Source organism: Arachis hypogaea, chromosome 9 (genome assembly GCF_003086295.3).
Source record: "Arachis hypogaea cultivar Tifrunner chromosome 9, arahy.Tifrunner.gnm2.J5K5, whole genome shotgun sequence".
Lineage (NCBI taxonomy): Eukaryota > Viridiplantae > Streptophyta > Magnoliopsida > Fabales > Fabaceae > Arachis > Arachis hypogaea.
This window is the reverse complement of record NC_092044.1, coordinates 22,008,874-22,080,962: the sequence shown is the minus strand read 5'-3', so window position 1 is coordinate 22,080,962 and position 72,089 is coordinate 22,008,874. Positions and strand designations below refer to the sequence as shown.

General features: G+C 33.7%; 1 protein-coding gene, 1 long non-coding RNA gene and 2 other non-coding genes across 27 annotated transcripts; 2 read left to right on the top strand and 2 right to left on the bottom strand.

Annotated features, from left to right (window-relative positions):
* Window positions 1-37,782: 37,782 nt before the first annotated feature.
* LOC140174956 (uncharacterized) lies at window positions 37,783-40,221 on the bottom strand. 2 transcript variants are annotated; one of them, XR_011865110.1, is made up of 4 exons: window positions 39,971-40,126; window positions 39,685-39,839; window positions 39,185-39,249; window positions 37,783-38,085 (listed from the first exon to the last, which is right to left on the bottom strand). It is a non-coding gene; the product is annotated as an uncharacterized lncRNA (long non-coding RNA). The 2 variants fall into 2 exon arrangements; XR_011865109.1 differs by lacking the exons at window positions 37,783-38,085; window positions 39,185-39,249 and having other exon boundaries at window positions 39,518-39,839; window positions 39,971-40,221.
* A 1,493-nt stretch (window positions 40,222-41,714) lies between these two features.
* Window positions 41,715-46,446, top strand: LOC112710689 (uncharacterized). Of its 23 annotated transcripts, none has more exons than XM_072202754.1 (10): window positions 41,715-42,138; window positions 42,848-42,945; window positions 43,121-43,237; window positions 43,347-43,422; window positions 43,943-44,003; window positions 44,228-44,276; window positions 44,481-44,550; window positions 44,942-45,183; window positions 45,267-45,389; window positions 46,031-46,446. In XM_072202754.1, the coding sequence occupies exons 8-10, from the start codon at window positions 44,975-44,977 to the stop codon at window positions 46,089-46,091; spliced, it is 393 nt and encodes a 130-aa protein (XP_072058855.1). In that variant the 5' UTR covers window positions 41,715-42,138; window positions 42,848-42,945; window positions 43,121-43,237; window positions 43,347-43,422; window positions 43,943-44,003; window positions 44,228-44,276; window positions 44,481-44,550; window positions 44,942-44,974; the 3' UTR covers window positions 46,092-46,446. The 23 variants fall into 23 exon arrangements, 20 of the variants coding, with proteins under 20 accessions (XP_072058855.1, XP_072058859.1, XP_072058863.1 ...); XM_072202758.1 differs by having other exon boundaries at window positions 43,943-44,005; window positions 44,481-44,537; XM_072202762.1 differs by having other exon boundaries at window positions 43,943-44,005; window positions 44,481-44,695.
* A 3,685-nt stretch (window positions 46,447-50,131) lies between these two features.
* Window positions 50,132-50,205, top strand: TRNAI-UAU (transfer RNA isoleucine (anticodon UAU)). Its single transcript has one exon. It is a non-coding gene; the product is annotated as a tRNA-Ile (tRNA).
* An 11,337-nt stretch (window positions 50,206-61,542) lies between these two features.
* On the bottom strand, window positions 61,543-66,805 carry LOC112710688 (uncharacterized). Its single transcript, XR_003156954.3, has 6 exons — window positions 66,300-66,805; window positions 65,400-65,532; window positions 64,634-64,719; window positions 63,482-63,607; window positions 63,283-63,366; window positions 61,543-61,745 (listed from the first exon to the last, which is right to left on the bottom strand). It is a non-coding gene; the product is annotated as an uncharacterized protein (transcript).
* Between the last annotated feature and the right edge of the window lie 5,284 nt (window positions 66,806-72,089).

Here is a 72,089-nt window from a genome sequence, read left to right as displayed (position 1 = left end):
AGACTTTCCGGATCCTTCTGAATGCCGCCATCAATTCTAGCTTATACCACGCAGACTCTGATCTCACGGAATGGAAGGCTCGGTTGTCAGGTGAGGGCAACCATGCATCGTGCATCAGGAATCCAAGAGATACGCACTCTAGCTTTCGCTTGTAGAACGGAAGTGGTTGTCAGGCACACGTTCATAGGGACGGATGATGATGAGTGTTACGGATCATCACATCCATTAGGTTGAAGTACGAGTAGTATCTTAGAACAGGAATAAACTGAATTGGATAGAAAATAGTAGTAATTGCATTAAAACTCGAGGTACAGCAGAGCTCCACACCTTTAATCTATGGTGTGTAGAAACTCCACCATTGAAAATACATAAGTGATGAAGGTCCAGGCATGGCCGAATGGCCAGCCCCCCCCAAATATAATATGAATTCGAAAATAGGGAGAAGGACCTGGTCTAAGGACTAGGCATCCAAAGATGTCTAATACAATAGTAAAATGTCCTATTTATACTAGACTAGCTACTAGGGTTTATAGAAGTAAGTAATTGATGCAGAAATCCACTTCCGGGGCCCACTTGGTGTATGCTTGGGCTGAGCTTGATCTTTACACGTGCAGAGGCTTCTTTTGGAGTTGAACGCCAAGTTGTAACGTGTTTCTGGCGTTCAACTCTGGTTCGTGACGTGTTTCTGGCGTTTGACTCCAGAATGCAGCATGGAACTGGCGTTGAGCGCCAGTTTACGTCATCTAATCTCAAATAAAGTATAAACTATTATATATTTATAGAAAGCTCTGGATGTCTACTTTCCAAAGCCGTTGAGAGCGCACCATTTGGAGTTCTGTAGCTCCAGAAAATCTATTTCGAGTGCAGGGAGGTCAGAATCCAACAACATCAGCAGTCCTTTGTCAGCCTTTTATCAGAGTTTTGCTCAGGTCCCTCAATTTCAGCCAAAAAATACCTGAAATCACAGAAAAATATGCAAACTCATAGTAAAGTCCAGAAATATGAATTTAACATAAAAACTAATGAAAACATCCCTAAAAGTAGCTAGATCCTACTAAAAACTACCTAAAAACAATGCCAAAAAGCTTATAAATTATTTGCTCATCACAACACCAAACTTAAATTGTTTCTTGTCCCCAAGCAACTGAAAATCAATTAGGATAAAAAGAAGAGTATATACTATAAAGCTCAGAATATCAATGAATATTAATTCTAATTAGATGAGCGGGACTTGTAGCTTTTTGCTTCTGAACAGTTTTGGCATCTCACTTTATCCTTTGAAGTTTAGAATGATTGGCATCTATGGGAACTTAGAATTTCAGATAGTGTTATTGATTCTCCTAGTTAAGTATGTTGATTCTTGAACACAGCTACTTTTATGAGTCTTGCCCGTGGCCCTAAGCATTTTATTTTCCAGTATTACCACCGGATACATAAATGCCACAGACACATGACTGGGTGAACCTTTTTCAGATTGTGACTCAGCTTTGCTAAAGTCCCCAGTTAGAGGTGTCCAGAGCTCTTAAGCACACTTTTTTGCTTTGGATCACGACTTTAACCACTCAGTCTCAAGCTTTTCACTTGGACCTGCATGCCACAAGCACATGGTTAGGGACAGCTTGATTTAGCCGCTTAGGCCTGGATTTTATTTCTTTGGGCCCTCCTATCCATTGATGCTCAAAGCCTTGGATCCTTTTTACCCTTGCCTTTTGGTTTTAAGGGCTATTGGCTTTTTCTGTTTGCTTTTTCTTTTTATTTCTATTATTTTTTTCGCAAGCTTTTGCTATTCACTGCTTTTTCTTGCTTCAAGAATCAATTTCATGATTTTTCAGATTATCAATTGCATTTCTCTTTGTTCATCATTCTTTCAAGAGCCAACAATTTTAACATTCATAAACAACAAGATAAAAAATATGCACTGTTCAAGCATTCATTCAAAAAACAAAAAGTATTGTCACCACATCAATATAATTAAACTAAATTCAAGGATAAATTCGAAACTCATGTACTTCTTGTTCTTTTATATTAAAAACATATTTCATTTAAGAAAGGTGAAGGATTCATGGAATTATTCATAACTTTAAGACATAGTTACTACATACTAATGATCATGTAATAAAGGCACAAACATAGATAACATAAAGCTTAAAAATCGAAAAACAGAGAAATAAGAACAAGGAATGAGTCCACCTTAGTGATGGTAGCGCTTTCTTCTTGAAGAACCAATGATGTCCTTGAGCTCTTCTATGTCTCTTCCTTGCCTTTGTTGCTCCTCCCTCATTGCTCTTTGATCTTCTCTAATTTCATGGAGAATGATGGAGTGTTCTTTATGGTCCACCCTTAATTGATCCATATTGTAACTCAAGTCTTCTAGAGAAGTGTTGAGTTATTCCCAATAGTTGTTGGGAGGAAAGTGCATCCCTTGAGACATCTCCAGGATTCCTTGGTGATGAGCTTCCTCATGCGTCTCTTGGGATCCATGAGTGGGCTCTCTTGTTTGCTCCATCATCTTCTTAGTGATGGGCTTGTCCTCTTCAATGAGGATGTCTCCTTCTATGATAACTCCAGCTGAGTAGCATAGATGGCAAATAAGATGAGGAAAAGCTAGCCTTGCCAAGGTAGAGGGCTTTTTGGCTATTTTATAGAATTCAAGGGAGATGACTTCGTGAACTTCTACTTCCTCTCCAATCATGATGCTATGGATCATGATGGCCCGATCCACAGTAACTTCAGATCGGTTGCTAGTGGGGATGATAGAGCGTTGGATGAACTCCAACCATCCTCTAGCCACAGGCTTGAGGTCCAGTCTTCTTAATTGACTGGCTTGCCTTTGGAGTCTATTTTCCATTGAGCTCGTTCAACACATATGTCCATAAAGACTTGGTCCAACCTTTGATCAAAGTTGACCCTTCTTGTGTAGGGGCGTGCATCTCCTTGCATCATGGGCAAGTTAAACGCCAACCTTAGATTTTTCGGACTGAAATATAAGTATTTCCCCCGAACCATTGTAAGATAATTATTTGGATTCGGGTTCACACTTTGATCATGGTTCCTAGTGATCCATGCATTGTCATAGAACTCTTGAACCATTAAGATTCTGACTTGTTGAATGGGGTTGGTCAGAACTTCCCAACTTCTTCTTTGGATCTCATGTCGGATCTCTGGATACTCATTTTTCTTGAGTTTGAAAGGGACCTTAGGGATCACCTTCTTCTTGGCCACAACATCATAGATGTGGTCTTGAAGGGCTTTAGAGATGAATCTCTCCATCTCCCATGACTCGGAGGTGGAAGCTTTTGTCTTCCCTTTTCCTTTTCTAGAGGTTACTCCGGCCTTAGGTGTCATAGGTGGTTATGGAAAAATAAAAAAAGCTACGCTTTTACCACACCAAACTTAGAATATTGCTCGTCCTCGAGCAAGAGAAGAAAGAATAGATGAAGAAGAAGAAGATATGGAGAAGAGAGAGAGAGGGTTGTGTTTCGGCCAAGGAGGAGAAGAGGGGGTTGTGTTGTGTGAAAATAAAGAAGAATGGAGGGGTTTATATAGTGGAGGGAGGGGGTTAAGGTTCAGCCATATTGGGTGGGTTGGGTGGGAAAAGGGGTTTTGAATTTTGAAGGTAGGTGGGGTTTATGGGGAAGAGTGGAAGGATGTGAGTGGTGAAGAGGTGATGGGGAAGAGAGATTGAGGTGATTGGTGAAGGGTTTTGGAGAAGAGTGTTATTGGATTGTGTGAAGAGGAGAGAAGGTGAGTTGAGGTAGGTGGGAATCCTGTGGGATCCACAGATCCTGAGATGATCCTGTGGGGTCCACAGATCCTAAGGTGTCAAGGATTTACATCCCTGCACTAATGAGGCGTGTAAAATGCCCTTTTCATGTAATCCTGGCGTTCAACGCCAGATTGATGCTTGTTTCTGGGGTTGAACGCCAGCTTCATGCTTGTTTTGGGCGTTCAACGCCCATTTGCAGCATGTTTCTGGCGTTGAACGCCAGTGCCATGCTTGTTTCTGGCGTTCAGCGCCAGCTCTCCTCAGGGTGTTTTCCTGGCATTTAAACGCCAGGATGCTGCTTGTTTCTGGCATTCAACGCTAGATCCATACTCTGTTCTGGCGTTGAACGCCAGCCAGATGCTCCTTACTGGTATTTAAACGCCAGTAAGCCCTTCCTCTAGGGTGTGCTTTTTCTTCTGCTATTTTTGATCCTGTTTTTAATTTTAATATTTATTTTGTGACTCCACATGATCATGAACCTAATAAAACATAAAAGAACAATAAAATAAGAATAAAATAAGATAAATAAAAATTGGGTTGCCTCCCAATAAGTGCTCCTTTAATGTCACTAGCTTGACAGTGGGCTCTCATGGAGCCTCAAAGGTGATCTGGTCAATGTTGTAGACTCCCAACACCAAACTTAGAGTGTGAATGTGGGATTCAACACCAAACTTAGAGTTTGGCTGTGGCCTCCCAACACCAAACTTAGAGTTTGATTGTGGGGACTCTGTTTGACTTTGTACTGAGAGAAGCTTTTCATGCTTCCTCTCCATTGTTAAAGAAGAACACCCTTAGGTCTTAAACACAAGGTAGTCCACATTCAATTGAAGGACTAATTCTCCTCTGTTAACATCTATCACAGCTCCTGCTGTGGCTAGGAAAGGTCTTCCAAGGATGAGCATTCATCCTCCTCCTTCCTAGTGTCTAAGATTATGAAATCAGCAGGGATGTAAAGGCCTTCAACCTTTACCAACACGTCCTCTACCAATCCATACGCCTATCTTACTGACTTATCTGCCATTTGTAATGAGAATATGGCAGGCTGTACCTCAATAATCCCCAGCTTCTCCATTACAGAGAGTGGCATAAGATTTATGCTTGACCCCAGGTCACACAGAGCCTTTTCAAAGGTCATGGTGCCTATGGTACAGGGTATTAAGAATTTGCCAGGATCTTGTTTCTTTTGAGGTAAAGTTTGCTGAACCCATGTATCTAGTTCACCAATGAGCAAAGGAGGTTCACCTTCCCAAGTCTCATTACCAAACAACTTGGCATTCAGCTTCATGATAGCTCCTAGATATTGAGCAACTTGCTCTCCAGTTACATCTTCATCCTCTTCAGAGGAAAAATAGTTTTCAGAGCTCATGAATGGTAGAAGGAGGTTTAATGGAATCTCTATGGTCTCTATATGAGCCTCAGGTTCCTTTAGGTCCTCAATAGGGGACTCCTTCTTGCCTGAGAGACGTCCCATGAAGTCTTCCTCATTGGGATTCATGTCCTCTCCTTCCTCCCTAGGTTCGGCCATGTTGATTATGTCAATGGCCTTACACTCTCTTTTTGGATTCTCTTCAGTATTGCTTGGGAGAGTACTAGGAGGGGTTTCAGTGACTTTCTTACTCAGCTGGCCCACTTGTGCCTCCAAATTTCTGATGGAGGATCTTGTTTCACTCATGAAGCTTAAAGTGGCCTTAGACAGATCAGAGACTATATTTGCTAAGTTAGAGGTGCTCTGCTCAGAATTCTCTGTCTGTTGCTGAGAAGATGATGGAAAAGGCTTGCTATTGCTAAACCTGTTTCTTCCACCATTATTAAAGCCTTGTTGAGGCTTTTGTTGATCCTTCCATGAGAAATTTGGATGATTTCTCCATGATGAATTATAGGTGTTTCCATAACGTTCATCCATGTAATTTACCTCTGCCATTGCAGGGTTCTCAGGATCATAAGCTTCTTCTTCAAAAGATGCCTCTTTAGTACAATTGGATGCATTTTGCCATCCATTCAGACTTTGAGAAATCATGTTGACTTGCTGAGTCAACATTTTGTTCTGAGTCAATATGGCATTCAGAGCATCAATTTCAAGAACTCCCTTCCTCTGAGGCATCCCATTATTCACGAAATTCCTCTCAGAAGTGTACATGAATTGGTTATTTGCAACCATTTCAATAAGTTCCTGAGCTTCTACCGGCGTTTCCTTTAGGTGAATGAATCCACCTGAAGAATGGTCCAGTGACATCTTAGAGAACTCAAACAGACCATAATAGAATATATCTATCATGGTCCACTCTGAAAACATGTCAGAAGGACACTTTTTGGTCATCTGCTTGTATCTTTCCCAAACTTCATAGAGGGATTCACCATCTTTTTTCTTGAAGGTCTGAACATCCACTCTAAGCTTGCTCAGCTTTTGAGGAGGAAATAATTTAACCAAGAAGGCCATGACCAGCTTATCCCAAGAGTCCAAGCTATCCTTAGGTTGTGAGTCCAACCATGTTCTAGCTCTGTCTCTTACAGCAAAAGGAAAAAGCATGAGCTTGTAGACTTCAGGATCTACTCCATTAGTTTTAACAGTCTCACAGATCTGCAAGAACTCAGTTAAAAACTAGTAGGAATCTTCTGATGGAAGTCCATAAAACTTGCAGTTCTGTTGCATTAGAGCAACTAGTTGAGGTTTCAGCTCAAAATTGTTTGCTCTAATGATAGGGATTGAGATGCTTCTTCCATCAAACTTGAAAGTAGGTGTAGTGTAATCACCAAGCATCCTCCTTGCATTATTGTTGTTGGGTTCGGCTGCCATATCCTTTTCTTGTTCGAAAAGTTCAGTAAGGTTGTCTTTAGATTGTTGTATTTTAGCTTCTCTTAGTTTCCTCTTCAAAGTCCTTTCAAGTTCAGGGTCAGCTTCAACAAGAATGCCTTTTTTCTTATTCTTGCTCATATGAGAAAAAAGAGAATAGAAAAAGAAGAGGAATCCTCTATGTCACAGTATAGAGATTCCTTTATGTTAGTAAAAGAAGAAAGGGAATAAGAGTGAAGAAGAATGAAAAATCCAAACACAAGGGTGAAGATAGGTTCAGATTCTTTAGATGAAGAGAAATGTTAGTAAATAAATAAATAAATAGAAGAAGATGAAAGGGAGAGAATTCGAAAATAAATTTCAAAAAGGAGTTAATAATTTTCGGAAATTAAAGGAAGAAATAAAATTAAAATTAAAATTTGAAATAATTAATTAATTAAGAGAATTTTGAAAAAGAGAGAGACGATTTTCAAAAATTAAAGAGGAAAAAGTAGTTAGGTGATTTTGAAAAAGATAAGAAACAAGCAAAGAGTTAATTAGTTAGTTGAAAAAGATTTGAAAATCAATTTTGAAAAGATAAGAAGATAAGAAGTTAGAAAAGATATTTTAAAACCAAATTTTTGAAAAAGATAAAATTTTGAAAAAGATATGATAGAAAATATATTTTGAAAAAGAATTGATTTTTTTTAAATTAAAATTGATTACTTGACTAACAAGAAACTAAAAGATATGATTCTAGAATTTAAAGATTGAACCTTTCTTTGTAATACTCGGTCTAACCGAAATTAATTAAATAATGAGTAAGTAGGAGCGAATATGGTTGGAAGATTTGGCAATTGGAATTTGATGATTTCAATATGACTTTTGGATTCAGTGAATTTTTCCGAGTCGGAAGACATAGTTTTCTGCGTAAAAGCGCGCAGTGGAATTTTGACCGGCAGTACCAGCTGAGACCTGTCTGGTACTGCAGCTGAGAAAGTTGATTATGAGTAAATAAGATTAAGAAATGAGGAATTATAATTAGGGGAGGTAGAAATATTTGAAGTGCGATTTAGAGCGCTAATCTTAAAGGTTTTGGTCCAAAATTGGGCCAACGGACAAAAATAAGTGAACCGGGCCTAAGTGGGCCCAAGACCCAACATATATAAATATTAGTTATGAGCATTTCAGCTCATTTTGCCCTAAAGAAGGTGTGTGGGGCGCTGAATTGAGAAGAGAGAAGAGAAGAGAGAAAACCTAACTCTCTTTGATCTTCAAATCACCATAACTTGAGCTACGGAGCTCCGATTGATGAGCCGTTTGCGGCCACACGTCGCTCTTCTCATCCTCTACAATTCTATCTAAGTTTTGTGGTGAGTATTCCATTCATCTCTGCCCAGTTTTCGAAATTCCCCACTGTTACACGTTTTTGGGAAGTTAGTGTTGAAATCTTGTGATTTTGGGTGTTTAGGGATACTCCAACATGGATTCTAAGTGGGTTCTATCCCTAATTCATATGGGCTGAGGTAAGAAGTTCTCAAACCCTTGTGATTTATCATCTTTATGAGCCCTAGGTTGATGTATGTATGTAATATTGGTTATGTTAGTGCATTTGATGGTTTTGGTGCACGATTGGGAGATTGGTGTTGCTTGAGGAGCTTTGGTGAGGCTTGGAGCTAAGGTCGGTGGAGACTCCCAAAGAAGAGGCTCAATTGATTTGGCTACAAGAGGTACGATTTAAGTTTCATTTAAGTACCGTGTGGTGTGATGAGAATTCCTAGGCTAGATGCCCCTAGGATTAAGTTTGGATTATGTAAATGGTTGGTGCTAATATGCATAGTTGGTATGTAATGTGAATTAATGATTGGGTTGAGAATTGTGTGGCCTTGTATGTTTGGTGTATTGAGAATTGAATGTATGGGGTAATGAGTATTGATTTGTGGTTTATGCTTTTAAATTGTGAAATTGGGCCAGAGGCCGTAAATTTTGGGCCGGAGGCCGGTAAGAGGTAAGAAAGGTAAGTTGATGTGTGCATTGTATGATGACACAAGTGATTGGATGGATTTTAGATAATGAATATATGAATGATTGGGTTGGTTATTGAATAATGAGGTTTGAGGAGTTGAAGTATGGAAATTGGTAATTTTGGGTGAAATTGTATAGATGAGGTATGTTTGGATTTGGTTGAGGTATGTTATGTGGTCATATACGTGATCATGATTATTGATGCCTTGATGGTATGATGATGCATAAGAGATATGTATGTTGTGGTATATACTTGAGAAATGATTAAGGTTGATTTGTGGGTGAAATCATGTGACAGTGAGTATAATATTGATTATGTGTAATGATGATTGATTGGAAATAGTATTGTTGGAAATTGGGATGAGGAAAGATGTATGACATGTTAATGTGTTTGTAATTTAGCCATTTGTTTGAGATGGGTAAAAATGGTTATATGGCAGTTTTGTGCATCGTGGTAAAGTGTTAATGTATGAGTTGAGGAGGCTTGACGTTGATTTTGGTATATTTTGATTGATTTCAAAAAGGGGTTGAAACTAGCATGTTTTGGTTGATTTTGAAAAGGGTTGAAAATGGCTTGTTTTGAAAAGGGCACTTTGTGGTTTTGTATGAAAAATATGGTTTTTGGGCATACTTTGACGTGATATAACTTGGACTACGGATCTTTGTTTTGTGCCAAATCTGTTTAGAAATGAAATTGGATCCGGGATATCCATGCCGTTCGAAGAACGGGTGAAAAACGATTTAAAATGAGAGAGTTATGTCCGTCGGAAGATTGGGGGTTGAATCTGTGAATTCTGCAGCTTTTAACTTAGAAAACTTTTGGCAGAATGACCCTCCACGCGTAGGCGCACTTGGCGCGTACGCGTCGTTCTTCGAGAAGGCACCATCCACGCGTGCGCGTGGTGTGCGCGTGCGCGTCGATGCGCTGCACCCATTGCCCAGCCATTTTCCCGAGAGTTGTGCCAGAGTTGTGCCAGTCTTGTGCCTGGGGCGCAAGTGAGCCACGCGTACGCGTCGTTATCTATTTTTCAATCCGCGCGTCTGCGTGAATGGCGCGTATGCGCCGATGAGTTTTGTGGCCATCCACGCGTGCGCGTGGAGTACGTGTACGCGTGGCCCTGTTTTCATCCCAAAGTTGATTTTTGAGTATTAAAAGCCAAATCTCATACTTCTAAGCCTCCGATCTCACCCCTTATGTATTAAATCATTATGATATGCCTAGCAATGAGAAAGGAGCTAGGGGATGTGGTAACTTACGAGTGAAGCAAGGGGAAAAGTTATGATCAATGATGATCAACGATGATTATATGAGATATGGAGGATGACGGTGGGAGTACCGTGTATGCCATGAGCCGAAGGGCTATATTTATTGATAAATGGCTGGTTCTTGATTGGACCATGAGCCGGATGGCTGAGTTATTGCCGGGTCACGGCAAATCCATTATTGATTATGGCTGAGAATAATTGCATATATGATTAATGAATGAATGTGTTAAATGGATAATAATGGAAGATGTTGAAATGTGATGTGTAACCCCGGGTAGTAGGCAGTGGCATTGTCCACTTGCTCCGGGTGTGAGACGGAAAAGGATGTTTATGATAAATGAGTTTAATTATGGAGTGTTGAATGAATGTAACTCTGATACCTGGGTAGTAGTAAGGGTTGGGGTCCGTCCCACTTGCTCCAGGTTAATGTTTGAGTTTTGATAACTTTGAGGATTGATAATATGAATTGAGATTGAATGAATATATGTTTGAGATACCTGGGCAGTAGCAAGGGTTGTGGTTCGTCCCGCTTGCTCCGGGTTAATGTTTAAGATACCTGGGTGGTAGCAAGGGTTGTGGTTCGTCCCGCTTGCTCCGGGTTAATGTTTAAGATACCTGGGTAGTAGCAAGGGGTTGTGGTTCGTCCCGCTTGCTCCGGGTTAATGCTTAAGATACCTGGGCAGTAGCAAGGGTTGGGGTTCGTCCCACTTGCTCCAGGTCAGAGATTGTGACGCCTGGATAGTAGCGGCAGTAGTGGTGAATCCACTCACTCCAGGTTGAGTTGTTAAACACCCGCCTGGGTAGTAGCCGCAGTAGTGGTTGTTCCACTGGCTCTGGGCTGAACGGGTAGTAGCAAGGGGGTTGTAGCTCAAACCTACTTGCTCCGCAAGGGGTGTTTTTGTCCATGGTTAGCTACCAGGACGTGTCGGGTTGGCTATATAACCGACAGATGATATCATCAGCCATAGGGCAGGCATACATCATTTGCATATGTTTGAATTGCTTGGGTTTGCCTATTTGTTTTGGATTTCTATCTCATATATGCTATGTTACCTGATTACGTGCTACTTGCTCTACTTGTACCTTATTTGTGTATTACTTGTCTGTATTGCTTGTGTTTGAACAACTGAGAGATCCCTCATGATGGTGTCGGTGGATGTTGGGGGCTGTTCTTGATGAGATGAATTGATAATGCGATTGCATGATGATGATGATTTTTGAATGAGATCATTTGAGCCCCCTGGGTAGACGCAGTGATGTGATTTCAGTAGCTCCAGGCGGGGGTATGATGTATTGATATAGAGTTGCTGAGGCAGAACAACTGGTGATAGTTTTGCTTATGATTCTGAGTCTGATTCGTGGAAGAATCAGCGAGTTGGGAAACATGTGTAACATGAACTAGATTTAGTATCCCCTTACGTCAGATGCCTATTTATGGATTAGTGAGAATCTAGGCTGGATACTTGGTGAAAAGGAGTTTAGGATGCTTAGTGAGTTTTATTGCAGTGCATTGTATTTATTTGACACTTTTACCGTACTGGGAACCCATGGGCCCGGGGTTCTCATTCCGTATATATTTCTTGTTTTTCAGATACAGGTTCAGGTGCTCAGAAGTAAGCTGTGGTTCGTCTGAGAGCCGGCGAAGATCTTTATTTTCTCCACTTTGTGTTTTGCTTAGAATCTCTCCACCTTTGTTTTGAAGATATTATATTATGTATTGAACTCTTTTGGAACTTGCCTATAGAGGCTCTTATGTTTCCTTTGGGAGAGATTAGGATGTACTGTTGTCAACTACTTTCATACTGTACCCTAGCCGGCCTAAACTTCGCGGGTCGCGACTAGTGGCTACTTATGTTATATATATCTATCTGTTATCTATCTCTTAATCTCCTTTATGCTTTGTCCATATATCGCTTTCGGCTTCATGTTTTATCTTTTCGTTGTCGAATCGTGAGTGATACGTCTTCGCGATTTTATTTCTACTCTTTTCAGGCTTCTCGATTAATACTCCTTTTCAAAATTACCTGTGTTTATATATTAAAAATCCACCTGAGAGTCGTACCACCGTAATATCATTGACTTATGACTCGAGCATAAGGATTTGAATATTAGGGTGTTACATTATGGTATCAGAGCAGTTCGTCCTCGTGAGCCTGAGGGATGGAACTGCTTATGCTTCAATGCATACTCTGAGTTTGTGCCTGTGCTAGTTAGGGTATCTAACTGATACATCTAGCATGAAGTCCATGAGTGTACCTTTGGTACTTTGAAGCACTATACTTCCGATATTGAGACTGATCAACTTGATATCGATTGTTTGGTGTGTATAGGAACCAGATGGCGCCTCTTGGACCCGGTCGGGGACGTGAGAGAGATCGTACTAATACACAGGAACCGGAAATCAACTCGAATAACCCGATAAACCTTATGGCGGCGTTGGAGAATATGGCTGCTGCGATGCAGGCCACTGCGGAGGCCCTTGGGCAACAGATAAACAATAATGGCAATGGCGGAAGGGAAGCTCAGGGCCCGATGACACTGGCAACTTTCTTAAAGGTTAACCCACCTAAGTTCAAGGGAACCACCAATCCGACTGAAGTTGATACTTGGTTTCAGGCCATGGAGCGAGCACTGCAAGCGCAGTTGGTGCCTGAAGAGCAGCGTGTTGAATTTGCTACTTATCTGCTCATGGGGGAAGCATCGCATTGGTGGCAAGGGGCTCGACGTCTCCTGCAACAGGGGAATGATCCTATCACTTGGGATGCCTTCCAGGTGGAATTCTATAAGAAGTACTTTCCAAATTCCGCCAGGACAGCCAAGGAATTGGAGTTACTACAGTTGAAGCAAGGTGCTATGTCCGTATCTGAGTATACAGACAAATTTGAGGAGCTATTCAGGTTTTTCCGCATGTGTCATGGAGCTTCGGAAGACTTCGAGGAATGGAAATGCATTAAGTATGAAGAAGGGCTTCGGAGCGACATCTTAAGTTCAGTGGGACCAATGGAGATCTGAACTTTTTCAGAGTTAGTGAATAAGAGCAGAATTACTGAAGAGTGTGTGAAAATGAGGGTTGCAGAGGAAGGAAGTCATAGAGAGCACAACCAAGAATTCGCACCAAAGGGTCGAGAGTTTAAGGAGAGAGGATACATACAACACTTTCCCCAAGGACAGAATAACTTTGCGACGAGTGAGGAGTCCCAAAGGAATGGTAAGGGAAAACGGGCAGCGGCTGCTTCTAATGTTTTGAGCTGTCAGATGTGTGGAAGTCATCACCCAAATAGGCCATGCCGATTGGGGTTAGGCGTATGTTACAAGTGCGGGTTACCAGGGCATGTATCAAGAAATTGCCAACAAGGAGAGAGTCAGGATGCGGGCCGATTGCGGTAGTAAGATTGAGGTAATTTCAATAATCGAGCTTAAATGGTAGTGTGTGATTTTATAATACCGCCTGTACGGCAAAAAACTCGGAATGCCGAGCTTAATATTAGACTGAGAAGCAAACCAGATGGTCCGAGTAAGGAATTTCCTTAATACAAATGGATAAATGCCTCTGATGTAAATGATTTTCTGTTAAGAACGATGTGTTGTGTTTGTTATATAGTTGGTTAATTTCTGGATTTTTGGTGAAACGGATTGAACCCGTGACTTTTAGTTCCTATGATTTAAATAGATAAGGAATGGTCCTAAATGATGGATTTGGAAACGTTGATTTGAAATACCAGTCATGCTAAGTTGTGGTTGGGTACTTGAGGAAATTATCATTGATGCATAGTCGGATTCAGATGATGATTGAGTGTAAGTTGTCGTGTTTGAGAAGATGAGTGCTATGATGTTTGGTCATGGTGACCTTGGATTTAGATCAAGATTTGTAATGATCGGTTTCAGAGGAATCGTTTGGAACCTTTAAATTGCAATACTGATGCGGTACTGAGATTGGTTTGAGGGAACCCGTGACGGGTGGTAAACTCCAATTTTTAGGGAGGTGCTGTTGAATTTCTTTTTCCCAAGAATTTGAAGGAGTGTTGGTTATATTTTTGAAAATGATTTTTGATCTGGGTGACTTCAACAAAAGAGATGTGTCTCGAAAGCTTTTATAGATTAGTAAAAGAAAGCGGATTCTTAAGAGTCAGCTTCTTAGTCCAAACTCATTGAATTCTAAAAACGAAGAAAGCTTTGATTGATTATAGTGATGTGGGGTGATGGCTATGATTAACGAAGATGGCAATATTATTGATGACATGATTTGAGATTTAATAGGGTGTGGGTTGATGAGACGGTAAAAGTAAGGAACGATGCTGTTGGTCGGCGTTGAATGAACGACCGAGACCCTCAGGAATAGAGAAATCAGAGCGCGGCAACGGAAGCGCGCAGAGTAAAAGGACCTTGGAACTGTTATGCGTTTGATATAAAGGCATACTATGCTCGCGTACTCGTAGTGATGGATGGAATTTTCGAGGGCGAAAATTTCTATTAGGGGGGTAGAATGTAATACCCGGTCTAACCGAAATTAATTAAATAATGAGTAAGTAGGAGCGAATATGGTTGGAAGATTTGGCAATTGGAATTTGATGATTTCAATATGATTTTTGGATTCAGTGAATTTTTCCGAGTCGGAAGACATAGTTTTCTGCGTAAAAGCGCGCAGTGGAATTTTGACCGGCAGTACCAGCTGAGACCTGTCTGGTACTGCAGCTGAGAAAGTTGATTATGAGTAAATAAGATTAAGAAATGAGGAATTATAATTAGGGGAGGTAGAAATATTTGAAGTGCGATTTAGAGCGCTAATCTTAAAGGTTTTGGTCCAAAATTGGGCCAACGGACAAAAATAAGTGAACCGGGCCTAAGTGGGCCCAAGACCCAACATATATAAACATTAGTTATGAGTATTTCAGCTCATTTTGCCCTAAAGAAGGTGTGTGGGGCGCTGAATTGAGAAGAGAGAAGAGAAGAGAGAAAACCTAACTCTCTTTGATCTTCAAATCACCATAACTTGAGCTACGGAGCTCCGATTGATGAGTCGTTTGCGGCCACGCGTCGCTCTTCTCATCCTCTACAATTCTATCTAAGTTTTGTGGTGAGTATTCCATTCATCTCTGCCCAGTTTTCGAAATTCCCCACTGTTACACGTTTTTGGGAAGTTAGTGTTGAAATCTTGTGATTTTGGGTGTTTAGGGATACTCCAACATGGATTCTAAGTGGGTTCTATCCCTAATTCATATGGGCTGAGGTAAGAAGTGCTCAAACCCTTGTGATTTATCATCTTTATGAGCCCTAGGTTGATGTATGTATGTAATATTGGTTATGTTAGTGCATTTGATGGTTTTGGTGCACGATTGGGAGATTGGTGTTGCTTGAGGAGCTTTGGTGAGGCTTGGAGCTAAGGTCGGTGGAGACTCCCAAAGAAGAGGCTCAATTGATTTGGCTACAAGAGGTACGGTTTAAGTTTCATTTAAGTACCGTGTGGTGTGATGAGAATTCCTAGGCTAGATGCCCCTAGGATTAAGTTTGGATTATGTAAATGGTTGGTGCTAATATGCATAGTTGGTATGTAATGTGAATTAATGATTGGGTTGAGAATTGTGTGGCCTTGTATGTTTGGTGTATTGAGAATTGAATGTATGGGGTAATGAGTATTGATTTGTGGTTTATGCTTTTAAATTGTGAAATTGGGCCAGAGGCCGTAAATTTTGGGCCGGAGGCCGGTAAGAGGTAAGAAAGGTAAGTTGATGTGTGCATTGTATGATGACACAAGTGATTGGATGGATTTTAGATAATGAATATATGAATGATTGGGTTGGTTATTGAATAATGAGGTTTGAGGAGTTGAAGTATGGAAATTGGTAATTTTGGGTGAAATTGTATAGATGAGGTATGTTTGGATTTGGTTGAGGTATGTTATGTGGTCATATACGTGATCATGATTATTGATGCCTTGATGGTATGATGATGCATAAGAGATATGTATGTTGTGGTATATACTTGAGAAATGATTAAGGTTGATTTGTGGGTGAAATCATGTGACAGTGAGTATAATATTGATTATGTGTAATGATGATTGATTGGAAATAGTATTGTTGGAAATTGGGATGAGGAAAGATGTATGACATGTTAATGTGTTTGTAATTTAGTCATTTGTTTGAGATGGGTAAAAATGGTTATATGGCAGTTTTGTGCATCGTGGTAAAGTGTTAATGTATGAGTTGAGGAGGCTTGACGTTGATTTTGGTATATTTTGATTGATTTCAAAAAGGGTTGAAACTAGCATGTTTTGGTTGATTTTGAAAAGGGTTGAAAATGGCTTGTTTTGAAAAGGGCACTTTGTGGTTTTGTATGAAAAATATGGTTTTTGGGCATACTTTGACGGGACATAACTTGGACTACGGATCTCTGTTTTGTGCCAAATCTTTTTAGAAATGAAATTGGATCCGGGATGTCCATGCCGTTCGAAGAACGGGTGAAAAACGATTTAAAATGAGAGAGTTATGTCCGTCGGAAGATTGGGGGTTGAATCTGTGAATTCTGCAGCTTTTAACTTAGAAAACTTTTAGCAGAATGACCCTCCACGCGTAGGCGCACTTGGCGCGTACGCGTTGTTCTTCGAGAAGGCACCATCCACGCGTGCGCGTGGTGTGCGCGTGCGCATCGATGCGCTGCACCCATTGCCCAGCCATTTTCCCGAGAGTTGTGCCAGAGTTGTGCCAGTCTTGTGCCTGGGGCGCAAGTGTACCCACGCGTACGCGTGGCTGACGCGTACGCGTCGTTATCTATTTTTCAATCTGCGCGTCTGCGTGAATGGCGCGTATGCGCCGATGAGTTTTGTGGCCATCCACGCGTGCGCGTGGAGTACGCGTACGCGTGGCCCTGTTTTCATCCCAAAGTTGATTTTTGAGTATTAAAAGCCAAATCTCATACTTCTAAGCCTCCGATCTCACCCCTTATGTATTAAATCATTATGATATGCCTAGCAATGAGAAAGGAGCTAGGAGATGTGGTAACTTGCGAGTGAAGCAAGGGAAAGTTATGATCAATGATGATCAACGATGATTATATGAGATATGGAGGATGACGGTGGGAGTACCGTGTATGCCATGAGCCGAAGGGCTATATTTATTGATAAATGGCTGGTTCTTGATTGGACCATGAGCCGGATGGCTGAGTTATTGCCGGGTCACGGCAAAGCCATTATTGATTATGGCTGAGAATAATTGCATATATGATTAATGAATGAATGTGTTAAATGGATAATAATGGAAGATGTTGAAATGTGATGCGTAACCCCGGGTAGTAGGCAGTGGCGTTGTCCACTTGCTCCGGGTGTGAGACGGAAAAGGATGTTTATGATAAATGAGTTTAATTATGGAGTGTTGAATGAATGTAACTCTGATACCTGGGTAGTAGTAAGGGTTGGGGTCCGTCCCACTTGCTCCAGGTTAATGTTTGAGTTTTGATAACAATGAGGATTGATAATATGAATTGAGATTGAATGAATATATGTTTGAGATACCTGGGCAGTGACGAATGGATTTTTGACGGTTTAGAATTTCTCAAATAAAATCTCGTCGAAGTATAGTTTCTAAACCAAGCAATAATCCTTTCATACAAAAAGTTGTTTGTCACTAAAACATACCCCTAAATTTATAAACCGAAGTATTCAAACCTCGGGTTGTTCTCCCTAGGAATTGTAATGAAGTGTCTTGTTATTGGTTGTGAATTATATTTGGGGTTTTTAAGCTTTTGGACAAGAAGTATAAATGGCAAAGAAAATAAACTAACAACTAACAAAGCTCTTGGCAAGATATGAGAACTAGAAGTCCTATCCTAGTTATCCTCCTCAATTGTGATGACAAATTGTCCATTGCTCCCACTTAGTTAACCTCTAACCATGGAGGAAAGTCAAGTGGATGAATCAATTTGATTCCTCAAATCCTAATCAACTCCTAAAGGAAAGACTAGCTTTAGAGGCATTCAAATCAATTAGCAATCTCTCCAATTATCAATCAACAAAGGAATTAGATAACTCAAGAGTTACTAATTACTCTACCTAGGCCAAGAGGAACAAAATCTACACTAAAACTAAAAGAGACATTTCAACAAACACATAGAGTGCAATAGAAGTAAACATTATTAAATGCAAGAATTAAAGGAATCTATAACTACAAAAACAAGAGATCAACAATGGAAGAGCAAAGAAGACACATTTATTATGAATTACCTCTTATTGAATTGGAAGAATGTAGAAAGAACAATACTAGATCTACAACAAAGTATAAGAACAACATAAAGGAAATTACAATAAAAGAATGAAAGAAGAATGAATGTAACAACAAGGAATTGAGAAGAAGAAGAAGATGAATGCATGAATTAAAACCTTGATCTAAGAACTAAACCTAATCATAATCCTAATTCTAGAGAGAAGTGAGAGCTTCTCTCTCTAGAAACTAGTTCTAACTACTAAACTAAGCTAATGGTAACTAGCCTGTGTTTCCCTCTTCACTCCTTGGGTTAAATAGCATCAGAAATGAGTTGGATTGGGCCCACAAGGCTTCTAAAATCGCTGGCCACGTTTTGCTTCAAGTGGACTAGGTGGCAGCAACGGCGCGTGCGTGTACTATGCGCGTGCGCGCCACCATACTTGTAGCAACTATGGAAAATCTTATATCGTTTCGAAGCCCCGGATGTTAGCTTTCTAACCCAACTGGAACCGCATCATTTGGACCTCTGTAGCTCAAGTTATGGTCGTTTAAGTGCGAAGAGGTCGGCTTGACAGCTTTCCGGTTCTTTCATTTCTTCATGAGTTCTCCAACTTTTCATGCTTTCTTTCTTCATTCCCTTGATCCAATCTTTGCCTCCTAAACCTTAAATCACTTAACAAACATATCAAGGCATCTAATGGAATCAAGGTAAATTACATTTAGCTATTTTAAGACCTAAAAAGCATGTTTTCACTCTTAAGCACAATTAAAGGAGAATATACAAAACCATGCTATTTCATTGAATAGATGTGGGTAAAGGGTTATAAAATCCCCTAAAATCAATACAAGATAAACCGTCAAATTGGGGTTTGTCAACCTCCCCACACTTAAACCAAGCATGTCCTCATGCTAAAACCAAGAGAAAGCAAAGGGATCAACATTTATTCAAAGCAAAGAAACTATATGCATGCAACTAAATGCAAAATGATTCTACCTACTTGGTTAAAAATAAATCAATCTCCAAGACATACAAGCGCAAGTAGGGCTTAAGATCATATAACAATTCATGAGTCATACCAATTGGAGTATAAACATGAAGTTCACATAGACTTGCAAGAAGAACGCTCGTGAAAGCCGGGAATCAAGGAATTGAGCATCAAACCCTCACCGGAAGTGTTTGCACTCTAGTCGCTCGGTGTTTGGGGTTGATTCACTCAATTCTCCCCTAATAATGCTTTCCAAGATTTGTTTTTCATCTAACAATCAACAATTATTCAATGCATGCATACATGTATCATGAGGTCTTTTCTTTAGGTTGTAATGGGGCTAGGGTCAAGGTAGGATCATATATGGCTAGTGGACTTAGGATTTGAATCTTTGATTAACTTAAACTTTCCCACCTAACCTATATAATGACCTATACAATCAAGTACTAATCTAACTACCCATTCCTCACTTTTTTACATACTCATGCATTTTCTTTTCATTTCACAACATTTATGCATTGATTCTTATTGAGCTTCACTTTGGGGCATTTTGTCCCCTTTATTGCTTTTCTTTTTCTTTATTTTCCTATATACATTTTTTCTTTTCTTTTCTCTTTTTTTCTTTCACTTTTATTTCTTTTTCTTTTCATTTTTTTTTCTTTCAAACTATATGCAAGAATATCAATGCATAAGGTCTATACATTTAATCAATACATGAGTATGTACCCCAATTCCCAATATTTTCAATAATAATACAAAACTACCCTTTTATTCACCCAATGTCCCAAGGTTCCCACACTTGAATGACACTCACACACACTAGCCTAAGCCAATCAAAGATCCAAATTAAGGACATTTATTGTTTTCCGCTTTAAGCTTGTAATGTGCTAAAATTAAGAACAAGTGGGTTAAGCGTAGGCTCAAATTGGCTAACAATGGATGATAAAAGGTAAGGCTATTTGGGTAAGTGAGCTAATAAAATGATGGCCTCAATCATATAAATGCGTGAATACAAGGAATAATGGACATAAAGAATCAAACAAATCAAAGATTACAATCATAGGAGGAGAATAATGCACACAAGAAGGAAAATAAGTGGTTATAAGATGTAACCACACCATTAGGCTCAAATCTCACTTGCTTGTGTTCTTAGCTCAAAAACCATGTTCCAAAATACATTCTTTCAAGCAAGCTCAACAGAAAATTTTTTTAAATTGGTAGGGTGCCCTAAAATAGTTTCTTGGAAAGGAAATTATCATCCTAACCAAGTAGTCTTAATAAGAAAGAAGTGGTAAAAATATGTACAAATTCTAACTAACATGCAACCTATCATGCAAATGCAACAACTAACTAACATTGGTGTTGAAAAAAAAAATTGTTACCTATGGAGATCGGTCGACGACCTCCCCACACTTGAAGATTGCACCGTCCTCGGTGCACGCAAAGGAGAGCAAGGTGGACGGGTTGCTACAATTGATGAGCTCCTGCAAAAGGTTGTGCGGATGACTTGTGTGTCGCCCCATTTAAAAGCTTTTCCTTTCTCCTCTCTTGGTGGCCAACCTAAAAGGAAAGAAAAAGAAAGAAAGTTAAGCCTATAACAAAGATATCACAGCAAATAGAACATAGGCGGGGGCTAATGCCAAATAAAGGTATTGTTCTCTACTACATGGTAGCTACAACATGTAGAGGAGGAAACAATAAGAGAAAATGGCATATCAATGATACTTGATGCAAGAGTAAAGTTAAAGCATAAAGAGGATATTGAGCATCAAGATCAAATAAGAACTGACACAAACAAGATTAGTGATACGCATGAAAGCATTTAATTCCATCCTAACTCAATGATGAAGCGGTACAAGAAAAAAAACAAAGGGTAATGAATTAGGAAGGAATAAAGCACTAATCTTGTGTGTTGACAAATATTACAATTAATGTAACAAGTCATGAAGCACCAAAACAAATGCAAGAAATTCTCAACAATTGAGTGAGAGAGTTCAACACTATTATTAAAATGAGAAATTTAGAAAATAAAATGAGAACAAATTATAGAAACAAAATTAAAATGCAAAGAATAAAAGTATGCAAATGTAATAGACAAAAGAAAATGGAAGAAGAGAAAAAAAATTTTTTATATTTTTAATTTTTTTATTTTTTTTTAGTATTTTATTTAGTTATTTATTTATTTATTATTATATTTTTTTCTCTTTTTTTTTTTAAAAAAAAATTTTTTATATTAAAAGAGAAAAGAAAAAAAATCTTTCAAGAGAGGAAGAAGAAAAAAAAATGAGAAAGAAAGAAGAAGAGAAGAGGAAAGAAGGAGAAAGGAGGAGAGAGAAAAGCAGGGTGCAAATCCGCGCGTGCGCGCACAGCGCGCTTACGCGTGGATGCAGCAGGGACAATCCGCGCGCGCACAGCGCGCTTACGCGTGGATGAGGTTGGGACGATCCGCGCGCGCGCGCACAGCGCGCTTACGCGTGGATGAGCTTGTGCTCCCAGCACAATGCTGGCACAACACGCGCACAACTCTCTGGTTTTTGTACCAGAAGTTGCAGAAGTACAATGTGCGCGCGCGCGCACAGCGTGCTTACGCGCCGATGGCCGTTTTTTTTTTTTTTGCCCAAAAAGCAGAAAAAATGCCCAAGAGCTCCCTATAATGTCCAAAACTCTTCTTTATTCAATCCAATATCAAACAATTCACAAAAATACAATTCAATTTTAGGATTTATTCATCTACTACTAATGAATACAACATACTAACAACCAATCTTTACAAACAAATCAATATGAAATGAAAATCTACCTACAATGGCAACTCAAATCACTTATTAAACAAAACTAAAAGAGGATGGAAAGAGTTTACCATGGTGGGGTGTCTCCCACCTAGCACTTTTAGTTTAAGTCCTTAAGTTGGACTTATGGGGAGCTCTTCTTAAGGTGGCTTGTGCTTGTACTCATCTTGGAACTTCCACCAATGCTTGAATCTCCAATAAGCTCCATTCTTCAATTTCAATATCTTCAAGCTTTGATGGAGTTCTCCACAAACCATGAGCTCCCAAATTTGATTTTCATTGTGCGATCCGGGATCCCACACTTTGTTTTGACACCCGTCCTTAATTTGATCATCATTATTCCATCCGGGTGGTGTGGCCTTGGAATTCTCAAAGAGGCTTCCAAACAACCTCCTAGACCCATGCAATTTTGTTCTATACCAACCATTGCTCTTGAATTTTGGACTTGCAACCATTATGAGCTTAAAATGACGTTTCCAACCACTACACAACTCTCTTATACTTTTAACTCCACAAAGAGCTCTAAGTTGACCATCATATTCAATTAAACCATATTCAAGTGAGAAAGTGAAGTTTAGGGATAAGAATTTTACCCACTTGAATGTTGTTTTGGATGGTGACTTGGGAAGGGAGACTTCCCCACACTTAGACAATGCAAGGTCCACTTCCTTGTGCTCTTCTTTAGTTGTTTCCACCTCTTCATAATTTTCTTCAATTTCAACCTTTTCCCCTTTGTTACATGGCTTGGTGTTGACATATGGTTTAATGGGAAGTGATTCAACTTTGGATAGGAATTCATTGATGAATGAATTCATCTATTGGTCAACCTCTTCATATTCTTCAATTTCAATATACACCATGCCCTTGTTGTTATCCTTGGGAGGTTGTGTACACTCTTTTATAGTTTCCACTTCATGTCCAATGGGAGAGGATTCCATCGTAGAGAGAAATTCATCCATGATTGAATCCATTTCTTGATAAGTCTCTTCCAAATTTCCAACGATGATGTGCCTTGAAGGTTGCGCACCCTCCTCAACATCAATATCAAGCCTCTTGAAAGAGGGTTCCATGATGCTACATTCCTATGGACTTTCAACATCTCCTAAATCTTCAACCACTTCTTCCCGTTCTTCAATGATCATAGGCTTCTCCAATTGTTCCAACACAAAATTGGATTCTTCCTTCTCTACCGGATTTAATGTTTAAGATACCTGGGTGGTAGCAAGGGTTGTGGTTCGTCCCGCTTGCTCCGGGTTAATGTTTAAGATACCTGGGTGGTAGCAAGGGTTGTGGTTCGTCCCGCTTGCTCCGGGTTAATGTTTAAGATACCTGGGTAGTAGCAAGGGGTTGTGGTTCATCCCGCTTGCTCCGGGTTAATGCTTAAGATACCTGGGCAGTAGCAAGGGTTAGGGTTCGTCCCACTTGCTCCAGGTCAGAGATTGTGACGCCTGGGTAGTAGCGGCAGTAGTGGTGAATCCACTCGCTCCAGGTTGAGCTGTTAAACACCCGCCTGGGTAGTAGCCGCAGTAGTGGTTGTTCTACTGGCTCTGGGCTGAGCGGGTAGTAGCAAGGGGGTTGTAGCTCAAACCTACTTGCTCCGCAAGGGGTGTTTCTGTCCATGGTTAGCTACCAGGACGTGTCGGGTTGGCTATATAACCGACAGATGATATCATCAGCCATAGGGCAGGCATACATCATTTGCATATGTTTGAATTATTTGGGTTTGCCTATTTGTTTTGGATTTCTATCTCATATATGCTATGTTACCTGATTACGTGCTACTTGCTCTACTTGTACCTTATTTGTGTATTACTTGTCTGTATTGCTTGTGTTTGAACAACTGAGAGATCCCTCATGATGGTGTCGGTGGATGTTGGGGGCTGTTCTTGATGAGATGAATTGATAATGCGATTGCATGATGATGATGATTTTTGAATGAGATCATTTGAGCCCCTTGGGTAGACGCAGTGATGTGATTTCACTAGCTCCAGGCGGGGGTATGATTATTGATATAGAGTTGCTGAGGCAGAACAACTGGTGATGGTTTTGCTTATGATTCTGAGTCTGATTCGTGGAAGAATCAGCGAGTTGGGAAACATGTGTAACATGAACTAGATTTAGTATCCCCTTACGTCAGATGCCTATTTATGGATTAGTGAGAATCTAGGCTGGATACTTGGTGAAAAGGAGTTTAGGATGCTTAGTGAGTTTTATTGCAGTGCATTGTATTTATTTGACACTTTTACCGTACTGGGAACCCATGGGCCCGGGGTTCTCATTCCGTATATATTTCTTGTTTTTCAGATACAGGTTCAGGTGCTCAAAAGTGAGCTGTGGTTCGTCTGAGAGCCGGCGAAGATCTTTATTTTCTCCACTTTGTGTTTTGCTTAGAATCTCTCCACCTTTGTTTTGAAGATATTATATTATGTGTTGAACTCTTTTGGAACTTGCCTATAGAGGCTCTTATGTTTCCTTTGGGAGAGATTAGGATGTACTGTTGTCAACTACTTTCATACTGTACCCTAGCCGGCCTAAACTTCGCGGGTCACGACTAGTGGCTATTTACTTATGTTATATATATCTATCTGTTATCTATCTCTTAATCTCCTTTATGCCTTGTCCATATATCGCTTTCGGCTTCATGTTTTATCTTTTCGTTGTCGAATCGTGAGTGATACGTCTTCGCGATTTTATTTCTACTCTTTTCAGGCTTCTCGATTAATACTCCTTTTCAAAATTACCTATGTTTATATATTAAAAATCCACCTGAGAGTCGTACCACCGTAATATCATTGACTTATGACTCGAGCATAAGGATTTGAATATTAGGGTGTTACATTCTTAATAAGAAAGTAACAAACTTCAAATTTTTTAATCGATCACATTAATTGTTAGTAAAGTTTTTGAAATTTTGAAATAAAGATAAGAAAAAGATTTTAAAATTCAAATTAAAAATTTTCGAAAAAAATAAGAAAAATGAAAAAGATTTGATTTTTGAAAAAGTTTTGAAAAGATAAGATTTTTAAATTTGAAAATTTGACTTGACTTATGAGAAATAGCTAAGTTTTAAAAATTTTTGACTAAGTCAACTCAAATTTTCGAAATTTTGAGAAAAAAAAGGAAAATATATTTTTTTTATTTTTGAATTTTTAATGATGAGAAAGAAAAACACAATTATGACCAAAAACATGAAAATTTTGGATCAGAACACATGATGCATGTAAGAACACTATGAATGTCAAGATGAACACCAAGAACACTTTGAAGATCATGATGAACGTCAAGAACATATTTTTCAAAAAAAATTTTATGCAAAGAAAACATGCAAGACACCAAACTTAGAAATCTTTAATGCTTAGACACTATGAATGCAAAAATGCACATGAAAAATAACAAAAGACACAAAACAAAAAAAATTTAAAGATCAAATAAGAAGACTTACCAAGAACAACTTGAAGATCATGAAGAACACTATGAATGCATGAATTTTCGAAAAATGCAAGAACAAGATGAATATGCAATTGACACCAAACTTAAAATTTAGCTAAAGACTCAAACAAGAAACACAAAAATATTTTTTTGGTTTTTTTTATGATTTTATGATTTTTTTTGTATTTTCTTTTACATATATTTTTTTTAAAAAAAACATATAGGAAAAAGAAAATAAGAATTTCAAAAAATTTTAAGAAGAATTCCAGGAATCTTTCAATGTTAGCCTAAAGCTCCAATCCAAGGGTTGGACATGGCTTAATAGCCAGCTTTAGGATATAAATCAAACATCCAACAGCTGATATTTCAATTAACTTGCTTCTATGCTGATGATTAGAAGCCTCAGTCCAAAAGATTTGAACATGGCTTTACAGCCAGCCAGGCTTCAACATGCTTCATGAAACACTAGAATTCATTCTTAAAAATTTAGAATAATTTTCGAAAACAGATGAGAAATTTTTGAAAGATTTTTTTTTGAAAATTTCTTGAGAATAAAACAAAAAAAGAAAATTACCTAATCTGAGCAACAAGATGAACCGTCAGTTGTCCAAACTTGAACAATCACCGGCAATGGCGCCAAAAACATGGTAGGCGAAATTGTGATCTCTAATAATGGCATTCAACTTGGTGTGCGCATTTATAACTCAGCACTTTCTTCACAATCTCGCACAACTAACCAGCAAGTGCACTGGGTCGTCCAAGTAATAAACCTTACGTGAGTAAGGGTCGATCCTACGGAGATTGTTGGTATGAAGCAAGCTATGGTTATCTTGTAGATCTCAGTTAGGCGGATAATAAATGATTATGGAGTTTTCGAATAATAATAATAAATAAACAGAAAATAAAGATAGAAATACTTATGTAATTCATTGGTGAGAATTTCAGATAAGTGTATGGAGATGCTTTGTCCCTGTTAGATCTCTGCAACATACTGCTCTCTTACTTTCAATCCTTCTTACTCCTTTCCCTGGCAAGCTGTATGTAGGGCATCACCGTTGTCAATGGCTACATCCCATCCTCTCAGTGAAAAAGGTCCAAATGCTCTTGTCACAATACGGCTAATCATCTGTCGGTTCTCGATCATGTCGGAATAGAATTCATTAATTCTTTTGCGTTTGTCATCACACCCAACAATCACGAGTTTGAAGCTCGTCACAGTCATTCAATCCTTGAATCCTACTCGGAATACCACAAACAAGGTTTAGACTTTCCGGATCCTCCTGAATGCCGCCATCAATTCTAGCTTATACCACGAAGACTCTGATCTCACAGAATGGAAGGCTCGGTTGTCAGGCGAGGGTAACCATGCGTCGTGCATCAGGAATCCAAGAGATACGCACTCTAGCTTTCGCTTGTAGAACGGAAGTGGTTGTCAGGCACGCGTTCATAGGGACGGATGATGATGAGTGTCATGGATCATCACATCCATCAGGTTGAAGTACGAGTAGTATCTTAGAACAGGAATAAACTGAATTGGATAGAAAATAGTAGTAATTGCATTAAAACTCGAGGTACAGCAGAGCTCCACACCCTTAATCTATGGTGTGTAGAAACTCCACCGTTGAAAATACATAAGTGATGAAGGTCCAGGCATGGCCGAATGGCCAGCCCCCCAAAATATGATATGAATTCGAAAATAGGGAGAAGGACCTGGTCTAAGGACTAGGCGTCCAAAGATGTCTAATACAATAGTAAAATGTCCTATTTATACTAGACTAGCTACTAGGGTTTACAGAAGTAAGTAATTGATACAGAAATCCACTTTCGGGGCCCACTTGGTGTATGCTTAGGCTGAGCTTGAGCTTTACACGTGCAGAGGCTTCTTTTGAAGTTGAACGCCAAGTTGTAATGTGTTTCTGGCGTTCAACTCTGGTTCGTAACGTGTTTCTGGCGTTTGACTCCAAAATGCAGCATGGAACTAGCGTTGAGTGCCAGTTTACGTCATCTAATCTCGAATAAAGTATGGACTATTATATATTTCTGGAAAGCTCTGGATGTCTAATTTTCAAAGCCATTGAGAGCGCGCCATTTGGAGTTCTGTAGCTCCAGAAAATTTATTTTGAGTGCAGGGAGGTCAGAATCCAACAGCATCAGCAGTCCTTTGTCAGCCTTTTATCAGAGTTTTGCTCAGGTCCCTCAATTTCAGACAGAAAATACCTGAAATCATAGAAAAATATGCAAACTCATAGTAAAGTCCAAAAATGTGAATTTAATATAAAAACTAATGAAAACATCCCTAAAAGTAGCTAGATACTACTAAAAACTACCTAAAAACAATGCCAAAAAGCGTATAAATTATCCGCTCATCATGGACCGTCCATCTCCTTGGAGTCGACATGAGTTGTCCTACACAATGATCTATACAAGTGTGTCAAGCATGCCGAACCCCAACTAAACTGTATGATCCCATCGAAGTTACAGAGGAAAGGTAAGAATTTCCAATGCACCGCTGCACCCGACTTATCTCCAAACAGAATTGTCCTAAATAACAACATTATGTGACACTTTACATACATCTGAATGTGAACATCATCATTCAACACTATACAATATTTCAAACCCCTAAACCAAGTTAATTTCATAAAGCTCCCTCTACACTCCGTCTTCCTCGGTGCAACTCCAAATTGGTGCAAGCACTCGGCTTCCAATGCCTCAAAACTACTCATGGTCAGTCCTGTAACTGGAAGACCATTTGTCGGCAGACCGAGAATTATCCCCACATCCTCCAAGGTCACGACACACTCACCAACCAGAAAATGAAAGGTGTGAGTCTCAGGCTGCCATCTCTCAATCAGAGCATTAACCATTGTTGACTGACATTGGATAACTCCAATCTGGAAAACATAATAAAATACAGTCTTGCGTAAGTGTGACTCAACAATTTCGTTGTTGGATCCCGCTGCTTTAAATGATCATACATCAACATCTGTGAACCCTACAATATCACATTTCCGTTATAAGTACTAGTATAATATAACTATATTATCAAAAACACAATTATCCTTGCATGGCCATTATAGCTAATTCCCAGCATAATTGCATTTCAAACATACACAATAAATTTGTTATATAAAAATCCTTCAATCATATTTATTACCTTATAACAAAAAATAATTAACCTTAACTAACTAAGCAGAATAATTTCACGATTGATAAATTATTTATTCGTAGCACAAATATTTTTTTTTCTTTCAACCTCTATTATTATTATTATTATTATTATTATTATTATTATTATTATTATTATTATTCATAAAACAACATACTAATTTTATTATTATTATTATTGTTATTATTATTATCATTATTATTATTATTATTATTCATATTATTATTCATAACACACAACATACTAATTTTCTAATCTAACTTTAGTTATTACTAATTTATTGTCTAAATTTTACTGAATTAAAATTCAATTATTAATTATAAATCACCATAAATAAAATAATTTATTAAATTTTTATTATTAATCATAATAATTTATTAAACTCAACTACTAATACTAATAATAATAACAATAATAATATATCAATATCTACTCTAATCTAATATATACAAATCTCATTCTCCTTCTTCTTTCTTTCATTCATTATTTACATTCATTACATTTATTCATTCTTTTATTTTATTTTAACCAATAATCATAAAAAAAATCCAACTCCACGGTAAAACTAACCATATCAGACATACATACTCACATGATTAATTCCTATTTTAATTTTTTTTTCTAACCACCTAACAATAAAATTATACACACATACATAATTAATCTCTACTTAGTGCCATTATAATATATATCACAAATAAAATCTAATATTATCACTATTATTATTATTAAATCAGATTATTAAAAAATAAAAACTTACATAATTTGGATGCCCAAGATAATTAACAATATGAAGCTCCGATTGATTTATTTCTTTAATTTTTTGTCTTCTTGACATTTTCTTCAAATTTTTTTGAAGGTTTGTTGTGGTCCAACAATAGTGAAGAATGAGTAAAGTGGTGGGGTTGGGAGAGAGAGATACGAGAGTGAAAAAGATATCGGTGGGTGGGGTGGGGGGGGGGGGAAACAATATCTACTTTTGGAGATAGAGTCACGAGCCAACCAAGGAGCCCAACTGCATGCGTGACACGTGGACAAGGGTCTCAAATCGGACCCACTGATTTGTGCACCCTCCGCGTCTTGAAATCGGTCCGTCCGATTTCCGTCCTCCTAATCGGTCCGTCCGATTTCTCCTACACAGCCGTCACATCTCGGTAAAACACCCTAAACCACCATATTGTTGCTATACTCCATCAACCCCTCCATATTAAAATTAAAAAACTCTTCCATTGTTGTTCACAACTACTTCACCCACTAACATGAAGAGGAAAGGAGATATTAGGTAACCTTATCGAAGTCTCCTTCTCATTTTGAATAAATTTATGGAGATCATCACTAACATTGTAGGCACTAAAATATCTACAATTATATTAACTCACATAAATAATGCTATTATATTTTTCATTTCTCAAATTTATTAACAATTATAAGAATATAAGAAAATTTTTAGAATAACTACTAAGCATTTTTATTTACGAAGCTAAGAGATGATCATTACATAAACATATATGCCTTTATATAGACAAAACTTTTTAGTAAAACAATTTTTTCAACAACTAATACTTAGTTGTATACATAAGTGGCACAATAAAACTTGTAGAATTTGCTTTAAATTGCATGTATGTTTTAGATTGTTTACTATCTGAGTTGGCTTCATTAATCTTCCTTTGACTTGTCAAACTTGATGTCTTGCATTAAAAACTTGCATTCATGTAGTTTCTATAATCTTCTTTGTCATTCATGTAGTTTCTATAGTCTTCTAAGTTAGGTTGCAACTTAGTTCCAATTCTAATTCAATTTGATTTCAAATTTTTTAATGTTTTAATATGTTGTATTTGTACTATTCTTAAATGTTCTTGATTTAATTAGCTAACATTGTCTCCCTTAAATCAAGCTTTAGAATTTATCATTCTAAGCATCTTCTTCAACTTGTAAAATAATTTGATCTTCAAAACCTTTGTAAATATATCTGCAACTTGTTCTTTAGTTGGACAGAATTTGATCACAACTTCTTTTTCATTTACTAGTTCTCTAATTTTGTGAAACCGTATATCAATATGCTTTGATCTCCCATAGAATACTGGATTTTCGCAAAGTGCAATAGCTGACTTGTTATTACAAAATATCGATGCTGGAGTACACTGTTTCTCGTTCAATTCCTCAAGAATTTTTCTTAGCTAAATTGCTTGTGTTGCACAACTTGCTGCTCCTATATATTCTGCTTTTACTGTAGAGAATGCGACTAGTGGTTATTTTTTCGATGACCATGAAATTACACCAAAACCAAGATAAAATGTAAATCTCCAAGTACTTTTTCTTATTTCTATATCTCCAGTCCATTCACAATCAGTGTAACCAATAAGATTCATTTCATTAGTATTTTTATAATAAATACCATCATTTAAAGTACTTTTGATATATCAAAAGAATATATTTTGCAGTTTGCAAATGGTTGGTACAAGACTTCTCCATAAATCTGCTAAGCAAACTAACTCTAAACACAATATATGGTCTAGTTGCAGTTAACTACCTCAAACTTTCAATCAAGCTTTTGTAATAAGTAGGATTTACTGCTCTTCCTTTATCTTCTCTCAGCAACTTGAACTTCTCTTCGACTGGAGTAGAAACTAGTTTTGAGTGCTCCATCTAAAATTTCTTTAAAATATCATTTGCATATTTCTTCTGGAAAATAAAAATTCCAACATCTTTTTGAAGAACTTTGATGCCAAGAAAATAAGACATGAAGCCCATATCCGTTATTTCAAAGTGCCTTATCATAGTCTCCTTGAATTCTGTAATTATTTTTAAATTATTACCAGTAAAGGTTAAATCGTCAACATAAAGACACATGATCAAGCTATCTCTAGGTTCAACAATCTTGATATAAAATATATGCTTAAATGGATAATTTTTGAAACCATTCTGAGTGAAATAAGAATCAATCTTCTTGTATCATGCTCTTGGTGCTTGCTTTAACCTGTACAAAACTTTCTTCAACCTATAAATATTATCTTCTTCTATAAGAACTTCATATCCTGCAGGCTAATCAACATACACTTCTTTTTTTAAAGTGCCATTTAGAAATGTAGACTTAACATCCATTTGATATATCTTCCACTTATTTTGAGTTGAGAGTGAAATAATCATATGAATAGTATCTAATCTAGCAATAGGAGCAAATATTTCAAAATAATCAATACCTGACTTTTGTTTGTATCCTTTTGTAACTAATCTTGCTTTGAAACAATCAATTTTATCGTTGGGTTTGAATTAGTTTTGTAAACCCACTTTACTCCAATTGGCTTCTTATCTGCTGGTAAATCTGTTATCTCCCATGTGCCATTCTTCTCAATAGTATGAATCTCCTCATCCATTGCTTTCTTCCAATTGTTTTTTTTATAGGCTTTTTCAAAGTTCAACGGCTCACAATCTAAAAACAGAGCAGAATTTATGATTTCTTCATTGGATGGGTCATTGTCATTGCTAATTTCATAATCTGCTAATATAGCAGGTAGTTTCCACTCTCTTTGCGATCTTCTAGATAATTTTGTTTGTTCAGTTATGTCAGGTTGTCTTTCTTCTACTTCAACACACGTATTTGGAATTACAATCGCCTGCTTTTCTTTCTTTGTGTCCCAGTCCTGCATGTTTTTCTCATCAAACATCACGTCTCTGCTAATGATCACTTTCTTTGTTTTTGGATTGTATAACTTGTATGCTTTTGAGTCTGTGCTATAGCCAATAAAGATACACTTCTCGCCTTTGTCATCTAACTTCTTCCTTAATTGATCTGGTACGTGGGCATAAGAGATACATTCAAAGACTCTGAAATGATGAATGGAAGGCTACTTTCCACCCCCAAGCCTCCTCTAGAGTTTTATCTCGAACACTCTTCGTTGGACCCCTGTTTAAAATATGAACTGTTGTTGCGACTGCTTCTGTCGAAAATTCTTTAAGTATTTTTTTTTACTTGAGTATGCATCTAACCATATCCATGATGGTTCTATTCTTTCTTTCAACAACTCCATTTTGTTGAGAAGTATATCTGATTATTAGTTGGTGTTGAATTTCATGTTGTTTAAAGTAATCTGAATACGCAAGATATTCTGTCCCTCTGTTTGTTCTGAGAATTTTAATTTTATAACCACTTTATTTTTTGACAAATGCCTTGAATCTCTTGAGGATATCACATACTTCTGATTTTTTTAGAAGGTATATCCATGTATATCTACTAAAATCATCAATAAAAGTGAGAAAGTACCTGCTACCACTATTGCCTGGAACTTCAACAAAACAAATATCTGAATGCACAATTTTAAGTATTCTTTTGGCTCTTCATTACTTTCCTGTAAAGAATGGATCTCTATGCTTCCTTTCTAGTTGACATATCTCACAAATACAATTAGGAATATGAACTTGTGGTAGACCAGAAACAAGTATTTTTCTTGAAAGGCAGTTTAGGCCAAGAAAATGAAAATGTCCAAACCGCATATGCCACAACAAGCTATCATCAAGTATTACATAACTCATACAAGAGAGATTAATATGTTGAATTTTTAATAGAAAAATTCTATTTGAAGTCATCTTTGCTTTATTTATGAACTTTCTATTGTTGTCAAACACAATGCAATATCCATGATATGTTATCATCTTATATCGCTTTCCAGATAACTGTCACATACTCAGTAAATTGTAATCAAATTCAGGAGCATAGAAAATATCATAAATATAACTCAGAGAACCATCCTTCAATCTAATTGGTATTCGCCCTTTTCTTTCAATAGGAATTTTTGTACTATTACCAAACTTCAATAATTGTTTAACTAAATCATCTAATGAAGAAAATAATTCTTTTCTACCAGACATATGATTACTGCAGGCATTATCCAAGTATCATATATTTTCATCTTCAACACATGAATTACTTGTAAAAAATAAAATTTGAGTACCCGAATTATCATCATTATTTTGATGCTGATTTTCTACAACGTGGGCTCGATTGTTATTCATCATTTTGAATCTAGAATCTGCTGCTTTGTGTCCATACTTTCCACAATAAAAGAAGTTGAAATTGGTTCGTTCTTGATAAAAATTTGTCTCGACCTCATCCTCAGTTGACAGGCCTAAAATTTGTTCTACCTCTTCCTTGATTAGGTGGTGTAAAATTATTATAACTTCCTTAGTTATAATTACCACGGCCTTTACCTTTGAAACTTCTATCTCTATTTTGAAAATTGAAACCACGATTGTAAAATCCCTACAATACACTTATTCCTCTTTTTTCCAAACTAAACCCTAACCCTAATTTCCTAAATTACCAACACACACATTGCCCCTAAATCAGAGAAGAGAAGTAAAGAGTGAATGAGAGAAAGAAGGAAGAGAAGAAAGGAAGAAAAGAAGGAAGAGGGCCAGTAGGGCCAGAGCTACTGTCGTCGTTGACATAGAGAGAGAGTGAGAGAGGTTTGAATATGAGAGAGCGTAATAGCGAGCATGAATCCGAAGGGGAGAGGGAGAGATGAATAAAAAACCAGAAAGAGAGACATTGAGAGAGAAGACGCGACGAGGAGAGGGAAGAGGCGCGGTGTCATCGCCACCGAGGAAACCATCGTCGGGGTGAGACCTTATCGTTGTAGTGGGAAGCACAGAGAAAGAAGAAAGGATGAGAGAGCTACAAGATAGAGGGAAGAAGGGAAGAAGGGTGGCAGTCGCGAGCGGAGGTGACGATGAAAGTTTCTATCATTGCCGTCGCTGGAGCTCATCGCTAGTGCACCTGAAGCTATTTCAGCCCCTACCTTGCTCCACTGTTGCTGACCCTTGGCCTTCCTGTTTTTGTTAGAGTTACTGATGCCACTGCTAAAGGAGAGGATCCAATTTCATTGCTATTTTGCTTTACTAGTGCCACTCTTATTGTTGCTGGAAAACATGCTACAGCTTTTAAACTTGCCGGCAATATTGTCTTGCCACTGTTTTGGTCTACCTTCTTCCCTTTATCTGTTCTATTTTTACCTTATCTCTGCCACCATTTCATTTTCCTGCCTTAATCTTGTTTTGATTTATTTTTCATCTCTATTTTGTTTTGGATTTTCAGAATTATATTTGCATTTATCTTTTTGTTCGATTTGAATCTACTGTATTTGCCTAGTGCTATGGCCATTGTTGTACCATAAGAATTGAAGTTGTTGCCACTGCCCCAGTCCAAGTTTTGCGCTCTTTTATACCCTTTAATTTGGCACTCCGAGTTTGGTCTCTTCAATTCCTTAGGACCACATTGTGAGTAGGCTCTACATTTATAATTGTTTGGTTTTACATCTATAATTATTTTGATATACGGTGCATTGAAGTTATAATTATATTTACAAATATTATTATCAAATGATTTTAAATTAGCTTGAATAATCGATTTATTAGAACTAAATATCTAATCCTTGTTAAACTCATTTTAATATGCACATGAGACTATATGTTTTTATAAGACTGTATACGTGTTTCATAAAGTTTTGCATTATTTTAGAATATTAGATTTTAATTGAATATGTGTTTCTAAAATATTGAAGTATTGTTGATACTCACCTATATACTTTGAATTGTAAAATATATTTGACATTTTATTATGAATGAAAAGGATTTTTGATGAGAAAGTATTATCTGATTTTATTTTATACCTCATATATTTGAAGGATCAAAGATTTGTTGTATTTGAAATTATATGCTTTGAATTAGTTTGGGAGGTTCGTATTAGAAAATCATAGTTAACGGCGGTTCTGACGTTAACTTAGATGCATCAGGCTCAAACCTCAGCTAGCGGGAGGGTTGCTAGCCTAACGTGTAGGCCATAGTTGGATTTGTTATTCCGTTCGGACACACAAGAGAAAAGAGCTACCCATAGAGGTGTAGCCACCCAAGTGTGGACTTTTGATTTAATTTCTGTATGAGAACTCCCTTATTAATTCACTTATTATTATCAACTACTATTTTCTAATTAAAATTACGTTGGTAATAATGTTTACATGGTCTCATGTCGATTATAGATGTAATGTCTAGTCACTGAGTTGCAAAACTCACCCCATTTTTATTCAACTTATATTTTGAGTCAATTAGGCTTGCTAGGGGACTATTTCCTGAGCGTCGGTCATGACTCATTTTGGGTCGTGATAACAACTGCATCTTTCTTGTGTACGATTTGATTCTACAATGTTTAAATTCACCCGACTTTTCAGGACTTCTTCGATTGATTTTTCTGACTTTTCGAATATTATTCTGTTTTGGCTTTCCATGGTTCCTTGCAACTCTGCAATCATCATGGTATCCATATCGTGTGAGTTTAGTATCATAATCACCACATGGTCATACTTCATCGGCATGGTGTAAAGAATTTTCTCCACCACTTTACAATCGAGCATGTCTTCTCCATAGATTCTCATCTTATTGACAAGACCTATAACATGAGTAAAATATTGCTCTAACAGTTTCTGAGCTAGGCATCTCGTACCTTTCATATTCTTTTCTCAAAGACTGTAGCTTTATTTTTTGAACTTTATCTATGCCTTTGTATGACAGCTTCAACGTCTTCCATGCTTCTTTTGTACTTTTGGCATTTGCTATTTTGCCAAATATCATATAATCTACTCCTTGATGAATTTGAGATAGCACCAATTGATCTCTCTTCTGTTGGGTAGCATCTACTCCTTCTTGCAAATCCAATTCAATGAAATTTCACATGTTTTGGGCCTTCAAATGGGTAGATATCAAAGTCTCCCAATAACTATAATCAAGTTTTTCATTTAACTTGAGATTGGACTACACAATATTAAAAGTGTTTGTTATACCGACTCTATGAATGAAAAATTATGTAAGAATTTTTCCACACTTCACAAACTCTTAAACATCAAGCATTGAATTAAACAGTTTTAGTACTAAATGTAAGTATAATACCCATAATTAATTAACTCCAAAATCACCATCTCACATAAATGACACTATTATATTTTTTATCTCTCAAATTAACTAACGATCATAAGAAAGAATTTTTAAAGCAAACACTAAATATGTTTATTCATGAAGGGGTGATCATTATATAAACATATATATCTTTATATAGACCAATTTTTTCAATAAAATAATCTTTTTAACTTATACTTAATTGTATACATAGGTGGCACAATAAAATTTATAGAATTTACTTCAAATTACATGTATGTTTTAGATTGCTCACTATCTTATGAGCTGATTTCATTCATCTTCCTTTAACTTGTTAAACTTGATATCTTGTACTAAAAACTTGCATTCACATAGTTTTTATAATCTTCTTTTTCATTCATATAGTTTTTATAACTTTCTAAGTTAGATTGCAACTTGATTCTAATAATCTAATTCCAATTCAATTTAGTTTCGAATTTTTTCAATATTCTAACATGTTATATTTGTATTATTTTTAAATGTTCTTAATTTAATTATATATATAATAATTAGCAATTAGTAATTAGTAATAGTCGTATCAAAATATGAAAGTTAAACTTTTCAAAATTAAATTGAATACTGTTTAATAAAGCTGAGATAATTGTTACAAAAAATTTCATATTATATATATATGGGAAGTTCTATGGTGACATAAAAAGTAGTGAAGAGTGACCAAGAGTTGACTAACCTATAACATGGAGGGACCTATGTGTAATCAAGAGGGGGCATTTGCCCCACAATTTTTAAAAAAATTATATATATATATATATATATATATATATATATATATATATATATATATATGTCCCTTTTATATTATATTAACTCAAAAATAAAATATAAATATTTTTTTTAAAACTTAACATATAATAATAATAATAATTATATTATTAAATTTAAGTTAGTATAATAATAATAAATAAATAAATAAACTCAAAAAATAGTGATAATTAATTTTATTATATTAGTTAATTGTTGATAATTAAATTAAAATTTAGTTTTTTAATTAAATACAACTCAAATTATTAGTGATTTTTTAAAAAATTATTTAAAATAAAAAATATATTATTTATATATTAATATACTGTATTAATATCCATTATTAAAATGGTCTTGATTATAGTAATTACTTTGGTTAAAAAATTTATTTATACTATAAAGACTATAATAAATAGATTTAACGGTTAAATACTTAAATATGAGATAATAAAAAATAAAATAATTTTTTAAACACATATATAGAAAAATAATATTGTCATGTTAAAAATTAAAAAAATTATTATAAATTATTGTTTTTATTATTTGGAATATCATATCGTGCGTCGTTTTTATCAATATGTATAGATAGTTATGATTTAAAATTTTAAATATATCTAAACCAATTTGAATTGATCGAGTGATGAATTTAGTCGTCATCCTCTTAAGCAAGTGTTGAGAGTTTGAATTTCATCTCGTATATATAAGAACTCATTGGCCAATTACAAACTCATAAATAAAATTAAAAGTCATAATAGATTAGTCCTTAACTCGTTGGATATTGTGAGAAGTCAAAAAAATATATTTATACTTAAATTTTATTCTATTTTTTGCCTCCACGGTAAAATTTTTCTGGATACGTCATTAGCCTATAGGAACTAGGAAGAGCACATGTGGTGATTTAATGAGTTAAAGACGAATTTAAGATGCTCCAACTCTCTGGAGGTCTACTGTGCTCCATAAGTTGATTATGCCACTCTGCCAAAATGCTTCTTATTATTATATAGACAAATTATAATATATATATATAACAATATTTACTTTTATTTATATTTAATTTATTTTAATTTTAAAGTCACTCATTTTTAAATTAATTATATTTTATTTAACTATAAATTTATTAAATATATAAAAATTAAAAAGATAAACAAAAAAATTTATTAATCACAATTTTTTTTATGATTATATGATATCTATTAATATTATTTTTTTAATAAATACTTGTAGTATATAATAATAGGTAAAGGCTCACATGCAGTTGTCTTCATAAGAAGTTAATAGTTGAAAAATTTTAGATGATATTTAGTCAAATTTGTTAAATCATCTGACGGTTCTTAAATATCAACTTCACATGAAAATAACTGTATGTAAGTTTTCACCTATAATAATATAATAATACAATAAATGTAAACTAATTAATAAAGTATTAAAATTTGAAAATGATAATTATTTTTATAAAAATAAAATAAAATTAGTTATAATAAAAAATAATTAAATTTTATATAATTATTTAATTATACCGGGTTAACCGATTCGACCAGTGACTCACCGATTGAACCAATAATCGAGTGACCCAGTAGCCTTACACCGGTTCGATTCTGACGTCCATTAGGCTGGTGTGGAGCGCAATAATTTGCATGATTTTAAATATCATCTAAAATTTTTCAACTATTAACTTCATATGAAAATAACTGCATGTGAGACTTTACTTATTATTATATATTACAAGTATTTATTAAAAAATAATATTAATAGATATCATATAATTATTAAAAAAAGAATTGTGATTAATACATTTTTTTGTTTATCTTTTTAATTTTTATATATTTAATAAATTTATAGTTAAATAAAATATAATTAATTTAAAAATGAGTGACTTTAAAATTAAAATAAATTGAATATATATATATATATATTATAATTTATCTATATAGTAGTAAGAAGCATTTCTAATTATAAAAATGAGTGACTTTAAAATTAAAATAAATTGAATATATGTAAATATATATATATATATATATATATATATATATATATATAGTAGTAAGAAGCATTTCTAGCATAGTGGTATGATCACCTTTCTTGTATCCTTGAGAACAAGAGTTTGAATCTCCTTCGAAGCATTTTAGAAAATTTTTCACACTGAAACATTCACACCGTTATAATAAGATATCAAATGTGATGCAGCAATAATCAACCAACTCACATAATAATATATAAAGTAATTTTACAATACATATATTTAAATATAAAATATCACATTAACAACCATAACTATTTTTTACAGTTATTTTATAAATAATTATCGAGAATACAAAATAATTAGACGATTATATTTTATATTGTACAGTAACTTTAACCAAACATCATGTAAGACATTAAACTAACACAATAACAAAAATCACAAAGCTAAGTTTCAATAGACATTATTTCCATTCATTCGATACAATATGAGCAATACCAACACAAATAAAATGAGAATTATTCAAATCTCATTTTCCGTCTATTATTATTTTGTAATAGAAACGTACAATGCTGGTAAAATGTACTAAATAATCAACAATAGTATTGACATACACAATTGAAGGAATCTATGCAACGCCACCATGACATGGGCCCCGGATGAAGTCCAAAACATTTTTCGCGGCAAAAGTCATAATTGTTGCAATCAGTTTTCATCAACCATTTTTCCCCACAAATCCTTACGCGTTCAGTCACCGCTATCGAGATAGCTGCATGCAAAAAGTTAAAAGATCACATTCAATACTCTTTTTTTTTTTTTTGTCACACATTCAATAATCTTGACATAGAATAATATTTGATAGTTCTAGGAATAATAAAGATATAAAGGAATCATATTAACCTGAAACCAGAAAGAAAATTGAAAAAAGATTTGTCATTATTATTAACTTATTAGTCATCATAATCTGTCGATCGAACACTCGATGTTGATTATTCTTAATCTCAATCTTTTTTGTGTATCAATTTTGGGAGATGGAGTCATGGAGAGTTGTATATATATGGGTGGAAATTCATTTCACTACCTCTCAAAGAATTATAAATTAATTTTTTATTATTATTCTAATGCGAGATCGGACAGGCCGATTCAATTGGAAAATTAATAAATCAATCTACCAATCGATTCGGTCTAATGTCAAGGTTGTTTAAAGCATAAAATTGGTGAGAATCGATCAAAATAGTAAAAATTGATAAAAATTGATCCAATCAAACTGTTCGGATGAAAATTCTAAAATTAATGAAAATGTGGTTGGAATTCGAATTCTCTTTGTTAATGTATATTCCCTTTATCACTAAACTATGTTATTCCTTATTATTGTAAATAATAATTATTAATTATGTAATAAAAACGTTACAATAATTTATTAGATATTATTTTAATTTTATACTCACTCATATTTAAATTAATGATATTTTTATTATTTATAATTATTAATATAATATAAATGCTGTTAAATATGCATAAATAAAATATCAAATATTTTTATTAATTATAATATAATTATTTTTTATGATTATATGATACTTATTAGTAATATTTTTTAATAAATACATATAGTATATAATAATATAATAAATATAAACTAATTAGTCAGTTATTAAAATAAAAAGTAGTTACTTTAATATAAAAATAAAATTAAAAAATCTTTATTATAAAAAAGTAAAACTTTAAATAATTATTTAATAATAACCGAATTATAACTTGTTGATTATAATTTGTTGAAATTTGATTATTTTTAAAATATTAGTAAAAATATGTATTTTAAATTTTAATTTTAAATTTTTTATTATTTATATTTTTTATTTATATAGGATCAATTTTACCAATTCAACTAATGACTCATCGATTAAACCAATAATTTAATCGGTTCAATTTTGACAATTATATAATATTCTTTTTAGTACATGTATAAAGTTTAAATAGGTTTAAACTGAACTCAAATCCTTAAAAAATTCGAATCATCAATTGCGTGCTTGCATAAATGTATTATTTAAAAGGGCAATTCACTATAAAAGAACATAACAATAAGAGCAATATGTGACTCAAAATAGAACACATTTTCATTTCTCATAATAATTATGATATTTGCTAATAATTTCTTTTTGAAAAATAATTAAAAATATAATAAATATAAACTATTTAATAAATTATTTAAATTAAAAAATAAACAATTAATTTAATAAAAAAAGCTAAAAAGAGACACTTAAATGACGTTGTCTAATTATATATCATAGATATAATAATTAAGACATGCTATTTGCGAAAGGTTAATGGATATACTTATATATTACTACTTGGTGTTTATGAAAAGTTTAACACAATACATATCACTCTCACCGTAAATGAATGATTTTATAATAAATAATAGTAGCTAAATTGAGAGAAAATATTGTCTTACTCACTACTAGAAAATAGCAGATTACAGACGGATTTTTTCGACAGAATTTTACTGTCGAAAATACCGACGGATTTTCGACAGATTTTCCGTCAGTAAAAAATAAAACAAATTTTCACAAAATTTACCGATAGATTTTAACATCCCTCGGTAACTTTGTCGATAAAATTGAAATTGAAATTTGAAACTATCACCAATAACAAAATCCCTCTGTAACATCTAATAAATCCCTCGCTAATTTAAAATAAGTTAAACCCTTATGAACACACCATGATGAAACTTCATTCAACACAAATCACCGTTCATCTTCTCCTATCCTTCCTTTAAGCTTGCTCTTCTCCTCTCTCTTTGATTCGAGTTGAAAATAGGGCAAGTGTGACTTCTCCGTCGTTTCTGCTTTGTCGCCACACGCGTCGCACGAGCTCCTTCTGTCACTGCTCGCTTGCACGAGCTCCCTCCGCCGCCGCTCGCTCACATAAGCTCCCTCCTCTGCTGCTCGCGTTGCACGAGCTCCCTCTGCCGCCTCTCAGCTTATGTCTCTCTCTGTCTCGCGCCATCCATCCTCGCCGTTCACAGCCTCGTCGAGTCATCGTGTCACCAGATCTGAAACCTACATGTACCTCTTTATCTATTTTAGATTCTGGAATTGCTATTAAGCTATATTTTTTTGTTGAATTCAAATGTTCATACATTATTGTTGCATCTAAAACTCGATCTGTTTGTGGTTTAGATTTTTGTTCTTGAATCTTCTTCAAGGTTCGAATTTGGTTTTGAAAGTAGCTCCATTAATTGTTATGGCTAAAACTTTTGCGTTGAAGATAATGTATTGTGCCTTCTGCAGTTCTGCTTCTGAGGTAAGATGGAGAGATTACCATAGTCTTAAATTGGAAAAAGGAATTGGAAGATTTGTTGTTTGAATTTTACATTTGAAGGAACTATAAATACCAGTTCATGAAATGCAATATGCTAAGTACATAGATTGAAATTACTCTGTGACTGATTAGAATGAGATTAACAGCAATAATTTTGTACCCTATCAATATCGTAAACCATCTCATAAATCTGATTACTCTGGAAAATATCAGTTGATGTTAATAAACTATGTTCTTTGGTTCAGCTTGCTCTAGGTGCTGTAAATTCAGAGGTTCTTCTTAGAATATATGAGCTTTAAAATATTTACATGATTTTCATATGCAGTAATGTGCTGTTTTTCAGGCCTGTTTGTTAATTAGTCTCAATGGATAATTAGATAGATATATGTGCTCAATGTTGTGTTTGTGTAGACGAGGTGTTTGATCTAATGACTGAACTGCTTTTTGAAATAGGTGTTTGATCTAATGACTGAACTGATTTCATTATCCCTAGCCCTAGCCTTGTCCTTTCCCTGTTGCTGCTGCAGAGAACTGAGTTTCTAAATTCTAAGGTATGAATTTTGTATATTCCTATAATTTGTGAAATCTGAAACATAACAATTTCTATGATTGTGATATAGAATAAATTCGTTTATGAGCTATATATCTGAATTGCTGAGATTTTTTATCTGAAATTTGCATGCATGTTCTTGTTCCTTCCTGTTCTTGTTATGACTGGTGATTTAGGTCATAAACACACTAAAGAGGGATCAAACCAACCACCATGACTTAACCTCACCCATTCACAGGTGTGAGGGAGTGGAATACAAAAACCAGCTTCTTATTGTTCTCAACATGAACAAGGTTAGTATATTAGTTATGAGTAATGAGCAGCTTAGAATAGATTAGATTAGTAGTAACTGGTGATGCAATGAATGCAGATTAATTAATTAATTGCAATGCATGTGTACAGGAGAAGGTGTACTTTTTGGCTTGCTAAGAGGCATCTTTCAGAACTCATTACTAACTGGTCTATATATGATAATAAGGTGCTTATATTGAATGTATCAAATTTGAACTAAGTTTTATGATCTTACATTCTTCAGTGCTTAGTAAACAGTTTTACAATTATTTATTTCTTACCAAAGTTTCTTTTTCGGCTATTAATAAGATATATGTCTACATGTGTTGAAGAATAGCTAAATTGATTTAGTGTTCAATAAGAACAGCTACTGTGACTATTTGAGCCTCAGAGGGTCGAAGAGGACCCAATTTGATTGAGGTAATGCAAGAGAGAAACTTTTGGATTCTATTGAAAATTTGAAACTGGACTCAATTGTACTGGGAAGCAGGGGACTTAGCACAATCCGAAGATGTGTATTTATTTATTTATTTATTTATTTATTTATTTATTTATTTATTTATTTATTTTTGGGTACAATTCCCTGTTTTTGGTATAATTCCCTGTTTCTGATTTATGCCATATATACAGTTATGTCATGGAGTAGTTATCCCACCTTAGGTGGTAACATTAACCCTTTATCTTTTGGGTCTTATTACAAGTAACAGAAGAAGCTCAATCTGTAGATGCTAGCTAGTGCACTATCAGTGTCATTGAGCCAAATACTTGGTGTGAGTTTGTTTTGACAAATGATAGTTGATTTATAGATCACAATGATTATTTTGCTGTTTAATCTTTGTTACCAATAATTTAAGAATCGATATCAATCTTGTAATATCTACGTGAATGACTGATCTTCTTGTAGGAAGATGTATGTATAACCTTTGATAATTATTAATATATAAAAAGAATTAGGTGCTTATGGATAACTAAGTTTTTGATGATATGAACAGTGTGGATACTGGGGGTTCTAGTGATGGAAGTGATGGCAATACTGTGGGGGTGAGAACTTGCTTGCAATTAGCAATTTTTTCATGCATTTGGTTGACCATGTTGCCAATGGTTTATTTTTCTTTTTAAATTGATTTCACAAAATTAAAGATTAAATTATGATATTTTTCGTCTTATGTTCAGGCTAATCAATTCACATATGATTGTGTTTTACATTTTTCATCCATTTGATTTATTTTTGTACTTTGTTTTCAGAAATTCTATATTGAAGCTATGAAAACTGAAAAGATTATATGACACTTGCATCTGGAGGTTAGTGATACTGGTATGCCACTTGCCTCCATTGGCATTCTTGTTGGTTGTGAGAATTTCATGCATATGTTTTGGTTGCTGCTGCTAGTTCTCGTAATCCTACTCTAGTTAGTGCTTTGACTAGGCTACAGAGGTGTGTATTTAGTGGCAGCTGGGAGGTATATATCTCCTATGGTTTCCCTTTTATTACCTGTTTATTACCCCTCAAATTTGACTTTATTTTCTAAATGGTATTGTACATTTGTACTAACATCATGAAAAAGAATGATTTATTTTTATAGCTTAGTGTTGGTTGGCCTTCCCAAATTATTAGTCTGATACTCTGATTCAATTCTATGAATCTTCACTAAATGATTATTCATTTTGTTGTGTAACTTAAATATTCTTGTTAAATGGATGTGCAGATTCGAATTATTGCTGCTCAGGCTCTTACAACAATGGCAATCAGATCTGGTGAACCTTTCAAGTTACAGATTTATGAGTTTCTGCACACTTTGGCACAAAGTGATCTGCAGTCACAGTTCTCAGACATACATCTCAAGAATGGAGAAGATCAAGGAGATAGCGGTACAGGCCTTGGAGTTTTATTAAGTCCAATGATAAAAGTTTTGGATGAGATGTACAGAGCGCAAGATGATTTGATCAAGTGAGAACCATATCTTAATTTTGTGCTTGCTTCAGTTTTACTGATGCTGATTAATAATGCTTTTGAACTGTGGTTTTGAATAGGAAAATACGCAATCATGACAATGCTAAGAAAGAGTGGACTGATGATGAATTGAAGAAACTATATGAAACCCACGAAAGGCTGCTGGACCTTGTTTCATTGTTTTGCTATGTTCCAAGAACAAAGTAAGTATCTTCCTTTGGGTCCAATAAGGTACTAAATTGTTTACAGTGCACTCTCTAACGGGTTGATCGTACATTTTTCTTGTCACAATGGTAGCCCCTTCGTTTTTGTAGGCAGTGGAGTTTCGGTTTTCTAGTGTCTTCCACTTTTGGTCTTGCTCATTTAAAACTTCAAATCCTGAGTTTATAAATTATCATTGTTGGTTGTGAGAATGTAGTGGATTCTATGCAATTTTTCTTTATGATGAATGATTCCTCTATTTGTTAACCCAGCTGACTTACGTAGGGATTAAAATCAGAATTGGAGAAAGCTTCCCTGCTTTGGGCCGTAGTGCTATCTACTTGAAAGATATGATATTTCTTAGATTTTGGCTTTTTGTTTACTTTAGTCTACACCGCATGAATGTGATCTCAGAATGAGTACATTTTAATGTAGCATGATGTAGCCTCCATTGTATTAGGGTGTAGTTGTATTTTCCCTTGGTATATGATAGTGCATCTCTTGGTTGAGCTTCATTTCTTCGTTGCTAATTGCTATTTGCTCAGCTAGCTAATCTTTATGTGGTTTGTTATTTTGCATATTATTAATTTAAAGATATCAATTTTCATTTTGTTGATCACTTATCTGAGTTTATTAATGATAGGGTCTATGTTCTCACTTTGGGTATTTTTATTGAGGAACAAAAAAGTAAAGTTTTCTTGTGAGGAAAGCAGTGATGAAGAAGAAGAAGCAGCAGCAGAAAGAGCAAGTGAAGTGAATTTTGCAGATGAGATAAGTGGAATTAACACAAGACCTCCTTCACCAACTTCATCTATTAATTATTAGAGCAAAAAAAATTGTTCAAATAAGTTAGGAAATTGAATAGGAATTGCTTGCAATATAGGTCTTTTAATTTACTAGTATGAGGAAATCATTTAGAGTCCTTTGGATACTCATTAACAACTTTTAATTTACTCAATAGACTTTGTTGATGTATGTTTGTTACTTATTATTATAGTTGATGTATCAATACACTTTGTTTATATTTTTAATTATATTGACTTGCTTGTTTATAGTAAATTTTTTTTAGTTTGATAATACGTTGAATTTGTTTATTTTTGAAATATTATAAATATTTGAATACAAATTAGATAAAAATTTGTATTAAATTTATATTTATTTTGTATAAAAACAAGTTTATTTTGTAATTGGAAAAATAAAAAAAATTCTATTTTACCTTACTGACGGATTTATAGACGGATTTTTTGTCTGTAATAAGAGTGTGAGATGATTTTTCAAAGTTCAAATTACAGACAGAAAATCTGTCAGAAAATTCGTCTGTAATTACAGACAAAAAATCCGTCTGAAAATTCGTCTGTAATTACAGATGAAAAATCCGTCTGAAAATCCGTCTGTAATTACAGACGAAAAATCTGTCGGAAAATCCGTCTGTAATTACAGACAAAAAATCTGTCGAAAAATCCGTCTGTAATTACAGACGGAAAATCCGTCGAAAAGTTCGTCGTTTTCGGAAAATGGATGGAGAATTTACAGAGGAAAAATCCGTCGGTAACTGGTAAAAATCTGTCTGTAATTTTCCGACGAAAAAAAATCCGTCGGTAAATAATTTCCGACGAAGCTTTTACAGAGGGACAAAATCTGTCGGTAATTTCGTCGGTAACTAAAAATCTGTCTGTAATAAAGGCTAAATCTGTCTGTATTAATCCATTTTCTAGTTGTGACTATACTTGTATTATATTTTAAATATACTAGCCAAGTAGCCAACACATTTTATGGTCCATGATTCACTAATATTTAATAAAGTATGAAAAATTAAACCATTTTAACATATATTTAATGAACTTATGTTTGAAATAAGTTAGTTATTTATACAGTTTAAGTAATTTTTAAAATTTTATAATGAAAATATGAATTTAAATTTTTGATAAGTAATTATTAATTTTTGAAAATGTCCATAAGACAAACGATAATTATTGTGATTGAAATTCATTATTTTACTTACACATATTTTCTTTTGATAATTTTAAATTTTCTTATGAGATCGTGTGGTTAGAGTCTCACTTTCTATAGACTTATTCTTTTCACGATGGACGAGGTAGTTTATGAGATTTTCTTCTGTACATCTGGTTCTATATATAGTTATAGTTTTTCTCCTCGCTTTTATTCTTATATTTTTATAAGAGGGATAGAAATCGTGATTGTAATAATATGTATGCATATAATATTTATAGTTAGTTGTATAAGAAGTCTTTTATATATAAAGTGCTGTGATTTGTAAAGTGCTGTGATTTGTATGTGTGTTTTTCAAAAAAAAAAGGTATTTTCGGTTTTATTTTTCAAAAAAATAGCGATACGATTTTAAGTTAAAGACTTTTATTTTATAATAAATATATGAAAATCGTCGTAATATCCTCGCTATTAGAGTAGCACAGTTAGAAGTGTGACATTCTAATAATAAAGATGTTACAAGAATTATCAATTTCGTAATTAAAAGGGATTATATTTTTCTAAAATAAAAAATTAATAAAATAAAAAATAAAATTCCAATCAAATTTAAATCAAGATAGGAAAATTCACACATTATAAACTAAAAATTCATTAGTAATAATTGAGTTCTTCATTTTTTCACTTTGAAGAATTTTTTATAAGAATCAAGAATACAGATTCCTGTAAAACCAAACCACCCCCGCGGGGGCCGGACCTTTATACACTCAAAAATATAATCAACATTTTGCTTATTTTAATACTAAACGCTAGTTTCCTCACACACGTGGAAATGGTTTTTTTTTTTTTTCTAACAACTTCTACGGAATATAAATCATTATCATTTTCCATATCTAATTTTGTTACTAATAAATTTCGATTCATCTTATTAATACACGTTGGAGTTTTATGAAGTGAATGATTTGAGGACTAACAATAGTAAATGATAACATAGCCCTTTTATGTCTATTAGAAGAAAGATTTTCAGAAAAGATCGAGTTGTAAGGTTATTGTAAACTTTGTTTTTTAAAGAAAAAAAATATATATTAGTAATGTTAATATGTTAAATTTGGAAATGGTTAAACTCTGAGGCTTTGTGATTGTGGCTAATGATATTTAGATAAACAATTACAATATAGCCACTAAGAGTCTAAGACTTAAGTAAAAAGGTTTAATTATTTGAAAGAATTGGAGATTATAGTTAAGTAATATTAGGAGTTATTAAGTTGATGATTTTACATTATAGTTACTTAGGGATATTCAAATCCAAATAGATTTAAATTAAACCGTTTATCTAATTTAATTTAAATTAAAAATTAATTAAAATCATACTAATTAAAATTTATTGAATTCTATTTTTTGTAAATTGTATAAATTAGATCAGATTTTAGATTTACTTTTTAAAATCGATCAAATCTAATCTAAACCACATAATATACTATAATAATATTATTTTATTATTATATTTATAATCTTATTTATAATATATTCAATTATTTATTATACATTTTTATATTATTTATGTATTATTATTATTTAATAAATATTTTATGTTTAAAATAAAATTTATTTATTTTAACAAATTTATAATTTTATTTCTATTGTTATGTTATTGTTAGTTTTTTAAAATATTGTTAAGATTTTGTTATATATATATATATATATATATATAATTTTTTGAATTTACAAAACTGCAAATCTAATACAATCCAAACTTCTTAAAATTGAATCGGATTTGATCAGATTTTTTTAAAAAATCATTCGATTTAAATTAACTACACCGTAAGTAAAATCAATACTCGAATTAGATGAATTTTAAACTCAGTCGATTTAAATCACACTGCTAATGCCCCCAATTATAGTTGTGTAAGATAAGAACTCTTAAATTCTTAAAATGTGTCATCCGCGTATGTATCTAAGCTATTAATTTAAATTTATTGAGTAATAAATTTTTGGATGGTGGTTGCGAGAAATGTAATAGCCAAGTTTATATAGAAACTTCATATTTTAGTAACTTTAAGATAAATAATGATGGGATGCAATAGTTTTCTTTTTTATATATTTTTTTGCTTAGGACATTTGATATGATGATGATATAAATCTTTGTTTAACTATGATGACTTATATGGCTATTGATTAGTAGTAATAATTAGATTTTTTTTTTGGGGTTGATATCTAAGCATACATTATTTTATTTGTCATTCATTTCAAACTCATAAACTATATTTTGCTCAAGTATAATTTTTTTATGTATTACTTACATTTGTTGCCTTATTATTGGGTAGTTGCATTTTTTATTTTTAAGAGTGAAAAATCTTTTATTTTCTTTTAAATACATCTAATGAAAGCTAAAAGATATTATTATTTTTGTCTCTCAATACATAACTGTGTTGTATGTAGTGTAAAATTAAGTGAAATAGATATAACACAAGAACATTAGAATAATCTCAAATCTTTAAAGATACACTGGATCACCACACACATATACAAGACATGATGAATTTTGTAAGTAATCATCATAGATTCTGAGTCTTTATGATGTTATTACTGTGAAATACTTTATAAATTAACATTTGTATGTAAGCACATGAATGTAAATAAAAAGGGTTTATTCCCGTGCAAATAGAACTAGTGTGTGTATGTAAGTATATAAGGTTTGGTAAATTTTCATTTTTTATTGACAAAAGTAATTATTTGGCAGTATACGTCCAATAAAAAGATACACGTTAACAAAAAGCTAATTAATAAACATATATATCAAGGTCCCGTAGCTCAGTTGGTTAGAGCGTTGGTCTTATGAGCCGAAGGTCGTGGGTTCGAGCCCCGCCGGGACCAAGATTTTTGAGCAATACTTCACTTCTCAAACATAATAAGTTAGTCTGAATGTCATAATTCTACTAACACAATTATTTATATTGAACATCTATACATAAATTAAATTGAATTACAAAAAACCTGAGAAAATATAAGGGATTGATTGATTTTTAAAGTTATTTTTTGTTTCTATTTCTTATTTTTAAAGTAGCTTTCATTTTAAACTTTTATATTAAAATAATCACTTGCATTCATAATAAAGAGACGCAGTAATTTAAGAAAATAAGCAAAGCTAAGTGCACTTGTTATATTTCCATAGTCACACTTAAATAAAAAAAAAGAAGATTGCTATAATTCATATCTCAAAAAAGTGATAACCATCAAACGATTTCTAATCGAATTATATATAATGTAACATGTAGTATAAATTTGTCTTTGTTTTCTAACAAGATAATTTGGCATTTGGTCTAAATTAAGAACCTTGTTTTTAAAATATAAACATAAAATATTATTATATTATTAAAAAAAAGTGAACACTCACTTTCATATTAAAAGAGTGCATAGAATACAGAAGTCATTCATTGCAAGAAGAAAAAGAAGAAGAAGAAAAAAGAAAGAAGAAGAAAGATCCTTTTAATAATTAATATATATACTCTCAGTGTATTTTTTTTTTTTGGACTTGTACTCTCAGTTTTAATATGTTTTTGAGCAATCCTCTATTAAAAATAGTTTTAAAAAATGGCCCAAAACCATTAGCACAAAATACACGCAGCCCAACGTTTTAGTAGAAAAATCTAACGTAGGCCCTTCCCAAGAGGCCTAACCTGTCCCGTCAGTACTCAACCCAATTTGCAACAGGTAGGATAAGGTGCCGCGTGGTAGGGTTTTTGTGCGGATCGAATATATGTTATATACTTATATAAAATTATGTTTTAAATGAATATTGAACCAAAAATCTCTTAACCAAATACAAAAGATCTTTAACTACTAAAAGAAAATCATGAATTGATAATTTAATATATTTTTCTTATATAAAAGTCAATTCTATTTTAAATTATCATCAAATTATATAATAATATTACATTTTTTTGTAATATACAGGTAAAATCGAATGTCTGCGAATTGGATTTAAACTCTATCCTATCTTACTTATTGCCATTTGTATAGGTGACATAATCTACTACCCACAAAGAACTGTACAAGAGTTCAAAACTTCAAATTCTGAGCAAGTTAAAAAAGTAAAGTTAATGTGTGTGTATGTGTGTATTGTGTAAAACAAACGAAAATAAAAAAGTCACAATGCAAAAATCTCTCTTATTTGAAAATCAAGCTTTCCAAGCCCCGTAATTTGTAGGTACCACTCACATTCTTAGAAAGAGTTCCTAAAGATTGATTATGAACTCTTTTACTGCATCGAGTCTTTACAGATATCTAATGTCCAAATTCATATCTTATGCATAAAGTCCAAATATTCCAGTTACAACAGCAACTGTAAAACAATCGTTCTATATATAAAAATTCAGTTATTCACATCCACAACGTGCTTTTGTCCATCAAGCGCGCGTGATGATTCAATTTACAGTGAGAAGGGCAGTAAATTTCTAGTTACTGCTGAGCTGTTTTCCATAACTACTTAATTGTTTTGGAAACTTATGGGTAGGGTTAAAAAAGGGTGCAAGACTAGGCACAAGAAGTCGCAAACCCAATTAATTTCTCTGTCCAAGTCTCAGATTTTTTTATAGAACCGTACCTTCTGCTATGAACATCATCTTTGGTTAGTTGAGCCGTTCATAAATTCCCCAACGGTAATAGTAAATCTTCATAAAAACTCAGTAATTACTTATGGTACGGCCCTTGTGCTACACAGTATATGATTTTGACTTGGAGCTACAATAACAATATTACCCTCAAGCGAAGCGCCCCAATGTGCTCCCTGAACTAAGGACAAGAAAGGAACTTAGTTTATTTATTATGTTATATAACTTGACACCTGTGGCTGGCTGGAATCATGGACTTCAATGTACTACTAGCTCGTAGTAATTCTTCAAACAAGAATTTCCCATTAAGTTTCAATGTTTCATATCTTTATGTCCGTTTACATGATAGCGAGTGATACCTTGATAGAAAAGATTGTTATTTAACACAAACCTTGTTTTTACTACTATAATGACATTCTTCTTGACATTATATTCATAAATATGAAATCAATAATAACATAAATTTTACACTTATTCTTTAAACAATTACATATTTCAACACCCATGTCTAATAAATTATACATAATAATTTTTGAGTAATTATCTAAATCAGTCCCCAAATATTATAAAAACAGACATTTTAATTTCGAAAAAAACTAATACACAAAAATATTTCCAAAGTTTTATTTTGGTAGATAAATTAATCTTTAGTTTATTTTTCGGCAAAATAATTACTCAAATCAGTTTCTAAAAATTTTAAAAGCGGACATTTTAATCCATAAAAAAATTAATACACAAATCAATTTCTAAAATTTTTTCCGTGTATCCCATTCATAAAAAAAAAGTAAAATAAAATTATTATTATTATTATTGTTATTATTAATCACACAATTATACTGTACCATAATTTTTTATATTTTTTGGACAAAAGCGATATTAAATTTATTTATTAGATTTTTATGTATATATTTATGATATAAAAATACTTTTTTCATATATATATATATATATATATTCACTCAATAATAATAATAATAATAATAATAATAAAATTATTAAAAATTATTTTACAAAAAATTTAAAATAAAAAATATTTAATATTTTGTATTTAATATAATCAAAAGATGTCCTATTTTAAAAAATATGTTTATATCAAAAGAAAGAGTAATTACCCAAATCAGTTCCAAAGATTTTAAAAACGGATATTTTAGTCTCCCAAAAAAATTAATATATAGATTAATCTCCAATATTTTACTCCAATAGACAAATCAGTCCCCAATCTATTTTTTAGCAAAGTAATTATCTAAATTAGTCCCAAAAAATTTTAAAAACGCACATTTTAGTTCAAAAAAAAATTAATATATGAATCAATCCCTAACGTTTTTTTCTTGATAGGCATAACAGTCCTCCATCCATTTTACTTTTCCTATATCTCAAGCTTTATTATTATTAGCTTAGCTTTGTGCATGTGGACGATGACACTAGCATATTAATACACTCTTTTTGTTGGAAACAAATGAGGTGAATAACGATGCTTTGAAATCCAAATTAAAATATTTTCTTTTAATACAAACATATTTTTTAAAATAGGACAACTTTTGATTATATTAAATACAAAAATATCAAATAATTTCAACCTTAAATTTTTTTTATAAAATAATCTCTAATACTTGTAATATTATTATTATTATTATTATTATTATTATTATTATTATTATTATTATTATTATTGAATGACTACATATATGTACTTTTTATATTTTTTATGCAAAAATTATTTTTATAATATAAATACATACACAAAAATCTAATGAATAAATTTATTATTATTTTTGTCTAAAAATATAAAAAATTATGGTATAATAATAATAATAATAATAATTTTATGTTATTTTATTTTTATGGAGGGAGATTGTTATGTCGGACGGAAAAACGTTGGAGATTGATGTGTATGTTAATTTTTTTTGAACTAAAATTCTCGCTTTTAAAATTTTTGGAAATTGATTTATCCACTGAAATAAAATCTTGAGAATGTTTTTGTGTATTAATTTTTTTGAACTAAAATATCTACTTTTAAAATTCTTGGAAACAAATTTGACAGAGTGAAAATATTTTAATTTGTATTTTAAAATAAAATAGATGAAAAATTATTATATCTGAATAAAAAAAATTAAGAATTGATCTGTATATTAATTTTTATTAAAAACTAAAATTTCTATTTTTAAAATTCTTAAAATTGATTTGAGTAATTACTCATAATTTTTTTATGATATCTCTTAGTTGGACACTAGTTGGTTCTATAAAACAACATTTCTGTTAAATAATTTCAAACTTAACATGCCACTTAAAATGTTAACCAGGACCACAGCATTGAAGACAAAGGCCTAAAGAGAGTTGTAGTCCTATAAAATGGGAGGAATGCATGTCTAACACTCCCATGCTCTCTACATCTCATATAACAATCACTCTCCGTACAAAACAGAAGAAAAACCATCAGTGCTTTACAATAATTAAAAAAAAAATGGGTCAGAGAGTGACCAAGTTGATGGCGGTGATTTTGGCCATTATCATGGTGGTGGTGCTTGCTTCAGAAGTTGAAGGAGGAAGAAAACTCAAAGGTGACAAGGGAATAATGAAGAAGGACGATGAGAATATGGATCAGCCTCAGAACTTCGTTGGAGGCATGGGTGCGATTTTACCAAGCCCTAATGGTTATACTTTTACTGGTGTTGGGTTTGGTCCTAATGGGTTTTGCACTTTCCCTGGGGGCTGCACTCCAACAACACTACCCACCATCACTAATCCTCCTCCTGCTTTTCGTCTTAGGGTGCCGCCGCCACCCCATATATAGAGAAGCAGAAGGTTAGGGTTTGTTTGGTTTGATGAATTCTTTTTTGTTTTTATTTTCAGTGTTTTTCTGTTTTTATAATTTTGTTATTTCACTATTTTTTTTTACAAAATGATAAAAACAGATAACACTTGAACATAAAATCAAAAAATAAAAATACAAACCAAACACTACGTGTCTTTGTTCTAGTATTTTAGACTTCTAGTATTTTTAAGCTTTTAATTTAGGATGTGTGTGGTTTATGTTTTGGTATAGTCTGATTTCCAGAGTCATGTTAGTTTTTTGTCTGGTTTTTATATGGCTGGTGTATGCCTGAATGTCGTTACAGGATAATTATATTGCAGACTTTCTATGCATACTATATTGTGGTGTAATATCTGAGATCCTATTAGAAGCATGCAATGTCTCAAGCTCCTGTCTCTTTTGTTAATAAGTTTTTAATTTTATTTCGTAGATAACGATTGAGTTACTTTAATTAATTAATTGATAAGCCTAGTATTTAATTTGTATCGCTGCGATATGATTACTACGTATGTGCATTCCCTGGTTCTATTTTACTGCCCGTTCAAGCTGATCGCAGAAACTCAGACCATTAATTTGGTTAATAATGCAAAATATATATGGATATGGAATAACATCAAAATATGGAATAACATGAAAAAAAAAAACAAAAACAAACAAACAAACGGAATTAAATGAAACTAGCTCACCCAAAATAATAATGCTAGAGAAATAAAAAAAATAGTCAGAATTTGTCTTATTTAGCCTTCATTCATTGTCGCAATTACAATTAATGAAAACTAAATAAAATAAGTTATAGCTTGTTTTGGCTATTTTTTTTATTACCAAATATTTTCGCACCCAAAATACCACAAAACAGAGCTACCCTATGCTACCTATATCTCCACCAACAAATGACCTTGTCATGACGATCAAAAGGTGAAAATGAAAAACATGAGTCTTGAACGTGGTTTAAATTTGAGCTCATTCAATCGTTAACAAATCTGTGTGATAAGAAAAATGTTTAGTAAAAAAAAAAAAATCAATCAAAAACAGCTATAACTTACCTTATTTAATATTTATTAATTATTACAACAATTAATAAATGTTAAATAAAACAATTTTTAACTGTTTTTTTTGTATCCCACGCATTATCCATGTGATAATCGGTTTTTAGAAATAATTTTGTATTTATGCAAAAATACTTTTTCTCTCGCTTGTTCTCACTGCCTGTTGGTTTTTAATCAATTGCCTCTTTTAAACCCCAACTAACCCTAAAAGATTCCACTCTCAAATAATAATAATCATGGACTTAGACACAAATGTTTGTGTTTTTTTAGTAATTTTATATGACTAACAAAATTTATTATCTTTGTCAATTTTAAATAGAAAATTATTAGAAGATTATTAGAATTTATTATTTTTATCTATTAATTAGTCATTAATATTTAAAAATATGAGTTAAAATATGTTGTTAGATTGCTAAACTAAAAAATTTGGATTGATAACTAAGAGTAATAGCAAAAAAAAAATAAATTTTGATGATCTTTTAATATTTATTTTTTAGATATTAAAAATTAAATTTTAAACCATTCAGTTCTAATAATATAAAAATAAAGTATTAATTCAAAATATTAGTATTAATATTGATAAAAAATATTAAACTATTAGGTTTTTTTTTTTTTCCATTTAAAAGGGAGCCCAAGCAAACATGTATGCATCCAAAGTAAAATGTAGCAGTAAATTAGCAAATGAATTAAGAACGAAACATGCTTTTAAACTGTTCATTTATATGAATTTTGAGCACGTAAAAGATTCTTACAAGTTGCTGACCGAAATAACATCAACTACTTAAATCAATTTGGCATCCTTGTATATGAGATTATTTTTCAGATGCAATAAGGTTGTTTACTGGGCATAGAAAGAAAAACACACGTGCGAGAACTACATATTAATGAATAAATTCGTAGAATTAAGTGGCTTTCAATCATCATGTCATAATCTAGCTCAAGGGATTAAGAATCTATCTTTGATAGATATGCAACCTATATTACATACAAGTTCATTATATAAGTTTCACACCTTTTTCAAAAACATGAACTTTGGGTAATTTATAAAGATAAATAGTAAAATTAGTCCCTAAAAAATTATTTAATTTATTTTTTAAATTAATTTTTGAAATTTTTTTTAATTTATCTTTCAAAGTTTTTAAATTAGTCATTATAGTTCTTCTGTCACTTAGCTTCTATTACTAACGACGTCAAAATTTATTAATGTGATACATTAAGTAATACCACAATATATACTTAATAGTTCTAATTGACGACTAACCTGATAAATTTATAAAATTAGATCAAATCGATTCCGAATTGAGAGATTCCAATGTCTCAAGTTCTCTCCTCAATTAGATTTTGATTTGATCTAATTTTATAAACTTATTATGCTAATAGTCAATTAAAATTATTATGTTTGTGTTATAGGTTAAAATACCATATTAACAAATTTTAATACTGTCAATCAAAAAAATATCAGAAGAATTAATACGATTAATTTAAAATCTTTAAAAGATGAATTTGAATAAAAGAAAATTTAAAAACTAATTTAATAAATAAATAATTTTTTAGAGACGAATTTGACTATTTATGCTGTTTAAAAGTTTAAAGCATCTTTTATCTCTAGAGTTAATGTAAGGAGCTGAGTTAGATGGACTATAAAAAAATTTTTTATAATAAACAATATTAGTAACGCGCATGCGATAAAAAATGATGCCAAAATTATTTTAAAAAAAATTATAGGATAAAGTATATTTTTTATTTCTGAAATTAAGTAAAAAATTTTTAAAATGTACAAAAATTATGCTTGATTTGCCTGTGTTGAGGAATTGTTCTTACGAAATTGTTATTGAATCGATCTTAAATTTTTTAAAAAATTAACTATTAAGGATATATTTGATGCAAATAAAAAATTTTTGAAATAAAATTAAAATAAAATAAAATTTAGAAGTATTTTTAAAATTTTTATTAAATTTCAAGAACAAAAAAATATATTTTACCAAAAATTATAATGATTATATTGATGTCTAAGTCATCTATAATATTAATTAATAATATTTAATTATTTAGTTTGCTGTTGATAACGAAATCGGTAGCATGAAATAATAGTTATATTAGATTAATTTTAAAGATTATATTTAATAATATATTATATAATTTTCTACTATCTAATTATTAAATCTATATTTAAAATACCAAACTATTCTAATATAATGAAAAATAAATTGGTAATTTCGTATAGTATATTCAGGAGTTCGGGGCAACTGATTTAATCTATTATTACACAATTCAAATGTTAAATCATCAACTAAATAATTCTTAAAGTATTATTCTTATTATTCTTTACCTGCAAGTCATTTTTTGATATAAATCTATACAAATTATTTATATTTATGTGCATATATTTTTTTTAATATTGTTATTGCACATTTTTCTTCTTTTTTATTTTTCTCTTTTATTATTGTCATCACTAACACCACCTCCTCCTTTTTTTCCTTTTTTTTCATTGGAATTTTTTCTCCTCCTTTCTTTTCCTCCTTCTTCTCTATCATCAGTTATCTCATTGTTGAAGATAATTAATAATTCAAGTTTAGATTGGCAATTGAACCAGAATGAAATTTATTATTGTTTTAAATCCAATCAAGTAGATAAGGTGTGGTTCGATTCTAGTTAATGTTTCCGTTAGTAGTTTATGATTCTGTAGAAGAATAATATTTTTGTTTGTGAAAATTGTTGTTCATCATTGATGGTTTGAATTGAATGTAATCTAAAGGTTTTGTATTAGAGAAAATATTTTTTTGTATTTGCAACAAATTTAAGTGTAACGTGAAGATATTTGGGTGTAACACGAACATATTTTAGTGTATTATTTAAGAATTTTTTATGTATGTGTATTAATGATAAGTTCTTCATAATTCTAAACTCTTCTTCTCCCTCCTCCTCATCTTCTGCTGCTGGTGCTTCTTCTTTTTCAACATCATTATCATCATCTTCTTTTTTTTAATTCATATTTTTTTCGTTTTATCTTCTCAAGTTTCTTTTTGTTTTATTCTCTTAACAAGAATAAAACAAAAAAATCAGACAAAGAAGAAGAAAAAACACATAATGGTACAAAATTATTTGGAAGATAATGAACTTACATTTATTCAACTAAAAGAAAGAAAGAAATAAGAAAAAAAAAGAAGAAGCAAAAAAATACAGCATTAAAGGAAACATTTTTCTGTATTTTCAGTAAATTTGGGTGTAATACGAAAATATTTGGGTGTAACAGATATTTGAATGTATTGTTTAAGAATTTTCGATGTATATGTGTTGTTAAATTCTGCATAATTTAAAACTCTTCCTCTTCCTAGCTTATCCTCAACTTCTACTTCTTCTTCCTTTTTTTTCTATTTATCTTTTGCTTTTTGTTTTATTTTCTCAAGTTTCTTCTTGTTTTACTCTCTTAACAAGAATAAAAACAAAAAAAATCAAATAAAGAAGAAGAAGAAACACATAATGTTGCAAAATTACTTAGAAGATGATGAACTTACATTTATTCAACTAAAAAAAGAAAAAATCAAAAAAAAAAATACAGTATTAGAAGAAATATTTTTCTGTATTTGCAGCAAGTTTAGGTGTAACACGAAGATATTTGGGTGTAATACAAAGATATTTGAGTGTATTATTTAAAAATTTTCGGTATATGTGTGTTAATAAGTTCTGCATAATTCAAAACTCTTCATATTCCTCCTCCTCATCTTCTGCTGCTTCTTCTTCTTCTTCTTCTTCATCTTCTTATTTTATATTCTCATAATTCTTTTTGAGAGGAAAAATCAAATTAAAAAAATACATAATGTTGTAAAATTAATAGAAAGACGAGGAAGAAAAAAATGCAGCAACAATAACAATAATAAAAAAATAATGATGAAGATGAAACACGCAAAAAAAAGAGGAGAAACACAAAGAAAAAGGAGAGGAAAAAGGAAGAGGAGGATGAGGAGGAGAAACACGGAATACAAAGAGAAATAACGTGATTTTTACGCGCGCTTTACGTAAATAGATTTTGTTGGATTAATGTTAACTTATATAATTTTTATGTCAAAAAAATTTATATGTGTAGCAATACTCATTCTTAAATTTAGTCGACTGTAATTCCTGCTTTTTTTTCAATAGTTAAATCATTTGATTTAAATATTCGTGACTACACTATAGGGATTTAGATCCTCTAAAGTTTGAATTTTACTTTAGAAAATAAAGTGTGATCTCTCACTATTAATTTCATAGGTGGGATAAAAAATAAATATAAAAAAATATTCAAAAGTAGAAAATTACATTTTACTCTTTAAAGTAAAATTTAAACTTTAGAGGATCTAAATCCACACTATAGATACTAATACTAATATCATTAACTTCAAATAAACACAGCTTATAAATTGAATTGTTCTCAAATTTAACATGTTAATATTAAAAATACATTTTATTCCTCTATGATAAAATCTTATAATAAGAATAATCTGAAAACTCACTTTCTAGAAAACGCTTTCTAATCATCATCATCGCGTCATCTTGACAAAGAGGCAGAAATTGTTCCACTTACATTTGTCATTATAATAGGTTGCTAGCATATTTTTACGTGTAGAAAGTTTGTTGCCTTGTACACGAGAGTCATGGTATAGTGTTAGATGAATAAGTATTGTTAGTAATGATTTGATTATTAAAAATACTTGGTTGCTCAAAATCGGATATTATAAACACTTATAAAAATATTAATAAATGATTTATTATCAAATAAACCCAAAGTAGTAATTGTTATGTTGGGTAACCAGAGATTAATGGATTGGATTCTCGGTAAGTTAGCCCAATCGTTTGAGGAGGGAAGTCTTCGAGCGGGTTCGCGCCACTGTGGCCTCCGTCCGACTTGTGAGCGTGAGAGAATGGAAGTGGTACCTGCAAAGACACTCCGATGTCTAAGTCAGCAAGGGTGTGAGCAGGTCTAAAGAGTATTGAGACTTAGAGATACCTGAGAGGTGTCAATGTATTTATAGTTGTGAACCAATAACCACCACTACAACATTTTCAGGTTGAGGCAACATTTAAAAAGTGTTGCCTAAAGACTGACAAAAGGTTGTTTTTGATCTATGACAACACTTTTGGACCTAAGGCAACGTTTTTGGGCAGCGTTGCATATGCGGCCGTTGCCTTAGATCAAGACAACACTTTTTGGTTTCAAAAGCGTTGCTTTTGAGAGCAACAAAAGCAACATTTGGTAAGTGTTGCTTTTGGTTAAAAAACAACAACACTTCAAAGGTATCTTTGAGACAACACTTTTGCAATGTTGTTTTTTCTCATATTTTGACCACTACTAAAAAATATTGCCTATTTGCAATAAAATTCAACCCTTTTATGTGTTGCTTATAACTTTGAATTTGCAATACTTTAAAGTGTTGCCTATTAGTTTTGAATATGCAACCCTTTAAAGTATTGCCTTTTCTTTAGGATATGCAACCTATACAAGTGTTGTCTTTTCTTTTAGATATGCAACCTATACAAGTGTTGCTTTTTCTTTTGGATATACAACTATATAAATGTTGTCTAATATTCAAAATATACAACTAATAAAAGGGTTGCCTTTTTTATAAAAATAAAAAATATTTTTGTAATAAAAATACAAAAAATTAAAATTTACAATAAAATTTTTTGTTTATACATGTGTAATTATTTTAATTAATAAATAAATTTGTGCACAATAGAAAAAAAATTATAAAAGAGACAAAATAACTAATAATAAAATTCTAATTAAAATAGATATTAAAAAGTTCAATTAGTATTTCAAATACATGTTCATCAATAATTCTCAACAAAATAATAAAATTATTGTCTAACAATAATTGTCATAACAAAATAGTAATTAATATTTATCAAAAAGATGTCAATCTACTTGCATATTTTATATCCATGCTTGACTTGTCCCATATGCTAAATCTGCAAATAATACACAATAAAAAATAAGCAACTTATCGTTAAAACTGAAAAATTATAATAAAAATTTCTTTATGATATTAAATACTATAGATATAAAAGCAATAAATAGGTCTAAAAAACTCCTTCTAATGTGGCCAAGTTATAGGACGAAAGGATTCCTTGAAACAAAAAAAATATATTCAGACACACAATCAATGCAAGAAATATATTCAGACACACAATCAATGCAAAAAATGCAAGCTTCGATGGTATTGTTAGCAATGCGACTTATGTTTCATAAACAGAGGAAATAATGCAAACTTCGATGATATTGTTAGCAATGCGACTTATGTTTCATAAACAGAGGAAATAAAGAAAAAATGGTATTATCTCACGTAATTGATCGACTCATTTCAACTATAATAATGTGAGAAACTATAGAGTTTAGATCTTATCATGTTAAATTATTTTTCTTTCAATTTTTTCATTATATATTTAATTCTTCTCACTTGAATACATGATGATATTATATAATAAAGTTTCATCATTAAAAAAAACTGTACAAACAAAAACGTGTATTTGCATTAACATTATGATGAGTTGCAAGCTGAATCTTAATTTCATGTACATACAAAGAAATTTTATCACATAGGTGAAGCTAGCTACCTACAAAGTTGTGGTCTCAAGGCATCTCTCAAAGACACCATATACATGCATTGGCTTTAAATATGAGGATATGTGTTTGCGAGCTGATATATTGGAAGACAAAGGAGAATAGAAAAAAAATGAACCAAAACTTGCAAACATTTTCCAAAGAAATAAACCCCACGCACTATGGTTTCCCTTTCCCAAGTAATGAGCTATGTAATTCAATGCCATTGTGGTTCCTTGAAGGACCTGAAGGTGGGAATGGCACCGCTTTTGGCAAGAATCCAAAGAGACTTTGAGGCAATAATGCTTGAGACTTTGCCACTATTAGGCTTCATTTTGAAAACTTGAGTTTGTCTAGAACCATAAGAGATCTATTAAAAGGGTACTCTCATTAACCAACACTCCCCCAGTGGTTTCCATAGGTGATTCATAAATCTCGAGTAATCATGGTAGAAGATCCCACTTTTTTGTGAAACAAAGTGAGAATGGATTGCTGAGATCAAAGAGCCACTGAATAATTTCATACTTAATACAAACTATAAGCCTATAGCTCATACTTTTCATCCATATTTACAATTCATAGGAAGATCACATTGTTAATGAGTTAACAACATGACAAGAGTGGAGAAGAATATCTATATTGGAAAACCAAAATTTCCTTGTTCCCACGGGATTAGATCCAAAGCAGGGTATCTAAGTCTAACCATTGAACAACATTTTCCACCATTAATAAGATTTATTCATGAGAAAAGAAAGGTAAACCAGTAACTCTAATAAAAATTGTTATTGTTGTTATTAATCAACCATATTTATCAACGTCAAAAATAAATTAGCCACAGCATCCCAATTTGCCAGTCAAAGAAAGATTCTTTACAACAATATCCTGATTTTTAGCCATTTAACTTACTTGAAAATAGATCATTCTTTATCAAATCTGGGAAAAGAAAGGCAGCTACCAGTCCAGTTCCAAAGACAACTATATATGCTGTAACTGCAATTATGAAAAACACAGGCCATTAATCAGATATGAATAAAAGAAATTAAATTTTAAAAGTATGTATAAATAATTATAGACTCTACAATTTTAGAAACGAATTTGATCAAACCTGTAGCAGTCTTAACATTCAAAAACAGGGCAGCCACCAGAAATGCGAAGGCAATTTGTAAGTTTACATAGATAAAATAAAACACAAATTGGATTCCATAGTTATTCTCTCTGAAGAAATGGAATCCTGAAAAGGAAAATTAAATATCATCAGTATTAAAGAGAATTTTATTAGATAACCACTAAACAAAAGAAAGTCTTCATCAATTGACAATATTAATCTGCTATTGCCTAGTGCTATAAGATCCATAAGTAAATAACCTGTAACTAATTGGACTAAAGTATGTAATTTATGAACCTTAAATTATTGCGTTGACTCAATAAAATACCAGGCATAGTAGTAACCATATTAAGTGAAATGCAGTTCACAAGCAGGGTTAATGTGATATCTTCTTAATTTATAAAGACAATAATACAATACAAGAAACAAAGAAATTCCCTTGAACCTGATATTACATTACCCGAAAAAAAAAAACTTGAAGTGTTACTTAAATCAGAATTTTTGGTTCAAATTTACTCAATCTCAAATGAATAGGCGAATATCAATGTTTTTATATTAAAGTAGTTTCACAGTCAAATTGGAAAGAAAAAATGTCATTGTTACACATTAGCTGTTATGGTCCCACATTTAACATGAAAATTTGATCGGCTAAGTTTATCCAAAACATACAATATTGAAAAAAATAAATAATAGAAAAAAATCAAGAAGTGAAAGAATGTACAAAAATCCAAGTAGGTGTATTGATATAAGCAAAAGGAATATAACAAGAAGGTTTGACATGTGTGGTAAAATCTTTTGGCAGCTTGTTAATGAAGAAACTGCTGCAGAAGAAAAAAGAAATTAAAAAAAAGAGGGAATATTAATTTAGGATTGTTGAAAAAGAGTTTCAAGAAGATAAGAGAGGCTCATAAAAAATCTGAAACAAAATAATGCAACACAACATGCTTCTCATCTCAGAATTATGTTTATTGTTTACTTGTGCACCATCTGTCATTTCCTCAAATCTGAATCTGAAAATCTCACTATTTTCAGCTCTTTTTAATTTTAATTTTAATTTTTTAATTAAACAATCAGTATTTTGTTACATAAAAAAGTACAAAAGAATAACATAAACATATAAAAGCAAATAAGTATAAGATAAAAATATCTTACGAGGTCATGCCGCAACAATTTGCTATATATGCACAATTTGCACTTAGTGTTCACCAAAGATCCGTAAATATTTTTTTATCAATCTCCTTCAAGAAAAAAAAAACCAGAGATTAGTATAACAGAAATAAATAAAAAAACACACAATAAAATGACCACAACGACTTTTATATATATTCTCTCTTTGATGGTTGAGGAAATTATTATAAGCATATATGTGTCAAACACTTTATGCTCGCCAGAGAGTTTAATTTCATGTCACATGGATGGGATTTGAAGATAGCATTCATTCATTCATATCTTTTCAAAATTATATTAAACCTTAGCTTATTAATAAACATTAGAGTAATTTCAAAATTATATCTCATGTCTGTATCATGGCTGAGAGAAAAAGAAGACAGCGACCACTATTTCTGGCTTGAAGAAGGTACCTACCTAATTATCCCATCACTTACTCAATTTCAACCTACCTATTCCTATAATTCATTTTATTACTCCTCCTCTTCGCCTAAATCAAATCAGATATATATATACATGCATCACTGTTAATTGTTTTACCGAAATTGGAAACAAAGAGAACCAAACTGCACTAAAAATTTTAATCAATATAGCTGCTTGTTCATTTGGAAGAAAGATCATAAAATATACTTGATCCTGTTATCTTAGGCTCTCAGCATTGAACGAATCTAAATCTTTTACTATACTATACGAGATCTTAGTTGTTTTATATAATCATTGATTACTTTCCCTTTACCGATTACATTCTCACCTTGTAGTGATGTGTTTCTTGGGAATGATCGATGATTTTTAGTTGTTTTGTAGGCCTCCGAGAGAGTTGCCACTGTAGCTTGTGCAGCAGAATATGCAACCTTTGATCCAACCAAAACTGACAGAAAAACAGCCTGCAAATTTGAATAAGACACGTTACACAGTTAAATAAAGATTCTAAAGAAATTATTTTGTGAAGCACATAGGCAATTCAATACTGGCAGAAAAGTAATAAATGTTATTTAAGTTAATCATCATCCCCCTCCTTCACAAGCTCCCTCCCCTAGCCATAACCCTCCATATACTCCAATAGTTCACCAGGAACACCAAGATCATCATCTTCTCCATATGTACCAACACCAATTTCTCAACCACCTTATCATACTCCAACTCCACCACAAGCTCCTTCCCCTGCTCATAACAACCATGACCTAATTCTCCATATGTTTCATCACCAATTTCTCAAGCTCCTTCGCCTGCTACCCACAACAACCATCACCCAAACCCTCTAAAAACACCATCACCACTTTCCTACCCTCCCTATAGTGCTGCTGCTCCAACACCAACATCATCACAACCACCATACAATACTTCCCCTGTTTAATATAAGAAACTATTTATTTGTACTTAGAGAAAAACAAAAGATAAAAGAAAGAGTAACCAATGACTGAGACAATATAACAAACAAAAAGAGCGCAAAGCTGAATAACAAGCTTAGTGATAAATATAACAAACATAAGGCATAAGGAACAAATATAAAGTGAAATAATTCTCAAACAATTCAAATTCAAAGTAACAACAGGAATGCTATTTGCGTGACCTAAACTTGTCAATGGGATGAATATGTAAACAGGTGCTAAAATAGAGCAAAAAAAAAAAAGAACAGTAGAATCATCAATACCTGCAGAAGAATGCCAAAAACGAGAATCTCACAAAAAACACGAGCAGTGATAATCGAACAGTGACTGGCAGTGATGAATGCGAGCAGAGAGGATCGAAGCTCGACGAAAAGAGAAGTAGGGATTGAAGCTCAACAAGCAGATGATCGAATCTCAATGAGTAGAGAATCGAAGCTCAACGAGGAGAGAAGCAAAGGATTGAAGCACATTGACGAGCAGAGAAGATCGAAGCACATTCACGAGAAGAAAAAATCGAAGCTCATTAGCGAGCAGAGATTGAGATCGAAGCTCAATAAAGAAATGCGCGTCATCATTGAATGGATTGAAGAACAACAGAGGAACGAAACATTTGGAATGGATCGAGGATTTTGTGATTTTGTTAGGGTTGTGGTTTTAGGAACGTAACATTTTGGAATAGATTGGGGTTTTCTTCTCCCTCTTTGTCTCTTTCTCTGCACAATATAATTTATTTTTGTTTTTTAAAAAATATTAAAAAATTTTAAGCAACACTTTAAACGTGAAGTCTAAAATAAATCTAAAGGCAACTTTTAAAAAAATTAATATATTATTTTTATAATAGTTATTTTTGTATATTTAATATAGTAATATTTGATAAGTGTAATATATAAATATTATAAATGTTGTTTGTTTAATTTATTAAAGCAACGTTTTTTATATGTTTTTTAAATTGATCAAAAATAACACTTATTAATAAGGTGTTGTATTAGCTTTATTTTTTTGCAATAAATTTTAAGTGATGCTTTTAACCACTTTAGACAATACTTTTTAAGGGTTATTTATTACACATGTTGCAATAGCTCAAAAATGTTGTAGTGCACCATTGGAGTAGTTCCACCTTTTAAGGTGGATAACCGTCCCTTTATCTTAGGGAGGTTACGATATGGCTCCTAGAAGTGGATTGAGAGATTTTAGGGGGCAGTTATTATATGCCAGCTAATCTCTGCTTTCGACTTCGTTAGGGCAAGTTGTGGGGAGCACCGACTACTTAGAGGAAGGTCGGTATATTGTGAGGCTCAACCTTGTGGGTTGGGCCTGTCGTTTGGACCTGGACCTTAGCGTTAGGCCAGGGTATGGACAGTGCCCCTACTCGAGCCCAATTCCTTTTAAGAGTTGGGGTCAAGTATTATAACTCGGGACCATAGCCGACCTGATAGGGAACCGACGTGATTTTTCAGAACCAACATATTTTTGAAAGCTTTCAACAGTCGCGTCTAATCAAACGTCGCGTCTCTTAGAGGTTTGAGTATTTATACGCGGGGGCGGTTACCTTGGTAACGGTGCAACTTCTTAAATGGTTGCGTCGTTTTACCTTTATGCCCCTAACGTACTTATAAATACTTTTCCCTCTCTTTCCTTGTTTCGTTTTTGAAAACTTTCTCACTTACATACTCTGTTCCGAAAAGAAAGTTTCCTTTTTCTTCGATCAACTGCTGTAGCACCTCCGACCCTTCGAAAGTAAAGGTCAGTTTTTTTTCTCTTTTTGTTTCTTCTTCTTCTTCTCTTTTATGACTATTTTTATTTGCATGTTTTTTATTTGAGAGGAGTGTTAGTCGTAGACTTTAGTGATTCTGTTTTGTCAAGGATCTAACCCCAGGCCCCTTAGAGACCCTGTTTTTGATCCTTTTTTCTTTTTTCCTTTGTAGGTTTTGGGATCTTTTTCTTTTTTAGAAAAAAGATGTCTTTTGTAGAATTCCTCGCTCGATGGGTAGATGTTACTGTTCTTGGGGAAGAACCCCTTGTGGATACTGACTATGTTACCGATCTTCGTCGCACCATAGGATTTGTGCTTCTAATGGGGATGAGTCGAGATATGAACTGATAGCCCCGGGTTCGGAAGACCGGGTTTATTTTGGAAGAGCTTCTACGGAAGACCCTCATTTTATTTTTATGTATGAGAGTTTTTTCATCCGTTTGGGCGTTCTTCTTCCTTTTTCTGATTTTGAGATAGCCGTTTTATCTCATTGCCGGATAGCCCCTACCCAGCTTCACCCCAACTCTTGGGGTTTTTTGAAAATTTATCAATTTATCAGCCATGCCCTGAATTTTCCGACTTTTTTGAGGATTTTCTTTTTTCTTTTTCACATGACCAAGCCCTTTAGTGGGCAAAATAACAAACAGAAATGGGTTTCTTTCCGGGCCATACAAGGCCGGTGAGTTTTTACCCTTTTTTATGAATCCTTTCATGGCTTTAAAGACTTCTTTTTCAAAGTGCAAGATGTAGAGGGTCACCACCCTTTTTTCCTGGATCAAAATTCTTCTCCTCGCTTTTTCCTGTACTGGTTAGAGGCCTCTCCTTGTGAGAAATATAGTTTAGATGATTTGGATGAGGTGGAGGCGGCCATCATTGGGTTCCTCCGAGAAGTTTGGGAGAGAGCCCCTTATCTGGATACCAAGAAGTTCCTCCAGGGGTCTCCGACCTTTGTGCAGGCCCAATTAGGTAGTGTCATATTTGTTCGTTGGATTTTTTAACTTTCTGAGTTGTTTTCTCCGATTTATTTATTGACTTTTTTACCTAATGGCTTTTGCAGAGATGGCGAAGAAGAATTCGAAGGAGTCTTACCAGAGGGTTCAGGCGGCCAAAGCGAGATCCCGCGCCAGAGTTGGTGGTTCCAGGGCCACTGGTCCCTCTCTTCCTTTTCCTCCCCCTTCTTCTCACAACTTGGGGACCCCTGCTCGACCTATTGTTATTTCTTCCTCAGCCTCTTCTCTGCCGCCCCCTTCTTCCCGACCTTCTCCTGAGCCAGAAAAGAAGAAGCGCAAGACTTTAGAGTCTGGCTTTCCTTTTGAAGGTGAGGCCAAGGCGGATGCACCTCAATTTATCCGGGAGCATATCTATCCTTATACTTGTATAAGTATGGATGATGCTTCTCTTCGAAACCACCTTACTATTCTGGCTCAGGAGAGTATCAGGGCGGTGGGGCTGTGCACCAAGTTTCTTGATATTTTTTAGAAGACTCCCCTCAGCTCTTTGGGTTCATCCTTAAGAGTTGAAGAGCTAGAGGGGAGGATTCTTTTGTATCAGGAGGCTGAGAAGAGCCTAAAGGAGGAGGTCGCCAAGCTGAGAGAGGAGAGGGATAATCTCCGGAAGGAGGGGGAGAAGTTGATGGGCCGATGCTCTATGGCGGAGGGTCTACGGGAGAAGGCGAGGCAAAGCTACTCGAGCTTGTTCCAGGACCTTGTGGAGGTAAAAAAAGATCTAGTAAGAGCTCGGGACACCTATGCGGAAATGGAGAACTCCATTGCCGAGGGATCCGAGGAGGCGTGGAGGGTTTTTAAGGAGCAGGTCGGGGTTATTGCTCCCTACCTGGATCTCTCCTCTTTGGATCCTGATAAGGTTGTAATCAATGGGGCCATTGTATCTCCTCCCCGACCTGTGTCTGAATCCGAGTTGAAGATTCGGGGCCAGAGAATCATAGAGTCCCCTCCCCGACCAGATGATGCTCCGAGTTCTTCTAAGGCTCCTGAGACTTTCCCTCCATCTCCTATGGATGTTTCTCTCCCTGACTCTGGTGGTGCTCCGACTACTCTTCCGGGTTCCGTTGGTGACGCCCTTCTAATTCGAAAAAATTATCTTTGGCTATATGGGGGCCCGGCCTGTGGGTCCCCCCTTTTTAAACTATTTATTTTCATGTTGTGGTGGTATGTTGTTGACACTTTCTTGGCCTTTTATGGCTGTAAACAAAATATTTAGAAATACCCTTTTTTGAACAAGGGTTTAAGTTATTTTTGTTGGTTGTGTGCATGATTTTTCTGCTTTAGGTTTCGAAAAACCCTTTTTTGATCTTTTTGTTTTGAAAAATCTTTTCTTGGCTGGCTGTCCCTTCTTCTAAGTTTTTCTCGAATTTTCCTTGAAGGCTTGGGACAGTCTTTAGTGCTTTCTATAGGTTTTCATATCTCTTTTCGATATTCCTTATACTCAATTTTTTGATATATTGAGTTTTTATAAATTAGATTATTTTTGCGATGCGCTTCTTTGTTCCTCGGAATTTCTGACTTGTTAGTCAGTTAATTTCTGAGTTTATTCATGATCGACTTTTATAACCTATTTACACCAACTTGTACCTCGTCGTTTTATCCTGACGACCATCTAGGTCGGTTCATGGAATTTTCACGCTTTCATAGAAAGAAAGAAAAGCGAGAAGGAATTTATAAGAGATATTTGTAAAAGATCTTTATTTATTTGCAAAGGTACTTTATCGCTACTAAGGGTTTTGGGCTATTTATAACCCCTTAGTCTCTACTGTGATGCCTCGTTAAAAATCCTTTTTCAGAAAAAACCCTTTTATTTTGGGAAAAAATCATGAAGTTGGGAAAAGAGTACATCAGGGAGTAGAGTTTGCTTTTAACTGTAGTACATTTTCATATTACAGGCATGCCACGACCTAGGTAGCTCGGTGCCGTTTAAGTCGGTCACCTTGTAATAACCTTTTCCTAAGACCTCACTAATCTTGTATGGTCCCTTCCAATTAGCAGCGAGTTTTCCTTCCCCAAACTTGTTGACTCCTATGTCGTTCCTGATTAAAACCAAGTCGTCTGGGGCGAAGCTCCTTTGAATGACTTTTTGGTTGTATCTGTTCGTCATCCTTTGTTTCAATGCTACTTCGCTAATATGGGCTCGTTCTCGAACTTCAGGGAGTAGCTCAAGTTCTTCTTTGTGTCCCTTTATGTTTTCAACCTCGTCGTAGAAGTTCACCCTTGGGCTTTGCTTGTTGATTTCAATCAGTATCATGGCTTCTATGCCATAAGCAAGTCAAAAGGGTGTTTCTCCTATGGCAGACTGAGGTGTGGTCCGATAAGCCCAAAGTACTTGTGGGAGTTCCTCGGCCCAGGCTCCCTTTGCGTCCTGTAACCTTTTCTTCAACCCTGCCAGTATGACCTTGTTTGCTGCCTCGGCTTGTCCATTTGCTTGTGGATGTTCCACCGATGTAAACTAATGTTTGATTTTCATGCTGGCTACCATGTTTTTGAAGGTTGAGTTGGTGAACTGAGTGCCATTATCGGTGGTGATGGAGTGGGGTACCCCATACCTGGTGATAATGTTTTTGTAGAGAAACTTCCGACTTCTCTGAGCGGTGATGGTGTCCAATGGTTCTGCTTCTATCCACTTTGTGAAGTAATCCACTCCCACTATTAGATATTTTACTTGCCCCGACGCTTGTGGGAATGGTCCTAGCAAGTCCAATCCCCACTTTGCGAAAGGCCATGGGGAAGTTATACTAATGAGTTCCTCAGGAGGGGCTACATGGAAGTTTGCATGCATTTGGCATGGCTGGCACTTTTTCACAAATTTCGTGGAATCTTTTGGTAAGGTCAGCCAGTAGAATCCAGCTCGGATTACCTTTCTAGCTAACGACCTTTGCTCCAAGATGGTTCCCACATATTCCATTGTGCACCTCCTCTAGCACCTCAGTTGTCTTTGAGGTCGGGACGCACTTTAGTAGCGGTGTTGATATCCCCTTTTTATAGAGGATATTTTTCACCAGCGTGTAGTTTTGTGCTTTCCTCCGGATTTTCTTGGCCTCTTTTTCTTCTTTGGGGAGAATGTCAAATTTCAGGTATTCGATTAAGGGCTTCATCCACCCGAGGTCTAACCCGGTGATTTCAAAGATGTTTTGAACAGCCTCCGTTTTGGCCACAGAGGGTTCAGGGAGAGTTTCTTGGATCAGGCTTCTGTTGTTCCCTCCTGGTTTGGTACTTGCTAGCTTGGAGAGGGCATCTGCTCTACTGTTGAGGTCCCAAGTTATATGCTTTACCTCGGTCTCCTCAAAGCG

What these genes read in the sequence shown, in the direction of transcription:
- LOC112710689 (XM_025763037.3), top strand. An exon ending in GTGATGGCAATACTGTGGGG is followed by an intron (nt 44,277 to 44,941) that starts GTGAGAACTTGC and finishes ATGGATGTGCAG; the next exon opens with ATTCGAATTATTGCTGCTCA. An exon ending in GCGCAAGATGATTTGATCAA is followed by an intron (nt 45,184 to 45,266) that starts GTGAGAACCATA and finishes GGTTTTGAATAG; the next exon opens with GAAAATACGCAATCATGACA.